The 72,089-nt window shown below is 35.9% G+C and overlaps 1 protein-coding gene across 1 annotated transcript; it reads left to right on the forward strand.

Annotated features, from left to right (window-relative positions):
* The first annotated feature begins 3,761 nt into the window (after positions 1–3,761).
* On the forward strand, positions 3,762–53,679 carry gabrb4 (gamma-aminobutyric acid type A receptor subunit beta4). The gene is made up of 10 exons (XM_042711350.1): positions 3,762–5,313; positions 7,703–7,797; positions 29,861–29,928; positions 36,007–36,227; positions 40,074–40,156; positions 42,254–42,391; positions 43,282–43,434; positions 44,272–44,528; positions 45,177–45,266; positions 45,536–53,679. Exons 1-10 carry the CDS (start codon positions 5,234–5,236, stop codon positions 45,887–45,889), a joined length of 1,539 nt encoding a protein of 512 aa, XP_042567284.1. The 5' UTR covers positions 3,762–5,233; the 3' UTR covers positions 45,890–53,679.
* The last annotated feature ends 18,410 nt before the right edge of the window (positions 53,680–72,089 follow it).

Below are 72,089 nucleotides of genomic sequence, written 5' to 3' on the forward strand. Positions count from 1 at the left end.
GCTTTCCAAAGCGAATTTTTGAGTGAGTCAGCACTGGTGAAATTGCTGTAGCTATTCGGATTTACCTCATGATTGCCTTTAAGTTTACAGATATTTAAATGGAGACAGAAATACATTTTCTTTCACAGCCTCCCCTGAGACAATATGCAACAAAAAGTAAAGGGCATAAAAAATCCTACAACTGATAAAAGATGATTGTGGCTTCTCAACATTTAATAGGCTCTCTATACATTGTGAAGAAGGATTATAATGAATTTTTGAGAAGAATAGCTGGGTGCTCCATGAACGCTTTTGGTCAGGGGAATGTCCCCCACCCCCACCCCCACTTGTATTATTATTATTATTATTATTATTATTATTATTATTATTATTATTGTTATTATTATTATTATTATGTTATTTATTATATAGTTTGGAGATTTGTAGCTGAATTTTTTAAGTTTTGTCCTGTGACATGAGTCATCATAAATGATGAAAGTGTGTGTGTGTGTGTGTATTTTGTGTTTGTTTGTTTGTGTGTGTGTTTGTTTGTTTGTGTGTGTGTGTTTATATATATATATATATATATATATATATATATACACACTCACCGGCCACTTTATTAGGTATACCTATTAAATTGCTTGGTAACACAAATTGCTAATCAGCCAGTCACATGGCAGCAACTCATGCAATGCATTTAGGCATCTTGATGTGGTGAAGATGACTTGCTGAAGTTCAAACTGAGCATTAGAATGGGGAAGAAAGGGGATTTAAGTGACTTTGAATGTGGAATGGTTGTTGGTGCCAGATGGGCTAGTCTGAGTATTTCAAAAACTGCTGATCTACTGGGATTTTCACGCACAACCATCTCTAGGGTTTACAGAGAATGGTCCGAAAAAGAGAAAATATCCAGTGAGTGGCAGTTGTGTGGACAAAAATGTCTTGTTGATGTCAGAGGTCAGAGGAGAATGGGCAGACTGGTTAGAGATGATAAAAAGGCAACAGCAACTCAAATAACCACTCATTACAACCAAGGTATACAGAATACCATCTCTGAACACACAACACGTCGAACCCTGAGGCAGATGTGCTACAGCAGCAGAAGACCACACCGGGTGCCACTCCTGTCAGCTAAGAACAGGAAACGGAGACTACAATTCACACAGGCTCACCAAAATTGGACAACAGAAGACTGGAAAAACGTTGCCTGGTCTGAGGAATCTTGATTTCTGCTGCGACATTCAGATGGTAGGGTCAGAATTTGGCTTAAAGAACATGAAAGCATGGATCCATCCTGCCTTGTCTCAATGGTTCAGGCTGGTGGTGGTGGTTTAATGGTGCAGGAGATATTTTCTTGGCACACTTTGGGCCCCTTAGTACCAGCTGAGCATCGTTTAAAAGCCACAGTCTACCTGAGTATTGTTGCTGACCATGTCCATCCCTTTATGACTACAGTGTACCCATCTTCTGATGGCTACTTCCAGCAGGGTAATGCACCATGTCACAAAGCTCAAATCATCTCAGACTGGTTTCTTGAACATGACAATGAGTTCACTTTACTCAAATGGCCCCCACAGTCAACAGATCTCAATCCCATTGAGCAGCTTTGGGATTTGGTGGAACGGGAGATTCGCATCATGGATGTGCAGCCGGCAAATCTGCAGCACCTGCGTGATGCTATCATGTCAATATGGACCAAAATCTCTGAGTAATGTTTCCAACACCTTGTTGAATCTATTCCAAGAATTAAGAATTAATTAAAGCAGTTCTGTAGGTTAAAGGGGTCCAACCCGGTACTAGCAAGGTGTACCTAATAAAGTGGCCAGTGAGTGTGTGTGTGTGTGTGTGTGTGTATATATATATATGGTGCTGAAGAATTTGAAGACAATGATGACAGTGATGATCATCATTCGGCTAAAACTGACTGCAGTTGCATTTACAATAAAATAAAATAAAAATTTGAATAACATAAATAAAAAGAAAGGCATCAGAAATCTTGGTTTCTTGTGCCTGCAGCCATGTTTCTTCTATTGCTTGACTGTAAAGCAATTTAGATTCAAATAACTACATGTACAGTAGTGTCAAAGGAGCATTGTCATTTCCATTGTCATTATCCCAGTGGTCTTTAGTATCATAGCTGTCATTCTTATTCATTAAAGCATCCAATTGCGTTCGGACAGCCTGGAGCTCTCGCTAAAGTACGTTACTTTAATGAGATGACTGTAAAGATGTCTTGCATCCAACCCGAGGTTGGATAGAGGGCGAAACTTGAAAGTAACCAGGAAATGTGTCTTAACGGCCTTCTTATTCTCTACATGCACTTGAAAGAGGTGTGTCAAGTTTTTTTTACCAGAGAAAGAACTTGTATCAGTGTAGGTTGATTCGACCCTTGGGTCTATGGGATTAGCAGGACTTTACTTGTACAAACATGACTCCATTAGCTAATCACATGATACATTTCCCCCGTAACTCTCAAACACAGAGGCTGACTAATGCATATTCATTGTAAAATACATGTGCGAGCTGGTGATGATAGCGCTACCAAAAATGACCATATGGTGATGCCATAATTTGGAATTTCATAATCTTGAGAAAAACAAAAGGTTTGAATGTGTTCATTTAAAGCAGACTTTCGTATTTTGTTGGACGTTTAAAATCAAGATACAACTATAAGTTGTTAGTAGATTGGTTTACCTAATTAGCTGTCACAACAATAACAATATATAGTTTGAATTGCTTAAATGTGTATGCCTTGATGGATGGAATGATATACAGTATTTATGTTTTAGTTTATGAAAGCAAAAGGTTGCTTCACCCATTTCTCCCACTGGAATTTCCTCTCCAGAACATTAAGCACAACAACAATAGACTGTCCAAGTGAATGACATGGAACATAAGGATAAGACTAGTTCTAAAAGACAAAGAAGCTTGTTTAGTGTGTCCAGAACATGTGTACTCTATATATTTTGGGCTTGTACTCTGACTACTGTGTTTTGTACATGCCCACAACTGAAATGAAAACAAACACAACCAGTGTGGTTGTTTATTTATTTATTTATTTATTTATTTATTGAGTATTGAGTATTTAGCTTTACATCCAGAACCTTGTCCGTGGTCCTGAACCCACTCTTTCACAGCTGAGTGGACATGATGCTGTCCATGGTCCTAAAATTACTCTTCAGTTATAGTCTTCAGCAAAGGTACATCTTATTGGGCCTTTCTTTCAGAGAAGAAAGACTTGGACAGCCCAGCAGAATGTATTTAATAGATATGTGATCATTTGTATTAATATTCGTTGTGACACACGGAGGATCAATAGTAAGGTTTTAAAATTCTCATATAAGGCAGTTCATTAGGATTCCATATATAGACCACTGCCAAGCACACATCTGACTCCACTCCACATTACACCCAGTAAACATATACTGTAAAATCAGGGGGTGTTGCTGATATGGCTTTTAATGCCTCATTAAACTAATCTTGTAAAGTGCAGCTGAACTTTTGCAGATAGTGCTGACGGCCATCTATCTCTGCCCTTCACATACATATTCCTCATTCAGTGGGGACCATCAAGGAGCTAACTGGGGGTCGAGGATGCCCACATCCCCACTGGGGCCCTCATGTCCAGGAGATGCAACAGAGAAGCTCCTTTAAATGTGCCATCGAAACACCGCTGCCCTGCATCACTGCTAGCATGGTTGCCTAGCAACTAGACAGCAAATGCCTGCATCCCTTATCTTCTGAGTAAAAATATATGGAAAAGAAATCACACCTCTTATGTGTCTGTGCAGTATGCACAATCATTTTTATCATTTTATTTGATTGCTAATCTTTATCTGACATTTCAAACTGCATGTTTGCGCGTGCAAAGAGCGGTTCTGATTTTAAATGGTTATTTCATCCATCCATTGTGTTTTTGAGGGTGTGTTGAGCTGAAGAATGTGGAAAAGTGGAAGAAAGGCATGAAAATGCGCCGGGATACTCTCGCAGCATTTTAATAGGTTGCAGCTCGCGAGCCGACAAGTACAGACATCATTCCTCCGCTAGACAAGCGCGTGGACAGACTGCCTTTCCTCTTTAGTTCGCTTTCGCTTTTATTTTTTTCAACAAACACCTGCATTTTATTCCGCACATTCAAAAAAGGACAATGTCCTTTTCTCTTGTTTTGAAATCTAAGCGTGTGCGTCGGAGATTTTTGTTCCAGTCTTGATTATTTTCTCGGTTACTGGAGGTGTTATTGCAATTGAAGTGTGTCATCATTTGCTCTGAACAAGAGCAGGAACATGCTCGGGGATTCAAGCGAGAGATAAGGAGGCTTTTCCAGTAGACTAGACAAATATTGGACATTTTCAAGCGTTTTATTGTGATACATACACATATCGCGCTTTTTTTTTTTTTTTTTTTTTTTTCTGCGTCTGCTTCGTATAAGGTTGTACTATGGACTACAAGCTCTGACGTCTGCATCAGATTTTACTGCTGCATTTCTTTACATGTGCATCTTTTCTCCCCTGTGACTTTGAGAGGAACATCTCAACCATCAGCAGTAGGGGATGCAGATTTCATTTTTTTCTCCCACCTCCAACCTTTACAGCTGAGGGGGGAAATAAATAAAAATATCACATACTGTGGAGCACCCCCTCTTTGAAGGAGCATCACTGGAGCCATGGCTTGTCCACAGCTTTGGACCTGGAAACTGCGACGACAGGTGTAGAAGGAGACTGATACTCTTCTTTTTTTTCTTTTTTTTTTCTTTTCTTTTCTTTTTTTTCATCATCATATCTTTATTTATTTATTTATTTTTCTCCATGGTTTGGTTGAAGAAGACTTTTCAGCACTTTTTCCAGAAGTCCTGTCGAAGCTGAGAGATGTCTGATCTTCTGGTGTTGATCGAGGGGGTCTCTGACCTGCACGGATTTCCATAGCTGAAGAAAAACAGCTGGGACCAATTAAATATTTTTTTCTGTGTCTTTTCCCCCTTTTTTATTTTTGTATTTATTTATTTATTTATTTTGGTTTTCTTTTCTTGATTCTTTTCTCTTTTTTTCCCGCGGGCCATCACAAATGTGGGCATTGATGCTTTGATCTCAATCATTCATTTGGCCTTTTTTTCTCCCATCCCCTTCTGTTGGATTTTTACATTTTTTTTTTTTTTTTTATTGTTTTCTTTCTTTCTTTTTTTCTTTCTTTTTTTGACATCAGTTTGGAGCACGGGCGGTTGGATTACTGAAACTGAATAAACGGATTTGTGGAAATGTTGGGTCATCAAGAAGACAAATTATGTGGAATTGTTTCTGCTCTGGCGGCCTTGTCCTTTGTCTGCTTTGCACAAAGGTAAGAATATTATACATATTGGAAATTATGACTGATTGAATAAATGAGCCCACATGTCGGTCAAATTCTAATAGACACCCAGATGATTGACAGACAGGGAATCATGACATAATTGTAAATTTTCTATGCCACTTTCTTGTTGTTGTTGTTTTCTTTTTATATGAATAAATAGTCAAATTTGTGTGTGTATGTATGAGCAGTGTTTGAGAGTGAAGGGGGGGGGGGGGGGGGGAGGAGAAATCATATGTGTAGGAAACATGCTCGCATTGATTCTATAGCGCATATAGGCCTATTGAAAACTAAACATATTTGTTTCTTTATAATTTGTCATACTATTTATTTTGTTCCTGTCGTTTATTCATTATTCCCTTTAAAAAAAAAAAAAAAAAAAAAAAAAAAAAAACTGTTCAGTTAAACAGTAAACGAATTAATTAAATAATAATAATAATAATAATAATTAGTATATATATATATATATATATATATATATATATATATATATATATATATATATATATATATATATATATATATATTACAATTTTCTAACCATATTCTACATCCACTTGGGCTTGTGATTTATCAGTGACAACTCAGTATTCTGGCATCAATTAAATTCAGGTCATAGAGCTGTGTTTTGAATCTCGTATAAGCAATATGTTGTAGCAACACTAACGATTTATTTATTTATTTATTTTTAACATCGTTTTCCAACATCTGTAACCAATATGTTTATTATTATTATTATTATTATTATTATTATTATTATTATTATTATTATTATTATTATTATTATTTTATGCAACGGTCCATTGAGTGAAATACAAATATACAAATGAGCAATGTTTTTCTTCTGATCCACCCCCACCCATGCCACCATGTCGCTGGCGTTAGAAGAGATCCATCATCACTCAGCCAATAAGAATAAAAACGACGACGCCTATCAGTCAATAATGGTTAATGACATGTGTTCATTGGTGATCATTGAGATGCGACGTGGCTTTGAAGCCTCAGAGGCCGAATGCACATATCTGTTCTCTGTGTCATACTGTGTTTGTGGAACACCTGTAAGACAAATGACAAGCTGATTATACTTTAAACATCGATGCCTATACTCATCACACGTCGTTTATCTATGATTAGTCAGTAAAAACATGAAATCAACAGTGGTGGCTTAAAACCAACGCCATTTTGACGTTTTACTACATTCCATTCAGTTTAGTGTGCATAGCGGATTTTTTCTTTTCTTTCTTTCTTTCTTTCTTTTTTTTCCCTCCAGATGCATTTTGAAACCCCATAGCCTAGGCTGTAATTATTGTTTGTTAAAATAAATAAATAAATAATTAAATAAAAACCACTAAGATATGCACCTAAAAAGGACGTGTTAAACCACTAAAGACCCAGCAGGAACCCCCAATTACATGTTCAGCCACACCCCCCCAATACTTGCATTTTACTTATATGTATATATATATATATGTGTGTGTGTGTGTGTGTGTGTGTGTGTGTATATAACGCTAATACATTATTAAACATACAAATATAAAGAATATGTTTCTATATTTACAGGTAACTATATATTTTTGTTAGCTGATACGTCCTGCTGTGTAATGTTCTATTCTGAATTTAAAACTATTTTATGTATTAATTAATAGGCGTACATTTTTAATGACCTCATAGTAATCGAGACTGAATATTTGCACTTTAAAAAAATTAATTGTCACACCACATAACCATAAAAAAAAAAAAAAAAAAAAAAAAACTAGTGAGGGCAAAGTGGTAAAACGGTCTACCATTTCATCTAAACACTCATATACATTTTATCCTAAAATCTTGATGTTGATGAAGAAAAGGGATATGTTATGCATCAACTACCCATCTGTTCACAGTGCCTCAGGGGTTGAAAACCCTGGCTGTAGACTGCATGTTTGAACCATATAAACCCAGTCATACCAGTCGTCAAAGCTGCATGTTGAACTGACCACCCTCTGTTGAATACTGACAATATGATGTTTTAAGGTTTTTGTTATTCAGCAAAATGACACAGCTGTACATTTTGTGAAGAAGTGTGCTTTTTGTAGGTGTTACTTTTTGGGATTAAATGGCACTCTCAATAACAGTTTATGCCCTGAAAAAAAGCAATGATTTGTTCAATCCCAAATATTGATGTTAATGATTATGTGGTGGTTAAATTGATCTAGAGATAAGCCTCTTCGGATTGGCGACATTCAAGAAAAAGAAAATCTGAATAAATACAAAATGCAGAGCAATAAATTCATCAAGGAAATATGATTTAATCAAATCACATGAATTAACAAATTAGCTACATGTTGTATAGATTGCTTTGCTGAATTTTAACAAAAAGTTCTCTCAATTCTTTCTCCTGCAGCACCTCCACCGGACATACCGGAATATCTGTGGCCAAGACGACAGTGGACAAATTGCTGAAGGGGTATGACATCCGCCTTCGGCCAGACTTCGGAGGTACACATGATTCTTTATTAGAAATGTGAAATTGTATATCCTTACCAGTCACTGTAGAAAAGGTCACTTATCTAGAGTATAGTGATAAACATTATCATTGACTGATGCAGTATGTATATAATCATGCAATGCAATGTATTTTACTTGTGGTCTCATGTCAAGACTTAATGTTAAAGTGAATGTACGAAGGCAAACATTTTCTAGAAATTGCTGAGATATATCTCATCGTTTAATAGCATCAATCTCAAGGTTAAGCAATACTGAAAGAAAACAAGGGGCTGTTTGAGATGGAAAGGCACTTTGTGCTGTTCTGTAACCCCCCGCCCCCTGGAAAAAGTTGTGTTGGTACAGTTTTCACAAAGGCTGAGCACACCGTTACAGCTTGCTGCTCATGGTCCATATTTCTGCACACGTTCACATTGTTGAAGGACAACAAGATGCTTTTTGAACCCCAAAGTCAGGGAAAATTTTGTGTCACCACACCCAGAAGTCAGCTTGTCCAGCTATCACAAGCCTTCTGTTTGTCCGCTGATATTGCAAAGAGACTATAAATTTGCTACAGAATACTTTTCATTTCAGCTCTATTCAAATATCATATATGTAGATTCTCTCAGAATGTATTTATGTTTTTTACCATAGATGCTTTTTGGTATTTTTGGATTTGTTGGTAGAAATGTCAAGTCCGATATAAAATTCTGTGCTGCGTTGTTGTCTGATTTACAGTATTTTAGAACACACTGACCAATTTGAGATCATTAACACGTTCTATGTTCTCTTCATTAAAGCTAGATTGGGTAGATTACTTATAAATTGTAGTTTGTTACTGATTCCATATTACATGACAAAAAATGTAGTTAGTAACATAATCCATTACATTACACATTTTAGGTAATATAATCGGACAACTTTTAAATTACTTTTAGGTTAAGTTGTTTATCACATTGATTTAAACAGGATAATCTTGTACCATAATGACATTAAAATACAAAAAGTAAGAAAATATAATCCGTTTCTTGTTATTTACAACATGAAGTGCATTGAACATTGCATTATGTCAGGGTTTCTCAAATTGGCATTTGTGAAGGAACTGCAAGGTGTTTGTGAGTTTAACCAAAAGTTAATAATTAATGAAATCATAAAAATGTAAAATTAAAATGAATCATTTTATAACATCAATCAAAATAAAACCCTTACTAAATATTTCATGCTTACCGTAGTTTATTGCTGTTGTGTGAATAATATCTAACCATGCAATCAATAAACTGTAGTGTTTTAAAAAGTAATCTAATTGAAGGATTTCATTTTTGGAATCTGATAACGTAATCCAGATTACATGTAATCAGTTACTACCCATCTCTTCTCTTCAACACAGTTTTTACAACACTCAAAGAATTTTCAGTCATTTCATCAGCAGTGATGGCCCCTCCACAGAGCACTGATGTGAGGTCAGTTACCCTGCAGCGCTGCACACTTGTATTGGGAGCAGCATCCGCTCTGATGCACACCAGGGAACTGTAGTCTATCACATCCTGATAATTCCATCATCAGTCAGTGCCCAAGTCTCCTGACACAACTGCTGACCAACTTCAGCTTTGGAGCGCCATGCATTTTAATTGGACACAGACCGCAGCTACGCTATAGCCAGCAAAGAGAGAGAGAGAGAGAGAGAGAGAGAGGGAGGGTGGGTGAAGAGGGCAGAGAGGATAGTGATGGAGGGAAAGAAAGAGGCCAGTTAGGTGGATGAGAAACCAGGCCGTCCTAAAAGAGCTTCATCTCTTTGTCCAGCTAGAGGGATAGCCGCGGGGTTTGGTCGTGGTGTATTTGTGTGCGTGCGCCCTTCAAATCGCACCAACACATGAATGCAAAGTCTGCTTACGCATGCGAGCATACATGGATTCACACACACATAAAAAGAGTTGCACCACTTTAGTGTGCTGTATTGCAGTGCAAAACAATTGAATGCTATTAAAGAAATATCTGCAATCTAGTTTAACAAACCTCAAAATGTGCTGAAATAAGCATTGTCATTATTCTTATTGCAAATACCTTATTAGAGATTGTACTGTACTGTTCTCGTACTGTACTAATTTGCTGACACAATTAAGGTTGCACCTGCAAATTGTGTTCATCACAAATTTTTACATTTCTGTACTATTTAGCAGAGTTGATATGTAGATTTTGTCTCCCCAAATGTTCTAAATGCACTTATTATTAAATAGAAAACAAAGCGTTACATATCGTTTGGATATTTAGTTAATTTACTTATGTTTGTCTCAAACACATAAAGTTTCCATTTTATGCTCATTTAGAAGTTCATAATGTAATTTTTTTGATTCGTTTAAATAGATGATTCATACAGGAAAGTGTCTCTCTTTATGAATGGGCCATTGAGCCATTGGTTCATTCGATTCATTCAGAAACAGTATATTGCTCGGAGATGCAACACAGTTTGTGTTGATCAAAACTGAGCAAAACAGACAATATTGTGTCTAAAAATATAACACAATATTAAGTTCTTATTTTTTGAACTGTTGTACAAAATCAATATCACATTTGCACTATATAATATTGCACTCGTTGCTTGTGTGATATTATATAAATATAAGAGATGAAAACTTCCTCAATATCTTGAATTTGTATGGATGTGTTCAACTTGAAGCGGCACTGCGCAGACCGATCGGAGTATGACATCAAAGTACCATGAGCAGAATTCAAACAGACTTCATGAAATGTAAGATGACGTACATGTGGCGGGTGTGTTAATTGCGTTAAAAAAGTGTATGTGTTAATTTTTTTCCCCATTACTAATTAATTAGATTAATGTGTTAAATCGACAGTCCTAATTATAAGCATTTCTACAAAATACCATTCAATGTTCCATGGGTGTGCTGTGAGGCTGAGACTAACGTATAAGATAACCCTTCTCACCCTCTTCGTGTTCATTGTTTCAGCAGCAGTAGATGATGAGTCATTTTATTCAGCCTTGCTTTACACTCGACGTCGTTGCCTTTTGTGTTTGCGTTGTGGTTATTGGCTTTGGCTCCCGTTCTCAACAAATAGCCCGATGTGGTGTACAGTCTAAGCAGAATTCAAATTGCGTTTTGTGTTTGAGTGGGATATGACTTTAAAAACACTGATGAGTCCATAGAAATTGGAGATCATATCTGACGTTTAGGGTGAAATATGCTAGTGGTTGTCTATCTACTTGTAATCATCATCATAATCATTCCTCATGAGGTACTACTGTCCCATTTAATATTTCAGAGACATTTCAAGGATTCAATATGATGAATGGTTTGATTCTTACTGGATTTGATCTTTGTACTTTTTATGATCTTGTTTTATTATTATTAAATTAAAAAAGGAAATACTTTATCTATTTTTTTTTTTTTTTTTTTTTTTAATTTTTCATTTTTGTATGTATGTTTTGCCCTTCTTCACAAAGGATAAACACAATACAGCTTTATTATACAGCTGTATATTATATGAAAATTATTAAAAGCATACAATGGATGCTGCTTTATTGGGACCTAACCTTAATCATTTTGGTTAGGTCCCAATATTGAACCTGCTGATCAAATCCAATTTCAATTATAGGGCAATTAAATATCTGTTAGGAACTTCATTAATCATATTTCCTTAATTTACTTTGAAATAAATGCATCTCCTAGCTGATATGCAATTGGAAATGGGAGAGGAACTAGACAATGGTGTGTGGAGTTATTTTAAATAGCCTCTGCCAACAAGATGGGCTTTTTGCACTTCTTTTTTTTTCATTACATTTTTTCTTCATTAGGTAAGCAGCTGTATACAATCAGCTGGCTATTATTGTGAAATACACTTCTTTAGAGTGAAACAAAACCTGCTGCAAATCCTGATCATCATATCTGGGTTTATTTTTGGATCGTGAACTGCTGTACATGAACACTTATGAATAATCTGCTAAACAGTGTGAATATTCCATTGAAAAAAAATGACAATGGAAAATGATCATTTTGATTCATTCAAATGAAACAGAATTCCCCATTGTCTAATAGAGGAAGACAGTGGATTAATTACAGCCCGTGCTGCCCTTATTTACAACCCCAATAATCAGGGCAGCCTCTGAAGGTCTCTGAAGACTTTGAATTTACGAGATTGCTGTTTCTCATTTCAAGACATCCTCTCTGAAATAAGATACCTTCATGTTCTCAGGTCTGGTTCAGTCCGGCTATGTCACCAGGGCCTGTTTATGTGTCGCTCATCAAAAAACATGCTGAAAGTTTAATCAACAGAATGGAACATGAATACAGTTGCCTAGATACACAACATGTCACACCCGAGGCCATAAATCATTGACCTTTTTTTTTTCTTGCATCATAAAGGGGTTCTTTCTTTTTTAATAACAATAACTGTTATCTTTTATATTCACACTATGGAAATAAAATTACTCAAACATGAGCTTCCTAGTGAACCTCAGTTTTCTAAAATATTATTATAATATTAATAATTAATTATAAGTATAATTAACTGTGTTTTCAATACAATGTGACATAAAAGTAGGATATTCCAGTGCTATTTGTAAAATATTGTAATTAGTAGGTGCTTAGTAATTACTGTAAGTGATAAGTAAGAAAACTACCTTTCTAAAAAGCCATTCATCCATCCATCTTAGATATCAGGACAATTGGATCCTACTGAGTGCTGAGGTGTGTAAGGTATTTACAGCATGTAAACTTGTAATATACAAAAGCATTCATACACATTTATCTGTTAAAAAAATGAAACACAATAACATTGACTCTCGCATACCAGGGTCATAGTTCTCTCTCATCTGTACATATGTGTGAACATCAGCACAACATTAACCTGTTTGTGTTTACATTACATAAGCAGTTCATGCTTCCCGGCACCCCTCCAGACATACATCCGCCCACACACAGGGCATTCTGACAGAACAGGCTCCTGTCTGTTTGTCTGAATCAGAGGATGGCTTGACTGAGATCCTATTACAAACTGCCTGCACAGAAAGGTTCAGATTGAAAGTGTGTATCTCAATTAACCACATTTCTCTGATTTAGTGACAAGGCCACTATTAATGCCAACAGCAGTGCTACTGATGCAACACGAACACTGCAAGAATCCATTGTGGAAAAAAAATACAATTTAGTATACTTTTGAAAAGAGTGATATTTAGAGAAAATAATACAGAAATAATAAGCTTTAAAATAATATATACGTAAGTGCAAAATGAATGTTATGTTTTCAGGGCACTTGAACTAATTGCATGTTGATTGCAAATGTATGTAATGGATGGACAAATCAGACACGTTGTTATTTGTTATATTTAACAAATAATCCAACAGACCCCAATCGGACTGGGGGCCGGGATGTCTTTGAATGACCACCCAGGACACTGGTTACCATGGCAGTCAGGACACCTCAGCCAGATAACATAGCTTTTATGGCCCAATGGGATTCACCTCACCCCACTGGAAGTCACTTTGAAACAGACGCATACTGCCCATAGGAAAGGACTTATTTTATGAATTCAAAGCCAGACTTTTCTATGAATTAAATGTATATCCCCAAGTCATTGTGTGTATGATTGTTACTGTCTTGTATAGAGTTTTTTGTATTGTATACTGTTTTATGTGTGCTTATGATAGAACCACTAGTTAATGTAACCTCACCTATACCATGTTTGGTATCTGAATTTGTATTTTGATTATCTAAATGAGAATGTATATTACAGGTTGATACCTATGCAACATATTAGTGTTCTAAGATTCTTTAATAGTTTTTGCATCAGCACCCAATCCAGTTACATATGCAAAATACCACGTTCGAAGGCAAAGAGTCATAAACTTTCCCTCTGAAAGTACAAGTCAGCATTGGCTCACTGACCTCTTTTATGATCCGATCTTGTTACATGCTCTAATTCACTAGTACTGTAAGAAAGTTATTTTCTGTGGCCACGAAAATATCATTTCTTAGAGTTGATATGAAATCTGAAACAGATTAGTTAACGGTTATATTAATTCTGCTACAGTTACTATTATAATAATTTTATAATTACTTCTCTCTTTGAAATGGTTAAATTGTACTGTCGAATGTCGTGACAAGCATTTACGATAAACTTAAATATACTTTAAAGTCATTTCTAAACTTGCATGTCATATATTTAAATATATTTATGATTACTAATTTGTAATGATGAAGTTGCAAGTTAGTACATTTAAAATATATTACCTTATCAGCAACAAAATGATTGTTCTTTAAAATGTTATTAGAAGCAGTCCAGATGACTTATGCATCCTGTTCCAGGTCTTCAAAAGTCATAAAATATCTGATGAACAGACCAAAACTGAAGTTATGTCATGACAATCCATCCACTGTAGCTCTTAAATTTAATTTGCTTTTGTGTTTATTCAAATATGCTGTGCCAACTTTAATATATGGATCTAAGATATAAAACCCACATCAGATTACTGCCGTTCACACTATGCTAGATTCCCTCTCTCTGAAATGAAAAAGATGGGTGTCCTGCTCCCTGAGGAGTAAGGCATGTAGTCTAAGAGAGAGACCACTGAAATGAAACTATGAACTCAAGGCTGCTAATTACATTATCTTTGAGGAGCTTACCATTTTACCCAAGATGTAAGTGGCCCCCATGGACTGCAGGGAATCTAATAAAATGCAGTGGCCTGTAAATTGTAGCAGTAAGTGTTTTTCCCGTGCTGGGTTATCTGTGTCTCTTTCAGCTTCAGTACTATTGGCAATGTTTTAAAATCTTTGTTACATCAACACTTTGTAAATTAGTTTAGAATTTGGAGAAATGTCACAAAAATATCTCAGATGTGTTATAACTATGCAATAAACATGTAATAGAAAAAAATATAAAGCATGTATAGCTGTTCGGTGTCATAATGCAGAGGCAATACCCAATTTCATTCAATTCAAAAGCCATGTTCTGCTAAACAAAATTGAATCATAAGCATTTCAAACAGCAAGGATGAAAAACGTGAAATTACATTAGATTAATGGTGCATCTACTGTTAAAGTGGTCATTTTCTGTAGATGCAAACATATAGGATTCCTAACTCAAGTGCTATATGGCACCACATCTCACGTGTACATTTACATCACAGGGCCGATATATAATCCAAATGGTTTCCAAGTCCAAAGACAAATAGCAGTGCAGAGTAGCCAGAGGGCAGACCATCTCGTTAGCAGGGTGATTTACTATCCCCGGCCCTAGACAACAGTGTATGTGGGTGTGTTTGATGATATGTAGTCACTCTGATGGAACGAACAAGCTGACACTTCTCCTTCAAGCTTAATGCATTGCTGTGCATTACATGCAACTGTCACGGGCAAGGAGCTTTCGATAAATCTTAACTTGGGAGGATGTATATGTCTGTACGCTGTCTTAAAGGGGTCATATGATGTTGCTTAAAAGAACATTATTTTTTTATGTGTTTATGTGGTTTAAGTTTCAAAAAGAACATTATTTTCCACATACTGTACATTATTGTTTCTTCTCTATGCCCCACCTTTCTGAAACGGGTGGATTTTTACAAAGCTCATCGTTCTGAAAAGAGAGGTATACGCTGATTGGCCGGCAATCCAGTGCATTGTGATTGGCCGAATACCTCAAGTGTGTGACGGAAATGTTACTCCACTTACCATACTGTGATGCTGTGTGTTCCGGCACGACGAGACTAATAAAAGCCATTACAGACAAGGCATTTGTTGCATCCAGTGGGGGCATAATTATTGATTATAATGACTTATACTGTCTTTTTAAACATAAAACCATGTCTGCATTTGTGATCGGAGAAACAACAAACAACAAGCTCTACTCTACACTGCTCAAAACTCATGTTTGAATCATCATTGGCAAATTCTTTACATATAAAAATGTACTTACAGACTGTGAGTCAGAAGCGCCAGACTTACCTTGCAAAGTTGGAATTGCCCTACTTTATAGAAACAGACACCGGCATTGTAGGCTACTGGTTCAGGAAACAGTCCTTGTCCTCCGTAAAATGCGCTGCACACAACTGAATATTTGGGTTGAACTGTTCTGGAACAGTGTTGTAAATACAACTTAACCACTGATTTTTAGTTGTGTCCTCTTTTGGAAGGCCAAACAAAGTCGTTTCACTTTCACAACAAAACACAGTGTATCCACGACATGGCGCCGGCGGCAACACTGAGAATAAAAGTTACGCCTTCTTTTTTTGTGTGAACATTTGGGCAGCATTATTGCAAATCTTCCCACATCGTGATGTAGACATGTGGAGGTGTGTTTAAATGAGGCGTTTTAGGAGGGCGTGGTTGACTCTTAACTCATATAAAGAATATCTCTTTGGATTTGAGACTTTAGTCTTTGCAACTTTACAGATCTTTTTTATGCACCAAGAGCTTGTAACACTCCAAAGAGAAAGGAAAAAATTAAATCGCATTAAATGACCATTTTCTGAGTAACCATTTTCAGGGGCTTGTGTCAGAAAAAAAAAAATGCATAGCTGGGTTGCACTGTGATGTCAGCTGTGATTTTACCAAGATGCCCTTACTAAGCAATACAATAATTTCCCTATTTTTTCCATTTGATATTGCTCCACAGCTGTACGAGCGTAACAAACACATCTGACAAAATGCAGGATGTAGTGCTAGTCAAATAGAGTTTATTCTGCTTATATGTCACGGAATATTTACTGAGCTCCTTTAAAATGCCAGGAAAAGGGAAGAACAGGTTTCTGCTGTGTTTGATTTGGACATAAAGTACAGGTTCACTGGCCAGCAGCAGAACTCCCCCAATGTCAGGAAAAGGGGAACTGCTGTGCAGATGTTTTGAACAAGAATTGCAAAAGAGAGGACTTGGTTACCAACCCTCTCCTAGCCTTCCAGTTTGAGCCCCTCGCTCTGGGGATGGCACTTTACAGTAAATCTAGCTGTCATCACCTCTAAAATGGGTTTTATGGTCTCAGATCCCGCCGTTAACAAAGCTTGAAATGGTGGCGACACATCTGTAAAGCTGTGAACATGGACTCTTTTCCCTCAAGAATGAGGCTTACTCTACTCCTTGGTTTTTTCAAGTATCGTGATATTAAACCAGGTCGGAGTTACCACATTAGACGCATTGGTGTTCTCTGCAGGTGAACTACATTTTTAGTGGTGTTTACTAAGGCAAGCATCACTACTGCTATTGCCAATTCTTAGGGTTAGGGATCTGAAAAAAACTCCAAACCTTAAAGTTTTTTTTTTTTTTTTTTTTTTGGCAAAGTTCTCAATTACTCGATGCTATATTTGTCTTCAGACATAGTTAATTTATTCCATAAATGAAAAAAAAGGGTAATATTCTGCTATGTTCTGCCATCATTTACTCACCCTCATGTCATTTCTACAGCATAGGCTAATTGGAAAAACAAGCCCCTACCTACAATATTGCACAAAAACAGCTAAGTAAAAAGTAAAACACCAACAGCTTTTATTCCTTTTCACAAAAATATTGATTACAGTGGCAGATTACTGATTAATAAAGACTTTGTACAGTTCCCCCTTTACAAATTATTGCAAAATTGCCACCTCATAAAATAGAAAATGAAATTGAAAATGTCATGTTTGCCTCAGCAAATGCGTTGTGTTTCTCATGTTTGATATTGTTATCACTATTGATTATGGATTATGGTTTAGTGTATTTGGACACTTCAAACTGCCGCAATATGTCTAACAACCAATGTAATAAACTTCAAGATTCTTGTTAATCTTTTTCGAATGAAACTGAACATGCTTGTAGTGCTACTCACTGGATATTTCACTTTGAAAGTGTCGCAACATAATATAATTTTGCAGAAATGTCGCCACAAGCGTGTTTTTCCAATGAGCCTGGGTTGCATTTCTTTTTTATGTGGAACACAAAATAAGATATTTTGAGGCACATTCTTTAGTCATCTCCTTTTGTGTTCCACAGAAGAAAGCCAGGAATTGGAATGACATGAAAATTATTTTATCATTTACTCACCGTCATTTTGGGATGAACAATTCCTTTAACACGTCTGTCCACCTGAGGTAACCTGCTCTGCATAGAAAAACAAACAAACATGTGACTGTATATTTTTTTAAATATGAAGAAAAAATTACTGAGTGCACATGAATGATACCTCAAACCATGCAACCTGTGCCTGGCAGACAATAAAACTTCAACAGAAACAGTTCAACAGACGTAAACTGAACGAGACAGCCAAGCCACATTTAGGTATCAGAATTATGGGTGGGATTTTTTTATTCAAACCAATGAGCAATCACCTACTGTAGCAGCAGTATGACAACAACATAGAACAGAGAAACAAGTTGAAATACTCTGATATGTAGTACATTACATCATGTTGTTGCAGTGGGTTTGCTTCCACCTAAGGTTTAGGTTGTCATGGACACCAGCACATTCTCTAAATAGTTTGCACTAACTGCTAACACACCACCATCTTGCAGACACTGGCCTCAATGAGGTCAGACTAGATGGCTTAAGAGACTGCAGTTCTTGATTGAATGTACTCTAAAGACAGGAATATTGGGCTGAAGTCTTAACAGCATGGGTGGTAGTGGTCAGTGACTGACAATTAATGTATTGTACTATTATTATTATTATTATTAATAATTTCTGTGGTAAATGTATCATGCTTTATAGTTCTGAACAACTGCTTCTGATAGGATCAGCAGATCACAGTGGTCAATCAACTGATAAACACAAGTTAAATTACTTTTTTTGGAAATATTGATTGGCATGTGCTCTAGATGTGTGTTGACCATCGTGTTCATATACAGGAGACACAGGTTGCAATCTGCACTGTCACTGTGCCATGTCTTGTAAAAAGTAAGTACATGTTTTTTATACAATTTATAGGGGGAATGCCAGAAAGTTTAGTTTGACACCCTCATCATTACTTGAATGAATCAATGAATTAATGAATTAATTAGTTGATTATTTAAAATAATGCTTATTTAGTATTTTTGCATTTGATTTTATTGGATTTGCCAAATCCAAAACATTTTGATCACCATCAGCTGGCTGGCTACAGTATAGGTCGTAAAACTTTCCCTCTCCATGTAAACGAATGGGATGTAAGCTAAATAAATAAATAAAATAAAATTACACCCTTAAATAATGGTTTCCATCATCAGTGTTGGGGAGTAGCTAGCTATAAGTAGCGATGCTACTAATATAACTACATTTTTCAGTAGCTTGACAGTAGCTCAGCTACTTTTAAAGCAATGTAGCTTTTTCCAGCAAATAGTAGTGTAGCGCGACAATAACCCCTTTCACACATACAGACTTTACTGGTAAATTACCATTAAGAGATCATGTGTATACAGGACCTTTTCAAAAATACTGGTGAATTGCCGGAACAAATTTTGTTGTACGTTGTAACATTACCAGTAAATTACTGGTAATCTGCTCTGTGTGAACGCAGGATGAAGATTACCGGTTTACAGTTCAGAATGTGCTGACATAAGACGTCTATTCTGGACCAATCCAGAGGCATTGAAGTTCAAAATTCAACAGCTCTGAGGCATTCTGACACAGATGACACATTTACGCCGTGCTGTGTAGTTCAGTTTGATGTCATCTAATAGGATGTCTCTGGGCCAAAAGTAGCTGCCTGAATGTGAACGTTTGACACAAAAATGAAAACATCAACAAAAACACTGACCGCATATGGCATTTCCAGTTGATGATGTCACAGAATTTACTGGTATTTTGAAATTGATGTGTGAATGGTGCTTTACCAGTAAAAAGATGGAACATCGTTGCCTGCGTGAACAGCACATTTTTGTATCTACTGGTAATGTTGTTTCGATAATTTTATGGCAATTTGAAGCAGCAAAGTGTCTTTTTAGAAGATCATATGCCAAAATATTGCATTACCACCATCTACTGGTGTATCATGCATCTCACAGCTTTATGTTTATTAATTAATTAATTAATTATTATTATTATTATTATTTTAAAATAACATTTTGCAAGTAACAACAGTTGAAATTCAATCCATAAAGTATTCTAACATTTGGCAATTAACATTAAAAACTTTGTGTGAGGGCTTTTTTAAAGGAGAGAGTCGGATGATTAATGTAAATAACGTAATGACGTTGAGGAGAAGGTTGATATTTCATTTTTGGCACACCCTACTATGATAGTGCTATCCAACAACAAGAGATGGCAGCAGAATCGGAGGATGGAGAAAATCACTGAATTGTTGAAGGACACTGCATCTCAATCCTCAGTTGATTAGCATTGGATTATAAATTTACTTTATTATTATGAAAATACCCAAGATGGCTTGAAGAACCCAGATAAACCGTATATGTGTGACGTGTTTACTGTCTTCAAAGTTTAATCAATATAAGCATTTATATCTTCTTTTATTCATTAACAGTGATAGCTGGATGTCTTTGTTCATATCAGAGATTTCCTGGAACATCATGAGTTCTATTACTTCTGTGATGCATTTGTGGAGTTTCTGCATGAGGTTGCCCTCTGGCTGCCACTTGAATGAAACAGACATTACATGAGTTTAGCACTCAGTAATGCGCACTCAGTCCTATTTTGGGTATAAATAGATCAAATACTTCTCGCTAAAGGAATCTGAAGTAAAAATATGATAATCCATGTTTTTCTCCAGTGTATAGAAGTGTGCATGTGTTGTTTTTTCCCCCACAGCGGATGCATAAAAGGCTCATATTTAATATTAAAGACATGGACTCTATTTTTGATTTTACCTACCTCCTGATAAAAAAATTATGACATTACTCTCAAAGTAATCAGTTTTTCATAACACAACAGTATCATGTACAGTTATAGGCTGCATGTGTATTAACAAGAATTACTGCAGTATTGTTATTATCTTATGATTATTTTTTGTCTAATTATTATACATTTGTTGCAAAATTGGCACTTTGACAGTCTGAGATATTTGAATACTGTGTGTAATAAAAAATAGATTTTGACATCATAACTAGCATTGTTGTTTTAAATACCAAATATTTTACTTACATTCCTCATTAACATTTATTCAGTTCTTTGTAATATACGCAGTGCCGGCCGAAACTAATAAGTGATATAAGCGGTTACATAGGGCCCCGTTACCACCAGGGGGCCCTATGTCAGGGTTCAGACAGTAATGCTCGGTATAATAACTTTGATAAAGTTTCAGTCGGGTGTGTTAATCTTTGAAAATGAAGAGGCAGCACTATAAAACTGGTGCAGACTGCAGAGAAGTGAGAGAAGTGGGAAAAGAGAAAAGAAAGTGATCAAGATAAGAGGAAGTGAGGGATTTTAAATATACATTGTTGAAATGGCGGTTGCTGCATTGTGCTGCGGGTGCTTTGAAGACGCGTTGTGGATGTAACAGCAGTAATGAGCATGTACGGTATTGTTACAGTGGCCACATCAAAATAAGCAAATAATTCTAGAGATCTTATTATCCCAATGGTTTGGATTTTTACAACGCATGTATTATCTTATTTTCCATCAACCAGTTAAGTTTTACAACACTACAGGATTGTTGTGTAAAAGTTTTTCTCATTGATCTAACAAAAGCAGCAGAAGTGCTGAATCAAAATGCAAGTTCACCCTCTGACAGCAGGTGGCGCTTTAGGAATGGCAGCAATACTGTCATTACCATGGTTACCCCTCTACACAAAGCAGCCGCAGGCACAACTTCTGACACCTGCTTGTTTGTCACAGAGGCCAAAGGATGTCAAACAGTATTTACATTCAGATTCTTTTTTATTAATTTTGGTGTTTATAAAAATAACATCAAATATTTAAATATGCCATACCTTTATTCAAACATTTGTTTACATGTATACAGTGTTCTTTGAAAATCTGAAAGCTACTTTAACTACTTTAACTACTTTAACTATTTTAACTTATAAGAAGCATGTACTGTAGCTTATCAAGCTACAGTTTCAGAGTAGCTTACACAACACTGTTCTTATCGCGCTAATGTATATTCAAGTGTTAATTTTTCTAATAAGTTTGCTTTTTAATTAGTTATTCGATGCTTTAAAAATGGGGTGTAGTGTCATGATTGTGAGTTTTCAATTGGGTCTGTGGGAGTTTGGGCGGTTCTTTGATAATGCGGCTCCAGCTCACGATCACTACTGCGCAGACCAAGGCTCCAAATGAATCACTACTGCGCAGACTGAGGCTCCAAATGAATCACTACTGCGCAAACTCAGGCTCCAGATGAATCACTACTGCACAGACTCAGGCTCCAAACGAATCACCACTGCACAGACTCAGGCTCCAAATGAATCACTACTGCGCAGACTCAGGCTCCAGATGAATCACTAATGCGCAGACTCAAGCTCCTAATGAATCACAACTGCGCAGACTCAAGCTCCTAATGAATCACCACTGCACATGCTTGGGCTCCAAATAAATCACTGCTGTGCAGACTCATGACAGCGGCCATACTGGGATGTTTTGGTTTCACTTTTCTATAGTGGATGGAAGTTGAGACATGTCTTCAATCCTTTTTTACAGTTTATGTATTCACCCTATTGCTTATTTACTTAAATAAATAAATAAAAAAAATCACCATTATACACACGATGCCCATGTAGTCCATTTATATTACAGTAGAGTAGAAAATGAGCTCATCTTGAGAAAAGAGATACTAATGATAAAATGCAATGCCCCACACAAACAGTTAAGTTATGGGTCTGATAAACCTGCATGACTCAAAGGGCTCTGTGACCATGCTGTGCCTCACAGGGTATGCACTCCCCTATCCAAGGACAACTGCACACCGCAAAATCTCCCCTAATTGCTGACATCTCTCCCAGCTGGCATAAAGTCTCTTAATTAATAATGAATACACCTACAATGCTCCAGCTAGTTTCCCTATTAATTAACTTGACTCCTGCAAGCAGCCACATGGCTTCTCTCCCATGTGCCGAAGCTTAAAAGAAAAGGAGCCTTTTTGGCATGTGTGGGCTGAACGTGCATCAACGCAGGATGCAAAAGTAGCACGCATTCAGCACAAAAGTGCGGTATTGTCAAAGCGGGGCGATAAATGGACAAGCACTGCACAAATGATCTCTATCCCGATGAGCAGAAAATGCCTTCTGATTTATGGGGAGAGAGCCGGTCGAAGAGAAAACGCTTGAGGAGGCTGTACCTTTCGCACCCTCTCACACTACAGTCTTCTTTTACTTGATGAATGTGTTTTGTATGTGTGTGTTAGGCTGTTATGCTTGGAAGGAGAATAAAGAGCCCTATTAGAAGGTACGTAAGCATAGAAAGCACACTTCATTGTTCACCTACAAGTAGCATGTTTTAGCAGCTTTGACGAGACACTGCAGGTGAAGGCACAACAAAATAACGCACATCCAAAATAGCCCACGATACCCTCTTCACACATCTGGTGATGGATGGGGGAGACTAGTCCTTGGGAGTCAGGAGGGATCTGTCAAGGACAGGATATGGCCCCGTGATCGTCTCAGATAAATACACAGTGAAAGACATGTCATTTAGAGATGGATGCGACTGGCTCAATAGCCAGGAAGCATGTTTGAAAACCTATTTAGTTATTGTAATTTAATTTATCGTTTGGGATGAGTTGGAATTCCGGATGCAGTTAGAATAACCGACTCACCAATGACACTAGGATGGCCATCCGTCCGGTTTTAGGTCGAACAGTCTGGGTTTGAAATACCATGTCTGCATACTGGCACAGCCTTGAGCCAGATGCTCATTTGGCCTCCTTTTAAGATTATCACTATTTTATACTTTATCCAATAGTATATAATTAAGAAATAATATGCTGTGTTTAAGTTAATACTGCATACCCCCCAGTTTCACAGACAAGGCTTAAGCCTAGTCACAGTCTAAAATTTAAGTCTGAGCTGTTTCACCTGAAAGAAACTTGACCTGACTGATCTTAAAATATATCAGTGCCTTTGTTTTGTCTCAAGATGCATGCCAGTAATGTTTTTCTTCTAATGTCCTTGTACTATGGCCTAAATTAACCAGGCCCAAGTGTCATACATTTTAAACAAATTGTCAATATGAGCTGTTTTGCCAAAGAAAAATAATTTCTTTAATAATTCTTTAATAATCAAAAGGATCTGGTGAATTAATCATTCAATGAGCCATTCATAAAGACAATCACTTTCTTTATTCCCTTTATTACTAATTTTGAATGAATCAATTGAATAAATGAATCAGCGACCAGTCGCTACATATTGTTTTTTCAGTTTCACTGAATTCTGCAAAGTGTCCTCATAACCTATGTCAAGGTTTTTTTCTTTTTTTTTTTCTCCTTAATGTGTAGACACAAATGTAAAGGTTGATTTACCTGAAAAGTTTAACACTGCGACTCAACATTTACTCAATTCATTAAGTCATGGAATTATATAGTAAATGTAAGCAGTTAGCTTTAATTGCATTGTGTTTTAGTTGGTGAAGAATTAGCTTAGTATTTAACCTGACCATAACCTCAAAACCATCCTGCAAATGAACAGTCACTACAGTACTGTAATATCTGCTCTTTTCACACTGCTTATTTTTTTTGTACATTCAGGGTGTTGTTTTAAATATATCAGAATAAGCATAGCATAGTCTTGAAGGTGTCCTGTATGCTGACGCAGTTCGGCTAGGTGTTTCTTCTTGCTGATATGTATTTCTGCAAATGTGCTGTGCCATATGGCTGCTTGCTGAGTTTCCTAAAACTTGCAGAACTCTACACATTCATCTCTTTGTTCTGGCCTCTGAGTTTGCAGAGAGCTTTAATTCATCAAGACTGTTCGTGTCACAAAGTTGTTTTGTTAGCAACAGATACACAAATTACCTCTCCAAATGTCCTTTCGTGCTGAAGTATTATTAATTCAAGAAAATAATTAAAAGTATTTGGACTATTTCCATATAAAGTTTGACAAACAGTGTTACAGCACTGACTAAATAAAAGTTGAAATGTATAAAGTGATGAGCACCATTTAAATCAATGCAGGTGACACTTTCTATGAATAGGGTACAAAACAGGGACTGAAAAATTAGGGTTAACAAATATAGTTTAAAACTGTAATTTGTGTAATTTTGTTCTACCAATAGAGATTAAATTAAATGGGTATTATCAGCCTGCTTTATAGTTAGTTTATAGTTCTTTTTAGTGTAGGTGATTCCTATGACTACTTAAGCATAATAAATACGTTGCTAGTTGTGACTCACCACATCCAGAGACTTTTAAATGCCAATAATGCATTAGTAGCTATAAATGTCAGGTAGAGGAACATATAAGTATTCTCCTTTCATCCTGGCACATGAATGCTTCATGTTTTAAACATGCGCCTGGAACATCTATTAATATATTTGTCCACTCCTCAGTGATCCATCTCTAATAATTTAACAGAGTCGTCGTATATATGTTCCTCATCTGACAAAAGGACACAATGCCAACGTTTGGCCATTCATGAGAGGGAAAAAAGATTGAATACAATGTATGAAAAGTACCGTGTCTCTCGTTGCAGTGTAAGAGTGACAATGCTGCCTTGTTGCTATGGTACCCCTCTGTTGCTAAGCAATGAGTTGATGATTAGAATTTTGAATCGGGTGGAAGAGTGGTATTTTCTCCACCACTCTATTTCTCCATGTATGGTGCTGTGCGTGACTGCGTTGATGAAAGGAATGTGGGCCTGTCCTTACTCTAATTCATACGCAATTGCCTTTTTCTACCATTCACTATGCAAACATTTACCTATACAAGGGTTTTAAATGTATTAGTATAGTATTTATAGGACAATATCTATCTATCTATCTATCTATCTATCTATCTATCTATCTATCTATCTATCTACACACACAATCTATCTATCTATATATATACACACACACACACACACACACACACACACACACACACACACAGTGCATTAATATCTTGACTTTGCAATGAAACAGAATGCTTTACAGCAAATGCAGAAAGATGCGATAGCCCTGCAAGACCCTTTAGCATCAGTAGAGGGAGCTCTAGGGCACCTCACAAAATCCTACCTATGGTAAGGGACTCCTGACCTATGTATTTGTTTAGCACAAACTGAGACATATTTATATTATGCTCCGTTATGCCGTGAAAGCTCATCAACTTCTGAACTAATTGGGGCGATACATTCTTGGCAATCCTCTGTTATGCCGAAGACTTGCGGCTATACATCACCCAGATCGACTGCTATGAGATTCCCTTGCCCCCCACAAGTATGCACTTTCAGCTCTCTCCTAAGGAAAGAGGTTCAACACAAACACTAGGCATTACCGTCATCATTACCTGCAGGAGAGATACATTGCTGTGTCAGTGAAAACCTGCTTAGGGAAAAAGCGGCGACCCATGAGAATTCAGCCCAGGACGCAGTATCCTTGGCACTTGTGTTCCGTCAGAAGTGCTATTTTTGCTGTTTCTACCTGGTGTTCTCTTTTTTGCTGTGTTGGGACCAGGCTCCATGTGATCTGCCTACAGTTTAGCAAAACAAAGGCATTTGGTGGAGCAAAGTGGTCCTCTGAATGGAGATAGCATCTCTAGAGAAGCCACCTGCCTTACATTTGTCACTTAAATATGTATACAGATGATGGTGCCATCTGCCAGTGCAGTTGGAGAGGGAAAAACGAGTGAAAACACACTGAACTCCTGAGGTGGTGGTGGTGGTGGTGGTGGGTTTCAGAAAGGGGCATGTGCAGGTGCCCTGAAGCATGCAGTTGGAGAGGAAAAAAACGGGTGATATAAAAAAAAAAGTAGCAATGGCGCAAATAGTCCTATTGGATATTTGACAGCTTCAAGTTGAAATGATCAGCCATTCTGTGCTCTGTTTCTTTAGAAAAAGCAGCATACTTTGTCTCAAGCATTTTCATTTAAAGACATTTCAAATGTCATTATAATGCAGTCTAAATACATTCCTGATGGATGGGCTTGTTTCTTTTTATTATCAAATCAGAGGAAATATTCCCAGATCAGTACAAGTTAAGATCCGACAACAGAATTTGTGGCATGATGTTGATTAAGACAAACTGGTCACTTGTCTCTCTTTATCCTCAAAAAAAAAAAAAAAAAAAAAATGACACATACAATTGAAGTGAATAGAGCCAATGTTTTAATGTAAACATTGTTTTAATGTAAACATTAAAACATTTACTGTTAGTATTATAACCACCTGACATAAACAGTATGCATATTAACATGATTTTAGTGTGAAAAAAATAACTTACTAATATTTTCTGTCAAAACCATTTTTGCAGCTTTGTTGTCATGAGAATGCAAAGTCCTAAACTAAACTGTAAAAAGTATGATTCAAACACCTTTATAGCTCAAGTAATACACAAGTTTTGACAGAATTATTGTTATTATTATTTTAAATAAAATTATAAGCTTCGCATTTATGTTTCATAAAGTGATCACATACTCTTTTTATGGCAAACAGATTCCAGACTCATGCCATTGGTTGAGCCAATGGTTTACATTTCAGGGGAATCAGGCAACAAATGGCTTACTTATAGCTGCTTCTGCATATTAAACTGGGATGGGGAAAATTATTTAAACATAAAAAATAAAAATAAAAAACATTTTGCATTTCATGCACTCTTTGTTATATTTCTGTCTTTGCTTAGTCAACCTGATAAACTGCTTATGACCAGTTTATTTTAAATTGAATTTTGTTGTTATTGTTAGGGACATTTTTGAAATTTTTTAAACATTTTCACCCTCAATAAATTTAAATTGAATTTTGTTGTTTTTTTTATTGACATTTTTTTATCTTTTTCTGTACATTTAGCTTTAAGCTTTTTTTTTTTTCTTTTTTTTGCAAACCAGTTATAATTGTTTGGTAAACGACAGCATGTCACAGATCTTGAACCTGGAACATTCTTTTAAGCTGTGGAAGCACAAGTGTTTATAAGGAAAGATGGCTAGTAGTTGGAGTAGTAGGAGAGTAGGCCAAAACACTCTTTCTCTGTAAGAGCCTCAGACTCAGGTTAGTGGTTTTATTTCGAGATGCAGCATGGAAGCCGCGGGAGAGCATATCCAGGGCAACGTTGTCCAATGTTCCTTTGTTTCATGGAAGCCTGGGTCAAAAATATGTGGCGGCAGAAGCGTGCAGAAGATTTCAGGCTTTGGTGTTTACAACTAGCCAATGAGTGTTCTTTGACATCTCCTGGGAAAATTCTTGCTGGTTGCCTTCACAAAGCGCACAGGAAAATGGCTCCATTTTTTCTTTTGCTCCACGAGTGCCGTTTCTCTCTCTCTTTCCCTCCATTTTCCAATTTTATGAGGTGGGGTGAGAGAGTAACAAAACTGCGGGCATTTAAGAGTGAGGCGGGTCGTCGTGCAAACATGTCAACAGTGAAAAGATGGGGGTGAAAAGTACCACTGTACAAAGAAGATGGAGAGGATACACAGAGAGATGGAGGACTGCACTCTCAGTCAAGTGCTCAGTAAATATTTCAAAACTGCAGGCAGTAGAAGTTTTTTTTTTTTTTTTTTTCAGTGGGTCTGGATGGCATTTTAGAGATATTTTTAAGACAGCACAGAAGATGGATGACCTTTAAGGGACCATGTATGTACAATAACAAAGGTACATAATAGGAGAACTGAATCAATTGATTCATCGAAAGATCCTTGGAAGACTGATTCCCTTATGAATCTATCATGAACTTATGAATGTGTCAAGGAGAACATTTGGATATACTAAGTCTTACTGTGTCTGATTGGTGCATGTTTGTCCAAATATTCATTCATTCATTCATTCATTTATTCATTCATTCATTCATTTTAAACTTTGTGATCTTGAAAATTGTATTCATTTATCTTTCTCTGAATGATTTGTCTTTTTCCTGATGTTGCTTTGGCCATCTAGAATTTTGGACAATGTTAACCAGTAGCCAGTTCTTTTATATTGGTTATCTTGGCACTTGTGGTTCAAAAAAAGTTTGTAGTGTCTGAGCAGTGTTTTTGTTGACTGGTGATGACAAAATGATTCAGCGATAAAGTGAAGTGACGTGTGGCCAAGTATGGTGACCCATACTTGGAAACTGTGCTCTGCATTTAACCCATCCAAGTGCACACACACAGTAGTGAACACAAAGACACACACACACACACACACACACACACACACACACACACACACACACACACACACACTGTGAACACACACCCAGAGCAGTGGGTAGCCATATTGCCATAAAGATTAAGTTGTAATGGTTGTAAATGTTTCCCAAGCACAAAGTGGAGTGGTCTGACTAAACCCTCACCACCAAGACAAATGCCATATTTAGTAAATTAGTCATTCCAAGTATTTGAAGTAGATGTATTTTTGAGTAGGATTTAAAACTTAAAACTTCAGATTACTGGTATTATATTATTAGTAAACAATTCGCAATTTATATATGAACCTATTAAAGAAAGGCACATTATTTGAGGTACATGCTTTGGATAAATAAAGAATGACATTTTTTTTTCTTTGTAGCTGTGGCTATATTAAATTTTTTTGGAACTTTTTGTAACAGGCATTCTCACTTGCACCAACATAGAGAAAAGACAATCTGCCAATGTTTACAAGGTTGTTTTTCTCATAATAGTCTCAGTCTAAGACCGCACACCCACAGTCTGTTCACTGACCATCTGATGAATATTGCACACAAAACTGGAAAGCTTTTTTTTTTTTTTTTTTTTTTTTTGCAAGTTATATTCTGATTGGTGAGCTTTACAGAACTTTCAGGAGTAAGCACTGAGGATTAAGTCCTTCTGGAAACAAAGTTGTGTTTACAAGGTTCTGGGTTGATACAATGAGTAGAGAATGAAATAATCACTAGAAAGTTTCCCACTTTAGAGGCTTCAAATTTACTCAGAGATTTTTGAAAGCACTTAGTACCATGTAAAATGGAGATCCACAATCTGAAGTGTATTTGGCTTTGTTACAGTATGTCTGTGAAAAGGTCTCCACTTCAGAGTTTTTATTATGGTGATGTTGCAATACAGTGATGATATAATTGTCTAAACTTCTCTCTCTCTTTCTTTTCTCTTTTCTGTAGGTCCTCCAGTCATTGTGGGAATGAGTATAAATATTGCCAGTATTGACTCCATCTCAGAAGTCAACATGGTTAGTAACATCGATTTGGAATTATTGATATTACTGTCATTGCTAAATGTTGTTTTTGCAAAATTCTAAATATGGGTAAAACACCAAAGTTCCTTTATCTTAACACAGTACACTGGGCTGAATTTGACTTTTTTTTAGTATAAGTTAGCTGTGTTTCTTTAGAAACATACAGTATGTTTAAAGGCTGTTTTGTTGAGTCTTCATGGTGTTACATAAGAAAATGATCAGTATGGATGATTATGTATAACTGCGGTCATGACCAATTATGTAGCATCAGTAGACCTTTTGGCTCTGGACCATCACCTCAAGTTAAACACCACCCTGGAGCCCTTAAAAAGCAGTTTACTTAAAGAGCAGTCATCTAAATTTCTGCTGACAACTCCCTATACATACTTACCGTGGAGACCCCATGCAGACTTACTGCATTCATCATTTCTTCATGCAGAGTCAGGGACTTTGGTTTTATTAGCGCCTCGGCATCAATGCCTGTGGCCTGAATCCATAAAGTACCCGAGAGAGGAAGAGGTGCACCTGGATCGGTTTTCCTCAGGTTACTGTTGGATAATAATGGTTTGACAGTAGGAAATATGGTCTTAGATTAGATTTCTTATTGGGAAATTTTCAGAAAACACCAGGAAAATAACGCTGCTTCCAGATTAGTTTGATTAAAAAAAAAAAAACATGGTTTTTGATTAAAACAAGCAAATAACAATCCCCATCAAAATTAAATAATAATAATAATAATAATAATAATAATAATAATAATAATAATAATAATAATTTAAGCAAAAAGGTTGGTTATTTCCATGTTTCCTTATATTAAACTTAGCAAATTATATATACATACTGCCATTCAAAAGTTTGGGATCAGTAAGATTTGTAATGTTTTACACGAAGAAGTTTCTTCTGCTCATCAAGGCTGCAATTATTTGATCAAAAATAAATAACAGTAATATTGTGGAATATTATTGCAATTTAAAATAGTAAAAAAAGTAGCAGTTTCAAATAAATAAATTAATAATAATAATAATAATAATAATAATAATAATTATTATTTATTATTATTATTATTATTATTATTATTATAAGCAGTTCAAACAATATTGTTTCCAACATTGGTAATAAATCCGCATATTAAAATGATTTCTGAAGGATCATGTGGCACTGAAGAGGTCACGTCAACCTGTCAAGTGGACTTGGGTGCGATTTGCTACCTTAAGGACCTCTGTGTCATTTAGATGGCTGAACTTATGGCACTTCTGAAGACTTCAGTTTCCAGAGGCCCTTAATGCATGCCGTGTCCTCATCATCAGAGTGGGCCCTTCGACAGTCATCACAGGCAGCATAGTCACCTGACTAAAATAAACCCAACTGAGTAGATGTGTGAACAGAAGACACTGTGCTCAGAATACATAAGCTTCTCATTTTTAGGAAACAATTTCACTTCTTCTTTTTCACAGAAAAAGTCATAACTAAATGCTTCTTTCAAAGAGGTACTTCAAAGATTATGTATTGCTCAAGTTCATTAACTTCTCTGACACTTCTCACTGTCCAGTTTTGCATCTAAGAAAAAGGTTGATGAGGCAATAACAATGGAGAAGAAAATTGGATACTGGTTAAATATATGATGATTAAAGGAAGTTCCTAGACATTGTAATTATGTATATGTATATTACTTAAGACAGGTAGCTATTTTAGTGTAAGTACCACAAAATTAATTTAAAAAAATGTTGCTGATTGGCTAGTGTCACTATAAGGAGTCCCTGTCCCAAACTATGCACTAGCGACAGGCCAGAACTGTGACATTAAAGGTAAACAGCAAAGAAATATGCATATCCATTGTACTCTTGTAAGTCATCCAAAAATAGCTACTCTTCAACAACAGTACAGTACTTAAAATGCATTCAAACTAAACTGTAAACACTAAATTGTATAGATGGAAGTTTGGAGCTCAAAGAAAATCTACACTTGCAATGAGAATATTATGTTAGCATTTGTGTGACTCAATTCGTAAATGCAATCACGCTGACATGAACTAAATGTAGAAGAAACACCGTGTAGTATTTCCTAGTTATTTTAACTAACCCCAAATGTTTTAACTAGAAAACAGTTTTATTATCAATCTGACTAATTTATGTGAGTATCACTGCTGAATTGTTGTAAACCCATCGTCAGGTTTAGACAGTGTTGTTTATGCTGCAGGCCATCTCCTACATGTAATGCTTGCATTAAACTGCAGGTGATTTAATTAGCTCTGGTTGCAGCATTATCAAGCTCAAAGTGAAATTCAATTAAAATCCGATGACAGTAAGATTTTTATTGATTAAACTTTACATGAAATCGCTCCCAGGCATTGAAGGGACAACACGCTAGTTTCACAAACACTTAATTTCTAAGTGACAGAATGTATAGGCTTAACAGTCTAAAATCATTAGGTTATTATTAAATTATTATTTTGAAGATTTTATCATTATTCCACAATAATTACAAAATTACCACATGAGACAGGCTTGGTATCTCATAATGAGTCTTAATTTAGGCTAAATTTACTTTAAAAATTTTGATATTATTGTGGATTGCGGTTCAGCTTCTTTGTCGCATGCAGTTCTGTGGATCATCGCAGCAACTAGGCAGATTTACCTTACAGTTTAAAAATTGCAAAACTTATTGGAGATTAATAGAAAATTATTTGGCATTCTGAGGTAGACTGTCAACATTTTGTGATCATTTGTTGAAAAAGAAATAAAAAATACTAGTTTCAGAAACTATTTTGAACAGTTTAACGAAGCCATTAAAGAGAGTCATAAGAAGACAGATATCAGAGACGAAAGATGAGCGAGATGGTGGGGAAAGACACAGAGTTATGATGCCATGTTTTCTTCTTACCGCAATCCCTCCACTTGGGGCCAGTGGAGAATTTCCATCCTGTCCCAGGCAGAAGATTTTATTTTAATTTGTTCAAAGTATTCATTCAAGTATGAAGTTGTTTTCCTTCACTTTCCCCCTTCTTTTCTTCTACAAGAACAAGTATGTCTCTTTGATTTATCCATCATGAAGGTACTGCTGAAATTTCTTTGAACTGTGGTCTTTTGAAGGTACCGTACCACAAGGTCTTCAATCGGATGCTTGTTTTACTTCCCCTCCTTGGACATAAAAAAAAAAAAAAAAAGTAGTGAAAAGGTGCTGTGCAACATCTGAGAGGCAAAGGGTTGAAAAAACCCCAACAACTTAAAGTTACAATGAAATGGAAGTATAGTGGCAGATCTTATTTATTTATTTTTCAGTATATCCAAATGTAATGTATTAGACAAAGAAGAAATTTAGGGTCGATGACTTGATTCTATGCATTGATTATTGATAGGATTTTAATATGTGGGTATTGAACTAAGATACACCTGAGTTTGTAGGGGCAGGAACTAAAATATTGGAGTCCTGTATATGTCATTTGCACCAGAAGGTCTAGATATTACATTTCAATTAAACACTGCAAGGACAGACAAAAAAAAAAAAAAAAAAAAAAAAACACAAAAAATTACACAAATGTATGGTTAACTAAAATCTGTCATTTCTACTGAAACTTGTATGTCATGTATTTAAATAGTATGCTACAGTTGCACATTCCATACAATTAAGCACTCTTTTTTTTTTTCTTTCAGAAGGGCTATTGTTATATACATTCTAGTAGGGTATAATTGTTGCACCTTACAAGTTCAGTGAAAATTACAATGTATGTATAAATTCAGGAAAAAAAAAAAAAAGAAAAAAAAAAGAATTTAGGCTTGTATTCCAACAATTTGGGATTAGACCTGTATTCCCACTATACTGTCAAAAGGATCTAAAAGATTTTACTTCCTGGATGAAATCATTTTATAAAACATATATACTATTTTATTTTTATATTAATATTATTATTATTATTATTTTATTTTTTTATTTATTTAGATAGCTCTAACATATCCAGTAGTTCTCTCTACTGGAGAAAAAAGCTAGTTTTTAATCAGATGAACAAATATTTAAACTCAAGTGGATACCTGGACAATTTTCAATCTTGTTTCCGACCGCATCACAGCACAGAGACAGCGCTCATTCAGATGATAAAAGATATTCACTTAAATTCTGATTCTGGCAAAATATCAGTGCTGGTATTACTAGATCTCATCTCAGTGCTGCGTTTGAAACTGTCGATCATAACATACTTCTAAAGAGACTGGTAAACTGGGTCTGGCTTTCTGGGATGGTACTCAAATGGTTCAGGTCATACTTAGAAGGTAGAGGTTATTATATGAGTATAGGGAGCATAAGTCTAAGTGGACATCCCACAAGGCTCAATTCTTGCACCGCTCTTGTTTAGCCTGTATATGCTCCCACTAAGTCAAATAATGAGAAAGAACCAAATTGCCTATCACAGCTTTGCTGATGATACCCAGATTTATCTAGCCTTATCACCAAATGACTACAGCCTCATTTACTCCCTCTGCCAATGTATTGATGAAATTAACAGTTGGATGTGCCAAAATATTATTCAGTTAAACAAGGAGAAAACTGAAGTTATTGCATTTGGAAACAAAGATGAAGTTCTCAAGGTAAATGCATACCTTGACTCAAGGGGACAAACAACTAAAAATCAAGTCAAAAATCCTGGTGTGATTCTGGAGACAGACCTTAGTTTCAGTAGTCATGTCAACGCAGTAACTAAATCAGCATACTATCATCTAAAAACATTCCAAGAATTAGATGTTTTGTTTCCAGTCAAGACTTGGAGAAACTTGTTCATGCCTTTATCACTAGCAGGGTGGACTATTGTAATGGTCTTGTCACCGGCCTTCCCAAGAAGACCTTTAGACAGCTGCAGCTCATCCAGAACGCTGCTGCCAGGATTCTGACTAGAACCAGAATATCTGAGCATATCACACCAGTCCTTAGGTCCTTAAACTGGCTACCAGTTATATTCCGGATTGAAGTACTTTTACTCATTTATAAATCACTCAATGACCTAGGACCTAAATACATTGCAGATATGCTCACAGAATATAAACCTAACATACCACTCAGATCATTAGGTTCAATTCAGTTAGAAATACCAAGGGTTCACACAAAACTTGCCTTGCCTTCCCTTACATATGCTCTTATAAAAACATACACTGGTAAGAATATTCCAAATTTTATGTATGCCTATATGCCAAATGATCTCTTCAAAGTAGTTCAGACACCAGATACTTCTATTTGATTGTTTTTTTTTGTTTATCAGTCATACAGAAACTAGGAAATTGGCCTATTAGCCTAATATTGGCCAATATTTTGTTGCTACTACAGTTTGTAAACAAGGGCCTGAAATGGGAAATCAAACAGTTTACTTCTTTGCAGACCATATCCTTAAATCAAGCAGCACAATGAAATGTAGGCTTATTGCATTAGACTAGTGCAGAGGTGGGCAACATTTGTCCTGCAGAGTTTAGCTCCAACCCTAAAAAAAAAAAACTCACCTGCCTGCAGCCTCTGTAATCCTGAAGATATATTTGTTAACTTGTTCAGGTGTGTTTGATTAGGGTTGGAGCTAAACTTTGCAGGGCAGCGGCACTCCAGGACCGACATTGCCTTTCCCTGGTCTAGTGTCTGTACAGAATGCTTTATCATTAAAATCCAGTTCACAGTAAGCATTGAAGCAGTGATGAATCATATCAGTAGTGGATCTTAAGGGTGTCCCCAGCCAATCCTGTTTGCCCTATATCCAAAAGTCACTGCTCAAATGAACCATATCCCGTCAAAGCTGTATATTTATGTTGCTTATTTAATCAATATCAACGTTGGTACACATCCTAATCCATTACATTATGTTTTCATTACCTTCTCGTTAAATAGAAGTGTTTTATAATGAGTTTGCCCTCCTGCATGTTACAATTCTGTCAAACCAGAGCAAACACACAAGAAAACACAAAAACAACAAAAGTGTTACTTTTGTCAACTAAAGCTATATGTCATTTGAAAAATTTAATTACAGTTTGTTTTGGAAGTAACTGTAAATAATAAAGACTTTCATCCCACCTTAACTCTCTATCTGATTTTCTGTGCTCTTTGCAGGACTACACCATCACCATGTATTTCCAACAGAGCTGGAGGGACAAACGGTTGGCCTATGCTGAGATGGCCTTGAACCTCACTTTGGACAACCGTGTGGCTGATCATTTATGGCTCCCAGACACCTACTTCCTGAATGACAAGAAGTCTTTCCTGCATGGTGTGACGGTGAAGAACCGAATGATTCGGCTCCACCCAGATGGCACAGTTCTTTATGGACTGAGGTAAATTCCATTGCTGTTGTAACATTGGTGTCTTTAAGTCTGCATGAAATCAAAACCGAGCCTGTTTACTTTGTTCGTGCACATTACTAGTCTTGTGGTGAACAATTAATCAGTGCAAGGTAATCCATAGAAAAAAAGTGTTTGCCTGCGTAATCTTTGGTTAAAATCAGAAAGTTTGCTTTGCTTCAGAAATGCTGTTCCTTCCTTCAAATTGACATCCTCAAGAGTTAGTCTTCAGAGAGCTAGGCCCTGTCCCAAATGGCACCCTAAACCCTCAAGGTCTTCCTCTGAGTCCGTACTTTCGTGACGTAATGCTGCTTTGACTGTCGGGTAGAAGTCTGGTGCGGGCTCAGCAGAAGTGCGTATAACCCCGCAAAGCACCCTTTTGAACGCTAAAATTATGAATGGGACACCCTACGGTCTCGCGGACTTAACAGACACCCGCACGTGGTGGCCATAGTAAGTCCGCAAGACCGAAAGTACACATGAAGTGTTCCATTTGAGACAGTGCCCTAGAGATGTCGAGAATGTGTGCTAATATTTAGCCCCGCCCTCTTAATTTCCAAATTCAACATTCTTATACACCACTATTTGGTCACAACTTCCGGTTAACACAGACTTTTTCGCTGATACTGAAAATAATGAATAGGTTTCACTCACTCAGTCCAAGCTCACTTTTTGTATCTAGCCTGAACTTTGCAGCCATATTACGTGACATCATTCTTGAATTCATTATTCATATCAGTATCAAAGTTCTTTGTTTAACTTTAATTATAGGTAAAACTTCATGTCACACTTGCTAGCACAGTTAGGGACAGGTTATCTATGGGAAGCTTCTATTTGGGGTGTGTGAAAGATATCTGTTAATGGTTCACAGCACTGACAAACCGCATTGAAAATGAAAGTGGTAATGATATTGGGTGGAAAGTGTGATCACATGAAGAGGCTTTGCCTTTTCTGAGTTCAGTTCTGTTTCGCACTTTGTTGTGCCAATGAAATTCTATGCATCTAACTCTCAATAAAAAAAAATAAAAATAATAAAATAGTATACATATATGTATTTTTGCACCACTTACTGGACATTTCACTTTGAAACTGCTGCGAAAAAGTGCCGTGGGATACGTAATATCAGTGTTGCAGAAATGTCACCACAATCAGGCATTTCCAGTGAGCCTGGGTTTCATCTGAACCATATTAATTAAACAATAAACTATAGGACTGCCGTTGTATAGGACAACAATATAGGATGTGCTGGGCTGCATCCAGTGTAGACAGCATCACTGATTATAATGGGTTCTAATTGCTTATTTTCCCTTACAAAATATAAAGATATGTTATCCCTCGATAACAACCGGTAAAAGCTAATAGTCAGCGCTTAACACTCTTCTTTAACACACTTAACACAAATTAGTATCTCTTAAATGTCGTCTAGTTTGAACTTGCTGCTTACTCGCAACTGCTATCTTCATGGAAGCTTTGCATTCAAATATTTCAACTTAAATCAATATTTTGTGTCTAATTATTTACTTATGTGGCAAGTAGCCGTGCAATAAGCATAATAATATACATCCAGCTGGTTGTTATTGCAGAATAGCCCCCTTAAGGGTGATATTATCCCTTACTTAAGGAAACATCTGAACCCACACATAAAATCACCTCTAAATGGTTACACGAAATATGGAACATCTAAGAATGGCTGTCTCAAATGGCATCCTCTTTGGACAAACAGAGGCACAAGTATAAAAACAAACCACTCTCCCTCCTCACTCTCCTATGCATTAACCCAGAACCGCACCGGAAAGGCAGAGAGTTCGCTCTGGATGCCCCACTTAATCAAAATATCAATAATGAAAGATGACAAACTGTTTCCTCTTCCAAGAGGCTCTGGCACAGGTGGAATTGACGAATCTCAGCGAGGCCGCAATTGTTGTTGTTTTTTTTGCATGTTTTTTTTTTTTCTGAGCGTCTCTCAAATTTTGCATCGCTGTAGTGAATTAAAATGTTGGGGAACTACAGCATGTTTGCAGTATTGATACGTCCACTCTTAATAACGTCTTAAGATGGGTCTTTGCTGGCTGTAAATTATTCATGAGTCAGGGCTGTTGTTAATGTTTAATTATCATATCATGCCCTGCTGTGTCTAAAAAGGGATTTCGAATTGATGTGCCTTAGTCAGCTTTAGTAGAGCTACAGTATGTATGCAAAGCATTCTCCATAATATGACCCACAAATGTACAGATTTACAAATATGCAGTGGTTTGTGCTTTATGGGGATTTGGAGGAGAAAGTTAATGCTCATATTGAAGGGTTTTAAGCAAGCAAAGTATTTTATAGATTGTTTACACTGAGCATCTAAGGTAACTGACTGTTAACTCCACATTTCCAAGAATGCATGATAATGAAGAAATATGAGTGACACAAAATAAAAACAAATGAAAACACAAACAAGCAGCTGTTATTGCATAAAATATGTTATATAGAAATGAAGTGCTTTAACTGATGTTGTTTGCTCCTTAGCCACATACAGAGGTTGCATTTTGAAAGGTTTTGAAGCTAAAAACAAACACAACCCTGCATGTTAATTATAGGACACTCACAGTAAAATGCGCAGAAGGCAGTGTAATAGCTACATTACTATGTTACACCCATGCTCTGTTACCTAATTTAACTCCACTGTCATGTGCATGCCGTTTGCTGTTGCCATGTTCATTGCTATATAGTTACTTATATATAGTTACTTATATAGTTATATAACACTACAAGAAATCAGAGGGTTATTTTATAAATGTTTTCCAATATAAATTACTAATGACTTACTTTACAGCCATGTTATACAAATATTACAATATATGCAATATGACTACTTCTGGATTACCTCAAGATCACAGGCACACATAAATATTACAAATATTAATATTAACATAATACATAGATTTGTTTTATTTTTATTTATTTATATGAAAATTCAAATATATATATATATATATATATATTTTTTTTTTTTACTTAAAACTACATTTAGAGCAGTTTTATAATTACATTAAATTCCTTTCCCCCTCAATTCTGCGTTTTTACAGTTTTTTTTTCAAGTTTATTATTAGTAGTAGTAGTATTAGTAGTATTAGTATTAAATAGCCATTCTAAACTACACAGTGCAGTTTTCTTTTTTTTTTTTTTTTTTTTTCTTATTTCCTTATCACAATGGGATTATTTATCTGTTTTCCTTGCATATAAGTGACAGACAGAGAAGGTAATTTTTCACTCGCAACATCATAGACGAGATAATATAATATAATATAATATAATATAATATAATATAATATAATATAATATAATATAATATAATATAATATAATATAATTTGTTTATGCATCCAGATGCAACATTAAAAAATAAAGAATAGTCCACATAAAAAAAGTTAATTTTCATAATTTACTTACCATGCTCTTATATCAGGTCATGCCAGGTGAGAAGTTAATGTGTCATGACTGACTACAATGTGTGAAATTTAAATATATACATGTAAAATTGTGAATTGAAAGCTATGACAATGGAGAGGAATATTATTAGTAGTATTCTTATACAAGTATATCTGTCTCACCTTACAACCAATTAACATCCAAAACCTCAAGACGTCAAACACAATTAAATAATGACATTTTCCTCCTTTTTTCTTTCTTTTTTTTTTCTTTGAATAAGAGAATAGATTCCAATCATTCCAATGCTATCACGTGGTGCAGTCAAGGTTAAGCTGTGATTTCCTAAAGGTTACCAAGGTAACAGTGTATCTCATTCTCACTCTTTATTTCTGCCCATTCCTTGTTTTTCTTGCTGTCCTTTTTCCAGAATAACCACTACAGCAGCCTGCATGATGGACCTGAGACGGTACCCCCTCGATGAACAGAACTGCACCCTGGAGATTGAGAGTTGTAAGTGAAAGGAAATGTGAACACGCATACACATACTGGCTATTTTCTAGATGTAATACAAGTGTACTACACCCATAGAGAGCATTATTTGCTGTGTTCTACACAACTGTCTCTGCATATTTTGTTGCTTTTTTTTATGGAAATGTGTCTCTGCATATTTTGTTGCTTTTTTCCCCTTCTTTCTTTATCATTTGGATGAATAATGGTAGTGTGAACCTTTTTTGACAGAATGGAAATTTTGTTTTATTTTAACTTCATGCATTTTTTTACATTTTAAATTTGTAGCTTTTTATCAAATTACAAACTCACTGCAGTTCTCACGTTAATGCCAGTTTGGGAAACAAAACTCACTGCAGTTCTCACGTTAATGCCAGTTTGGGAAACACATTTGCTTCTTTATGTTAATATTGTAAATTTAATTTTAGGTTTATAACCTTATTAATACAACATATAAATAAAACATAATTAACTCTTTCCCCACCAGAGTTGCCAGATATTTTCATTTTTTTTGGATCATTCAAACAAACTTTTGAAAGTAAATTATTTAGAATCCCCATCACCGGCATAATAGTCTAGTCTTCATCAATCATCCTCACAACCTACACAGCACAAACACCAACTCTAACTCAGATTCTAACCACATCACCTTGAAGAAAAACCGTGATGGTGGACAACAGCAGTTTGAACTGATCCAGCTCATCAATTTCACTTTTGCTTCTTATCTCTGTCCCACTCCACAGATACCTAATGTAAGCAAACGTAATCATTAAGCCCATTTAGAGCAATCACCCATATCTGCAGTCCTGCCTACTCTGTCTTTGGGTGTCAGTAGTGATAAATGTTCTTACAGGGGTTTGACACTGAGGGCTCATGGCACATTTGACAGAGGTAGGTAAGATTGAATGTGTTTTCCGGTTTATCAATGAGGTGCCCTGCACTATCGATCAGTCAGGCGTACCAGAATAGTGTGCCCTGTCTATCACGGGTACATCACAGGAGCCCAGTCAAATAGCTAGATTTGTGTTTCGAATGATTACACCTTGCACACTGTTTCTTGCCAATCAATGGGTCAGATGTCACAGCCTGCTGAGGCATGACATTTTTATCTTTTTAGATTTGCTTGTATCAACATTTCCTTACTTTTCGAACATTAAAACTAGCTATTCCGATAACTATTCTTTAGGTGTCACTAACTGCACTGTGGGCTGCATTCATGAAATATAAGAAAAAGTTTCTTTGTAAATCATTCATAAAACACAGTCAGTGCAGAAAGTGTTCATTAATGCATAAATTATTTGTAAAAACATTATTATGTAAATTGTTGCATTAATTGAGTAAACCCATCATAAAGCTTGTCTTACGTCTCATTTAATACATACATTTTTCAGAAAACCATTCTCACATAAATGGCCTAATTTTGTGTAAATTATTTACAAAATCATTTAAACTGCGTATAAAGCCATTCTCATGTGAACTGTCTTATTCCATATTTTGTGCACTCAGCAGAAGAAATTTCTGTTTGAATTACATAATTTGCGTAAGAATGTTTTTTACAACTTACAACATTCTTATGCTTTTCATTGTGTGACAACAAGCTGCGTCATTATAGTATATATGAGGATGGAAAAGCAGAGACAGAGGATTAATATTAATATTTATTTTATTTAGTTTATTTTGAAATGTTGGCAAACACTTCATTTGCATACCTCTTACCACATTCTGTCCTTGTGACACAGCTTGTCATACAGAAAGCACATTAAACACTCTAAAATGTGTGATGAAACTGAACACAGCAACCAACTAGCACAGAAGAACCATTTATTTGTGCAGTTAACAGTGCTGACAACGACACATAACGCAGACCAATTTACACCTCACTAAAACACAAACCACATTTTTGTCACCATTGATGAAGGAAATAACCTAATTTTCTCTGTGCCTTCCGGTAGTGCCATGAAGTTCAATTTTCATTTCACAAAACATCTCTGAGACATGTCTGCTAGATGTAAAACTGGTAATGTCCAGTGCTATGGTTGTACAAGATACATGCATAACATTCTATTTGAACATTTATTGTACTGTCTACAATCTCTGCAGATGGATATACTACAGATGATATTGTGTTCTTCTGGCAAGGAGGGGACAATGCTGTGACAGGTGTGGACAAACTGGAATTGCCTCAGTTCTCCATTGTGGAACTACGTCTTGTATCCAGAGAAGTGAGGTTTACTACAGGTATGGACGAATCACTTGCATGCAAAATGGGGTTAATTCCAGCACTAAACCCATGGCCAGAGCAAACGGTCACTGAGAACAATGCAGTGAACAAGAATTACTGAAGATTTAAGGTTATCTTAATGCACTGCTCAACTTATATTAATATAGAAAATGCGGCTATCATTTTAAGTGCTCTTGCTCATAAGCACTCTTATTTATTTCATGGGGAGGTGTCCAAACAAGAGTTAATAACCGCAGTGAGATTGGAACCACAGGCAATAAATGAGAACATTCATTTTTACATTAATAAATAGCCATAGCAATTTGAATAATCAATTGAATGAGTCAATTATTCATACCACACCTGACATTTAGCAGCATAGTTTTTAAACAGGCATGTGCAGGCCAATCTTGGAAAGGCTTCTTGAAACATGCTGTTTACAGTTGTCTTAAACCACACACCAGATTTTACACATTAACGGGACATGCTCTTCAGTTACATAATTGATTTTTTTCTCTCTCTTTCTCAAATTCCTTGTATTAAAAAGCTAAATGGAGAGAGAGAAAAAAAAAAGACACTTCAGGCTTTTGTGACAATTCTCAGAGGAACATAGACGCTGCCTGCTGAGAAGGGAGTTTCGGAAAAATCTGCCATGTTTGCGACTTTCTGCCATGTTTAATTGGAATGGAACTAGTCCCTGGGAAGGAATCCATTGCTTTGGGGAAATTAAATGCTCCATCTGAACAAATGGGAAAATGACTGTTGTCAAAGTGCAGACTTTGACAATTGCAAATTGTAGATCTAGTTTTCCTGTGCTTGCTCTTTTGTGATCCCAGTTATATGTTGACATCTCTGTTTTTTTTTTTGTTTTTTTTTTGGCTTCTGCTGTGTACTTGTGTCTCCTCAGGTTCATACCCTCGGCTGTCATTGAGTTTCCGCATCAAGAGAAACATCGGCTACTTTATCCTGCAGACTTACATGCCCTCCATCCTGATCACAATCTTGTCCTGGGTCTCCTTCTGGATTAACTATGATGCCTCTGCTGCTCGTGTAGCCCTGGGTAACCTTTAACGTTTTGTTCATCAGGAAGTCATTTCTTCCTGTATAAAACCATATCAATCATTTTGTTTGTCTTTTGCTCAAAATATCCTTATATTCTACTTTTTGTCAACAATGATTGAAGCAGTTGAAGCCCTTTCACATGACCCCAATGCAATGTTCCCCAATGCAACAAACTTGAGCGAAGCTTTAAGCTTACGTGATGCTCAAAGTTCACAAGGTTTCAGCTTTGACTCCGTTAGCCACTGATTTCACTGGAAGATTTGCATTAAGTATAATTATGTGGACGATGCAGGTACAAAAAAAAAAAAAAAAAAAAAAGATTAATCAATGTTTATGTAGATTAAGCATGTCTTAAATAGCTTGAGAAAACTGTCCTTAGCATTCCCATTCATCTCAATGACAATTGCTTAGCTGACAAAGAACCTTTTTTTTTCTTTTTTCGCAAGTACTTGGCTATGCAAACCAGCCCAAAGCATTCTAGGACATAAAGCTTTGTGAAACTATGTCTGTTTTTTTTTTCTGCAATATATCACCAGAATTTTTCTCTTTTTTAGAATTGAAATTGTTACATCTTTAGTTTGTTTAAAAAAATGAAGAGTTCTGTTATCTCAGGCTTAACACTTAGCGTCACTTAACATACTATAAGAAACCTTACTACTAGACTACTACATAGTGGCATGTCTTATTTCATCTTAATTTCATTTGGGCATGTCTTATTTCAACTTGGGCTAAAGTAGGAGTATGACGACCCTGTTAAGTGGTCCATAAAAGCCCCGGCGCAAGTCGCGTGAACGTGACATTATTCATTGAAGTGACTAACATGGCTTTCTTGCAGGTGTAACTACGGTGCTCACTATGACAACCATCAACACCCACCTGAGGGAGACCCTCCCAAAGATCCCCTATGTGAAAGCCATCGATGTCTACCTCATGGGCTGCTTCGTCTTTGTTTTCCTGGCCCTGCTCGAATATGCCTTTGTAAACTATGTGTTCTTTGGACGGGGACCCCAGCAGCAGAAAAAGATCAACGAAAGGCTAAACAAAGCCAACAACGAGCGTCCCCGCTATGAGGAGAAGCGTCTGAGGGAACAGGTACGCAAGGTCTCTTGTAAACCATTTATAACAGTTGCACAGTTCATTTTGTGCTGATTAAAAGCTGATTTAAATGAATTTAATAAGCACTGACAATATTCATGCATGTCTAAATGAATATGTATTCACTTAGTTTGTAAGCAGAACAACTTCACTCATCAAAATAACTATCGCCTGAATGAATCGCTTCACATCACTGCTAAAAACGAACATGCAATAGCCCATGACTTTACTTAATCAGTGACGTATTTAATTTGATTGAAGCTGCATTTTATTAATAAGAGAGGTTCCTCTTGCTTGGAAAGTTACAAATTACATTGTCATTATGCTATCAGATTCTAGTCTGCGTTTTGCCGCAGGCTTCTCTTTCGATCCAAGCACCGTAATGTACTGTGAGATAGACTGATTCATTTCTCCCTTCTCAAAATGTGTCAGCCATTTTCATACTTAGAAAAACTGTGTGGACTAAGCTCAGTTACTAAACCAGAGTAATGACTGAATAAAGCATTTGTGTCTGTGTCTATTATGCAAGCATTTTCTTCTTCACCCTCATATTTATGCACTTTTGTATTCTTCGAAAATTGTTTCTTGATTGTCAGTTTATATGGGCGTTTTAATGTTCTCTTCATTTTTTCTTTCACATCGCAAGACTCCATTTCAGCGCCGTTTCAAAGCAACACCCTCAGGTCATATACACAGAGAAGAAATCTGTATCTCGAGGAACAAAGAAAAGTCGGGGTACATGCATTTAGAAATCATATCAGTTGAAACAGTGGAAATTTAGAATCAGAAGTTGATGAAATATTGTCATTAACTACTGTGTGTTAATGCGTTTTAACATTCTGAATAATTCTTGTAAAGTTTCTTCTTCCCAAGTAAAGTTTGTTGTAACTGTGACATCACATCATCGTTGCATCTGCACAAAGTAATTGCTGTTTGAGACAGTTTAGGACTGTCCATTTCCTGTGGCCGCTCATGACCACCCTTCTCTGTCTTTAATTGCCTCAGTGGATGCTTACGGAAACATTCTTCTCACCACTTTGGAGATGAACAACGAGGTGATGCCGTCCGACGTTGGCAGCAGCGTCAGTGACTCACGGAACTCCGTCATGTCCTTTGACAGCTCCGGAGTGCAGTTCCGCAAGCCCATGGCTTCACGGGATGGGTTCAGCCACCACTCGTTGGACCGCAGCACCATGCGCAGTCGTGCTAACTGCCGGCTAAGAAGGCGCTCATCCAAGCTGAAGCTCAAAATCCCTAACTTGGCGGATGTTAGCACCATTGACAAGTGGTCCCGGGTCATTTTTCCTATCACTTTTGGATTCTTCAACCTTATCTACTGGCTGTATTATGTGAATTGATATGCGTTCCCCTAGGAAACATGGGCCATATTTTGAGAGCACATTGAATTGGCTTTGATACAATTGGAAAATATGTGTACACATATATGAAAAGTTGATACATATGTATATGCATATTTCTATATATTATATTTCTATATACACATGCGTGTGTAAAATCTAAAGGACTTTGCTGGTGTAAAAAAGAAAAAAGAAACGTATTATACAGAATGACTTGAATGTTTAAGAATAATACAAAAGAAACATTTCAAGTATTTGAATTCATTTCCTTCTGAAACAAACAATGACTAACATACATTAGTTCCTTGTTCGAGGGTATGGAACTAAAGACTGCATGATATTTTTGCTAAAAGAAAAGACTGCAAGAGAAAAAGAACATCTCATCTGCTTTTTATTGATATTGTAAGCAACCTCTCCCAACCGCAGCTCATGAAATCAGAAGTGGCTAGTGCATTTCGGGGCATCAATAGAGCAGGCCCAAGGACCCGATCCACTGCTTTCCCCATGCCCACAGAAAAGACTGACGGAAATGTCCATTTCTACACTGTACAGCAACCTCTTTTGGAATTATGTGTCATTCCTTGATTTTGCAAGTGACAAGCGTTCTCTTTATCGGACCTCTCAGCTCTGGTCAATGGTTTACACTGGACGGCCATCTTGAGTTTTAACCAATGCATCCTGCTCAGAGTCAGTATGTTTCATTTTCTGTCTTCTCTTTTTTGCAGATTCTCCTTCCTTTCATTATTGGGCTAAGGGTATACTCATATTTTTGGAGGGCATCACCTAAACATGTTCTAGAGGTAGTTCATTAATAGATATTAAGCCACTGGTATGCATCATTCATTGGGAATTTAAGAAAATGAAGAAAAAAAAGAGTACATTCATTCATTCATTCAGTAGCCTTATTGACATGGTCAGGTAGTATTGTTGTTCTTTCTTTACTCTTGTTCCTAGTGCAATTCATCTGTTCCATTGATACAGTATTCATGAACATCTTATAGAGCTTTGTGTTGTTTGGAATGGAGGAAAACCCTTAGTAAGCTGTAACGTTTCTTTAGAACTTGGATTTGAAGTTAGTCCAACTACGTGAAAATGTACAAAGTAAGGAGAGAAAATATTACTGTGTATTCAACAGGGGATGAGACCATGTTTTTATCTGTTTCATGTTTAAGTCAACCACTCGAACCATAGTGTGACCTGATATTGTATATATTCAGTCATTGTAGTGATCCATCCTGAGAATGATATACGCTGATGTTTTTAGTTTCTCTAAAATGTGCCTGTCTGAAACCTGAAGGATGTGTCCTCAGTTCATCATTCAGTGAAAGAGGGCCGAATGACCCTTGATCTTTGACCTTTCACTTTAAGCACTGCAGACCCACCCACAGCTCTGACGTTTTGCATCTTGGGATTGAATCTCAAAGATGAATGACATCAGCATAATCAGGAAAAAAAAAAAAAAAGCTTCTGAGTCTTTTCGGGGCAAAATGACATGTACGATAAAAGCCATGAACTGAAGTGACAACCAAAAAGGCCTATAATCCATTTCTCTTTATAACATTTAGATTAGAAATCTTTATTGTCCACACATGTGGAAATTCATTTACCTCTGACTCACCCACCACCATTTATTTTGGGCTTTGCCTCATTATGATTTACCTCAGCTTCATTGACATTGAGGTGGCCAGATCTTTGTCTATCTTCAGGTGACCACAAACTCCCACCTAAATCCATATATCAATTCATCAACCATCCATATTCATTCAAAGCTCATTTCTGGTAGTGTCTAGATGTCTCAATACTCAGAGCAGTTCGGTTGAGTTAAAGCATCCCAACAAATGCTTTTCACACCAATGTTGAAACAGTTCTTGAAGATGTGGATGAGAACTGAATTGCTAAATAACTGGGCAAGGTGACATTTAAAAGCGAGGAGGGTCCGGTGGTGGTTTGAGAACACGAGATCCCAGGATTTGTTTGAGTTCCCTGAGGAGGATATCCTGAGCAGGCCTCAGACCTCAGAGCTCAGCACAGTCCCTTGGCTCTCGACCCCCACACCAGACCTCCCAACACTTGGGAAAGTGTGGACCAGCCACCAAATCGCCAACAGATCACTCATTCCATGAAGAAACAAAGGAGTCAGGGAAATCTGAAAGTATAGAAGGATGTACCTCAAGGTACTTGCAAGGTCCTACGTTACTTGTCAGCAGATGACCATAGAAGCACGTTCAAAGGATTTCCACTTATCGTGTTATTATATGTGTTATTGTGAGCACGACCATAACACCTGTGCAAGAGAGCCAGTACTCTCAAGTGCAAAGCAAGACATGCACAGTTGCATGCACAGTGTAGCAATTAAGTTAAGCGCAAATCTGCACTAAAAGAGGATGGAGGTCAGAGTGCTTTTCTTGAGAAACCCTAGCTATTATGAGTGTTATGGGGGTGCCTTGGTCAGTTGAGACTCCCAGTAGGCATTCAAGATGCTGCAATGCTGCAATGCTTTGCCAATGAAGGTTCAAAGGCAGAGTTGTTAGGTATACACATTTAATCTATAGTGTTTAGATGTGGATTTACAATGTAGATCAGACCTTTTAAGCTACAATATCAACCCACCTCTATTAGTGCAGTGTTGTAGACAAGTGTAGTGATAAGTTGAAAATGCCAACTGCACCATTAGCCAACTTTTTTCTTAATGTATTTAAGGGAACCGGACCAGTTAGAAGGATTTTTTTTTTTTTTTTTTTTTTTTTTTAGACTGGAAAATAAGTTTGCTTTGCCTTTGTCAAATGAGAAAAGGTGGGAAAGTGGCATGATTCTAGGTGGCATATACTTTTAGGTTTATTATTATTTGCGTGCCAGCCGCTATTAACTAAGAAGACTGCACAATTAAAAGGATGTTGATATATTTTTGTATCAGATATTATTGATCTGATTTATCAGTCAGTGTCCATAAGTGCTCTAATTGTTTCCTTAGAGTCACTAATAAAAGAGAGAGAGAGGGAAAAAAATGCATACAGCATCATAACCTGTGGTTCGGTATATTATCCATGAGAATAATTAGAAATTCTTAGTAGTAGTTTGTACAAGAGTTTTCGTAACTACATACATATATAAGTTAGCACCCATTTACTACATAGCTTCATTACCTTCTAGTAGACTTGTTGGCACTATGCAGTCTTTCTTGCTAATGATCAGTTTAACGTTCCACGGGGTAACCTGAATCATTATTGGTCCATGCGTCCTGACCAATCACCATAGGCAAGGGTTGAAATTTTCGATAGAGTAGGGATTAGTGAAATGCTAATACAGCCATACTGTGCCACTGAGACATGTTGGATGTTGAATTTGTTCAAACTGATATTGTGTTCAACATGTTCTTGTAGCACCAGCACTCTGTTTATTCACAGTGAGCTTACACCTAGAACAGATTTTTGGTAAGATTCTGGTTTGTGGGCATTTGTCCCTGCAAGATTTGCCTTAACGAGATCATTAAGCATTTTTTCATGAAATATTTCTGAGCAATACAATGCAAATACAACAAAGTTCATGGGAGAGGGATTCTCTTTCAACTCAATTCAAGCCTTAATCATGGTTATAGAGCATTATAATTTGATCATTGGACATTTAGGGTACAATTAAGTTAGCAGTTATAGAATCTAGAAAACACAGTGAGAAATTAGTTCCCTCAAATGTCTCACCCAGGTACTCTGGCTATGTTTCCACTGCTTAACTTCAGAACCTCAGAATGTAGAACTAAATATTTACAGGTTTAGGATTCTGATGTCTCACTTTTTTGCACCTATCTTACAATTTTTTTTTCCCTGTTAATTACACCTTTATATTTCACATTATTCACAGTTTCTTGTAATTGTGATTTGTATCTCACAATTTCTATAATTGTATCTTCTTTAGACCTATATCTCAAAATTATTATATTATTTCTTGTAACTGGAAAATCTTCTGATTGCAACTTTATTTCTTGTAATTGCATCTTTACATCACACCGAAAAAGTTATTTTAGCATTTTATCCCAGTTATTTGGTTCTGAGTTTTGTGAGTGGAAACATGGATATTGTAGAGTAATTCACATCAGAAATTATAATATGAATAATCTATTAAAATATATATATTACACGTAGCCCAAATGCAAATATCTTCATAGTTGGCCTGCTTGACCAGTTTGCTAAGTCTGCAACCTACTGCAGTACAAAAACATTGATATCAAATATCTTATATCTACAATGGCACAAGTTGCTGTTTTATAAATAGCTATCAGGTTAATCATACAGTGTGTTTCACTATCTAAAGGGAGTTGGTGAATGCAACAAACCATACTAGCATTTCAACTTTTTTATTTGAAAGTTTATAGTTTCACCATAGTGCTAGGATAGATAAATTATCATTAAAACCAATTTGCCAGTTTACAAGGGTCATTTGGCCAAAATACTCAGATAAATGTAGCAGCGCTGAGTTGAGTGGGTGATGGTAGTCAACTTAAATTTGTTTCTTGTTAATAAAATCATTTAAGTTTTGTAATCTTAATTTCTAAATCACAAAGACTAGATTATTACTAAATCAGCATGATTTTATCTTTTGTTGTGTATTTGATTTTTTTATGAAATTACTTGATCTTGAAGGTTGGTGGCTCTGTTATCAGTCTATTCTAGAATGTTTCAGATGTGTGGGCTTTAAATTGTGATAGAAATTGCTGCTAATTATCACTTTTAGCTAGTGATGAGCAAGACAGCGTTCAGTCTTGACCATTTTATTATACATGTGTCATTTCTAGTATTTGGCCATTCTTCGCCACCTTAAAAACTGTGTTTGAAAAGAAATGGGCCCTTTGTGTCTATATTTGTAACAACTAATCTTGCACACTCTCTGAAGAATAGTGGCTCAGCCATAGATACACTGTTGTAACACACAAAAATGGCAGGCTCCGTCTATTGAGATGGATGTTATTCAAGAAATAACGGGACAAGAATATCATTTGGAATAGCATTGTGTCAAGGTAGCATACTCTTGAGCACTGATGGGATTGTTGGCCTTTTTTGGAAAATGTGACTCATCGTAATTATTAAAGTATGAATACTTTTGTGTAATTTGCTATCTGGTTAGGGGATAGGAGACACATTTTCCTTTTGCCTTGCACTTTGCTTTAGTTTTAGACAAATATATTGTTTGTTAGTTTTTTGTCCATTTTTTAAACAAGCTTTGCACAAATTATGGGGGGAGCGTATGGCAGAATTCAATGAGGCTAATGTGTTCTGATTACAGTGAAGGACATAATAATCTACGCACTTCACACAAATCACCCCATATGTTCACTTCCACATTTTCATACAATGAACATAACTCAACAAATCATCAAATAGTTTTTCCTTGAGTACATCGTTTTTGTCTTTTGCTACATTTAACCATGACGCAGGAGAAAAGGAAGTACAAAAACTGTTGAACTGATTTTAATGTGAATTTTCTTGCCTCTTGTGTATATGTGTAATTACATGTGAATTGTATTGTAAATATGATATCTTTCACTTATATTTCTTAATGCATGAACAAAACAGGGCAGTTGGTAATAACAGCTAGCCTCAATGCTACTGGCATGGACAGCTTTTACAGCACTGGCATAACTTCTGAAAACGATACCTATCTCTGAAAAAAAAAAGAAAAGGAGAAAAACTCACAAAAACGATACCGGTTTTGTTTTGCATGTCTCTTTTCAGAAAGGTTTATTTTCATAATTTAATTTCTATTCTAAAACTGGCCATTCATATCACCCACACATACAAAAAAAAAGAAAGATTTTTGCTTCTTCTAGTGCACAGAGATTGAACCAAACACTGTAAATCTTAAATTAAAAATAGAAACCAAAAAGAAAAATACTAACTATATCAGAAGAGGAGAGTTATGGAGAAAATTATTCACGGAATCATCATTTAAAAAAAGAAAAAAAATATGCGAAGATATGCTCATTTTCATCATCTCTTGCTTTTTTTGTGTATCACATACAGCTGAGAGTAGATAGACACACCTTTTAAGCCATTAGCTCAAAGTAGACTACACCTGCTTACATTTCATTGAACAAAACAGCAAGTTAACGTTTCATGCCATGAGAATGCATGACTGGCAGAGCAAATTCTCAAAGTTTGTTGAAATGTATGAGCCAGTGACTTTGCTGTGCTGAATATTTTTTTCTTCTTTGCGCCAGGATAGCGTTACTGATATAGCAGATTATAACACATAAACACAGCACCCACAAGCGAAGTACTAACCTGAAGAGAAAATCCTATAAAAAATTTGCGGAAATCTAGGGCAATCACTTCATACCTAATTTGAGAATTCGATTGCTATTCAGTACTGTTTCGTTTCATTTCTATTTGCCTGTATTTGTTGTATTCTTTAAATGAATTGTTAATTCTTATTGTTGATGTTTTCTCATAGCAAGGAAATATAGTTCTACTTTACATCCTGCCCTGAAAGTAAAATGCATTCTGTTTTTGTGTTGTACTGGTTTTGTTCTCATTAAGCTCTTGGTTTGATTCTGTTGAACTATTGAGGTGTGATGATTTTTGATGATCCATTTGGGGGTATGATTTGTCTTCATGAAATCAACATTTGTAAAGTATAAGGTTGTATTCTCTTCTTTTTCTTTACTTTGTCTTTCTTTCTTTTTTTTCTTTATTTCTTTTGTTTTTGTCAGTGCCAATTAATGTAATGGTGTCGGTCAGCTTTTCTAGGTGTTTGAGCAAAATGTGTTTTTTACTAATACAAGATGTTACAGTATGTGGTACAAAAAAAAGGGTTATAAGTAACCAACTGACTTTTTACAAATAAAGGCTTATACAGTAAAGAACAACAATGCAGAATTCTTTTCATTTGCCATTTGTGGACTAATGTTTGAATTTTTTTTTTTTTTTTTTTTTTGCTGGCTATTGGTTTTAACTCATTAGTCCCCAAATGGTAAATCATGTATGTTTTCAGAACATGATGTAAGGAGACACATTTAAAGTGCTGCAGGTCTTCATAATGTCATTTTCTTTTCTTTCTGTTTTTAAAAGGGCTGCAGACATATTTAGGGCAAACTGAGATTGCAATCAGACGCAAGTGAAGACCATTACAATGTCTTGTATACTCAGTTTGAATTTGATTATAATAATGACACAATATTAAAGATACACCTCCCGCCCAACCTTTGGTCCTGAATAAAGTACCATCAGAATCCCTGTTGGAAGAGTGTAATCTTTGCCCCATAACAACATTAGTTTTGATGCTTATATTTGGCAAGATTCTGCAAGAGAATCAGAAGAAGAGACATGTATATTAGGGCTCTCATATGCCGTAAGAAGAGTAGTCTAACTTGCCTTGATGAGAAACTGAAACAGTTGCATCACTTTGTAGAAACTTTTTAAGAGACAAAACTGAATGAAAAAGTCTAAACACAGGAGGTACCCAGCTGCAATGAAGTGAACAGAAAAGACAGTCTTCTTTTGTTTCATAGTCTATTAAATTTGTTAAATTGAACATTTTTTTTTTTTTTTTTTTTTTTTATAATTCCTCTTTGCTATTTTGCCATGTTGTGGATAACTGGAACTTTCCATAAATATGATACATATTGGTGTCTTGTTACATATTTCACCATTAGATGCACCAATTCCATGTTTTGTGATGTGAGAACCATTAGATTTAGGTTTGAAAAATGATCTAACCAAATTCATGGAAGTAATGATTTTTTTGACTGCAAGCAACAATTAAATTCATACAAAAATTTCATAAATTTGACAATCAAATTTGACTGTTATTAAATAATATTAATGTCCAAAATCAATGTTTACCACATAATAAAACTGTATTACTGCATAATTTACTTTCATTACCAAAATTGTACTTTTTTAATATTACTATTATTGTTACACCCAACAACTAAAATAATTTTATATTACATCTTGTCAGTTTTCCACAAACTACTCTTTTTGAAACTTTGTTGCTTAAACATAGCTTTAAGGAAAGCTTTCAGGTGGGGGGTGGGGGTGTTGGCATGGGGTAAGACAGAAGTAAGTAAGAAAGATCCTATATAGAATCTTGAGGGAAATACAAAGTTGTTGTTTTTGTGCTCCATCTTGCCTCAGTAAACTTTGAAAATGTTCCCAGTGGAGGAGATGCACTTATGGGGCTAGGAGTACAGAGATCTGTTGGGAAGATGGAAGAAGAGCACTGAACTAGATCAGCGAAATGTGCTGGCCAATTCCTTGTTCCATTGTCAGCACTCCATAAAAAAAAAAAAAAAAAACACATCAAATATTAAGAGGATGCATTAACATGGGCCAGAAATTGATGGCTGCTCGGGTGAGGGGTAAAAAAAGAGATGAAAACAGAGGTGGAAGATACCATCTTGACTCTACTTTGCTGGTTTCTGTGAGCTGTGGACAATTCTCTCCATCTTGAAAAGTGGAGGTCTGTCGGGTTTGGTATGTGAAAACAAGAAGAAATATTGGTGAATTATTTGTTTTAAGTGGTGATGTTAATATAGATGGATGACTGATATATGCATGCTAATCAAATTGTGTTTCCTTTAATGCATTAATGCACCACTCGCAGAACCAGATGGAATTGCAAAGATTGTAATTGTTTTCAAATACATTTTCCACAAACAGTCTTCAGTCTTCCACTGGTCTGACAAATGTATAAATCTTACAAATACATGTGCAGTTCTTTCTTATAGCTATTGCTAGACACTCCGTAAAAATAGGGCCTGTACTGTTAATATAAAGAGATTTTCTGTATTATTTTTTCACAGGTGTTTTAGCTATATTTTCAATTACGCATCGCATTATGTCGTGTTTTAATGGTTTTATGGAAGAAAATGACCAGAACCTTTCATGTTTCTATAAAAAATAAAAAAATCTCACAGTGAATAATCTTTACATTCGTTTTTATACCAAGTATCCAGTCAGATGTCTGATATACAGTTCCTTGGTGTCCTTTGAAGTTATAAATAGATTGCGGAAAGTCACTTGGGGGAATAAAGTGCTTCAATAATACTTTTATTTATAGATGTGGAGCATGTGATGCGAATATTACAATGAAACTTAATACCAGCAGAGGAATCCCTGTTGATAACTGCACTCAGTACTTACACGGGTTATCTCTTATGTAAGATGCAAATCAAATTAGTGACCCACACATGCTCTTGTGACCACACTCACAAATGACTTTGGAGCCATAAAATTGTGGATGTGTGTCTATTAGAATCAGTGTTGTCTTTTATGTTCAGTGCTTACACAATTGGGCTGAAAGGTTACTATATACTGTATTTTACTTAATATCTTCATGTTTTATAGTCGTATTTTGCAGATTACAGCTGTGGTTGAGATTTTCTATATGCTTTATATCACCCTATGTGACTATATGTATTGGGCTGTTACGATATGAGACTTTTCACTACATGATTATAGTGGGCAAAGAAATTCACAATAATAAAAGACTGTCATGTTTATCTGTTTCAGAAAAAAAAAAAAAAAAAAAACTGAAGTGCACTTTTTCACTTTCCACTCACTTTTAGTGTATATTTCACAAAATGTGCATGAAGAAAACATCAAATCATTTTGCAGAAATGTTGCTATATCAGTGTCATTTCTTAGTGTAATTTTCTATGTATAAAATGTGTTTAACATTACTTTTATTTTTTTTTTTTTTTTGCATCTCATTTGGTTATTAATTATTTACCATTATTGTATTCTGCATGGATATGGTTTTTCAGCCATTGGGCCTCTGTTGTCTAGATATCTGTATTGGTAGTCTTGAAAAATCCATATCCATCGAGCAGAAGATGAGATGATAGACAATTCATGAAAAAGCATATATTGTTAGAAATCAAAGGGTTGATTTATCACTCAATGGTTACAGCTATTGCTAACATAACATAATTCAGTATATGTTAACAATATTGTGGTGCAACCATTTTGAATTAATTTAATGGTGCATGCTCAAAATATAAAAGGATGAAGATTTACTGTGGCCAGTATGACTAAAAATTATGTGCCTCTGAGGTTGTCCCACATATCTCCAATGCACACATTACACGGATTCATAAATGCACGTACACACTCACGTAAGCACGCGTGCACACACACACACACACACACTCTCTCTCTCACACACACACACACACACACACACACACACACAACACACACACACACACACACAGTGTAGTGCTGTTCAGTCAGGGGTGAATAGATGAGGAATGCAGCTGATAAAATATTAAGACTTGCCGCTCTTTTATCTTTATCATATGACCAATGCTGCACAAGTGAATCTGTTTCTCTCTTTCTGTCTATCTACATCCCCTTCCTCCACCACAGGCTTATTTGTTCATTTTATTTTCAGCTTACAAGTGAGCCTCCAAAAATGTCTGCCAATCGCTTCACATGAAACATAATTACACTAAAGGAGACTAATGATTGGCTCAAGTGATTCATAGTAATTCCATGGCAATTTCATTGTTTGTTTTAAACAAACACATGTTCCCTTGGGGATTGCATGCACCCAGTCAGATGCCTTTGCTTTTATTTGACAAAGGAGCCAAAAAAAAAAAAAAGGTTTCATTAGATGTGCAGTGCAGTTTCAACAGTGACACTGGCACAAATCTCCATTAAAAACACTGCACTGTATTTATTATTTCTGTCTTACACATTGCTCTGGCATGTCACTCGTGTTTGTGATGTGCTATGGCACAAAGAGCGAATATGGCTGGAATATAATCACAGCTAATGTCTAGACTGGTTTCTCTGGAGAACAGGAGATGTGAGCCATTTTGTTGACTGAGGCACACATGTCTTTGTCATCACTTGGCTCCAACTCCCTGCAGCTCTGGCAGCAGATGGTTGACTGTTTTCTTAATCAACACCACCCTCTATTGGCAAGAACGGTCATACAGCAATCTTTTATTTTTATTTTTTACCATATGCCATAATTGTTAGGTTAATAATAATAATAATAATAATAATAATAATAATAATAATAATAATAATAATAATAATAAAAGTAATAATAATAATAATAATAATAAACATAATATATTAACTTTCCAACACAATGATTGGAAGATTAAGAGTGCCTCCTATACAAACTGAACAGCAAATTTAGATGGTGAGTTTGATGGATGTACAAGATCTGCGTTTTTGAGAGTGGAAAGAGCCTGAAGAGTTTGAAATCAAGAAAGAGCACAGCAAATATGATTTCCTAAGACACACCTGGAATGCCTCTATAAAATTCTTATTGTTTAAAGAATGAATACATCAGCGTGTGTTGTATAAAATAAAGCATGCTGCAGTGGGCCCACTGCTCCGAGTGATTTTGGAGGGTATGGCAAAGGGCATGCTGTGACACTTCAACCCAATTCATTCTTGTGCATATTTCATAAATTGTGAGCATGTTCCTCTTCCTTCCATAATACTTATACAGCAGTGATGGCAAAGGCTAATTTCACCAGAAAACAACACACAGTTAAAATGTTCAGACTATGTCTGCTGCATGCTAGTCCTTTCTCCAAAAGATAAGGAGAGGTCTTTATGTACCCATTGATTATGTAATAAATACACTTTCAGGTTTAAATTCATATCAGTGCCTTATCTAGAGTATATTATACTATTGTTTTTTACATTTTTGAAGTATTTCATGTGTGTTTCTAAAAGAACGCAGAGTGCATGACATCATATTATGACCATTGCAGTGTCCATAGAAATCTTACATGCTCAGAGTTTAGTATGACCACGGCTTGGAGGCTCCTCGACTGTCCTGAGGTTCCCAAGATAAATTTTTCATTTGCATTTGTAAGTTGCTCTTACATGATAAACATGATTTGTGAATACATTAAACACAAACTGGCACTCAGACGCTGGGGTCCAAATAAGTAAATGTGTGGTCACTGCAGATTTTACATTCTATTCACTCCGATTCATATAATGCTTCACACTAACCTGTCTTGAAAAGAAGAGATTGGTCAGTAACCAGGCTTTGTGTGCACCTGTGCAACCCACACTTCCAATCTCATCTCTTTAATTGACTCCAGTTAGATTTTGGAAGCTGACACAGATGTTCATTTTTTTTTTTCATCCTGTGCTGTGAATTATTACTCTGTGTATTCAATAAAAATCATGAAAAGTACAACTGTTTGTTGCTATTAGTTTAGTTAGACTGTGATCAGACCACTTTTTATTTCATTTTTCCTTTTCTTTTTTGAGCAAGCAATGCATAAATCCAGATATGATCAAAGAGTTCACAAAGTTATTGTGACTGTAAGACAGAAAAGACATTTGATTAATAGAAGTTAGAAACAAAACCATTTGATAAATACTTCGAAAGTCCCAAAGTGTTTCCAAACGTGTATGCTGTATGCATCAGACGTTCAGCCAGTGGTCTGTGGGCATGATGTCTGAGGCTGATACTAACTGTCATGATTCCAGCCTGTGTTCAGTATTATTTTTTTTAACTTGGACTTTTTAGTTGCTTCCTGTCTGGTGTTTCTTTGTAGTCAGTTTGTAGTTATTTTGGCTTCCTTGATTACTCCATGAATATGTCCAAGTGTGTCTTGTCAGCTTGTTACCTTGTGTATATTTAAACCCGTGTTTCCTGTGCTCGTGGTAGGTCTTGTCCACTTGTTCCTGTGGCTCAGTGGTAGAGCACTGTGTTAATAACACAAAAGGTTGTGGGTTTGATTCCCAGGGAACACACATACTGACAAAAAAAATGTACTGTATATCCTGAATGCACTGTAAGTTGCTTTGGATAAAAGCGTCTGATACATGTAAATGTTGGATATTTTGTTGGCTTCCTCAGTTCTGTGCTTGTGTTTTTGGTTCCTGCTCCTTGTTCTTGGATTATTGTTTGTTTAAATACTGCATTTGGATCCTATTATCGCTTGTCTCTGAGTTTTCTATTATCTGTTTGCTGAGAAGGTGCTGTGCACAGAAGCTGTGTGATAGAGATCTGCAAGCCCGTCAGGTGCCGACACGCTCGGGCCAATCTCGGGACATTTTTCTTTTTTACAGATCGGGCTCGGGGCGGGCTCGGGCTCATTTAGCTTCTCTCCTTTTATTGTGCCCATATACGCGCAGAGCACACATAAGCCACTGTATGAAATACTATTATAATGATTATATTATAAATATTAGCGGTATACATCACCTACACAATTAGCAATGCATATACGCATGCATTAGCATACAGGTGACAGTTGACCATGCAGAGCATCAGGGAGAAGTTGGAGTGTGGGGAGATATTAAAAGTTCCCAATGCTTCAGGAAAAGCTGCATTTTGAAAGAGTTTTGATTTGATTACCATGACAAACAATGAGCCAATTTGTCACGTGCAGTGCTCGCAATCTCCTCATTAGATGCGCCTTTAAGAAATGCATCTATATGTATTATGATTATAATGAAAGAGTTTTTGTTTTTGATATGTTTTATTTCGTTAAGTACTAATTCAAAGCTTTCTTTAGATATATTTATCATGTCTGTGAGGCATGTATTCACTCAGTTTCGGTCTATTTTTATGAAGCGGCCCTGTTTAAGACCAGACGGCAGAAAGCGCATCATGTTTGTTTTCTTTATTTTATAAAAGCACAATGTTTTGTTGATATTGTGAGTGAACAAAAATAAAAGTCGCTTACTAAAAGTAGTAAAAAAAGTAGTAAAATGTTCTCTCTGTAAGATTATTACAGTATCCATGTCATGAATGAAGGGCTAATGTTAATTGGTGGGTATAACTCTTAAGTTTGTTAGCCTTTTTGCTATGATGCTTGCTATGCTTATATAACAATAATTCGGTTTTAACTCAACAAACACGAGATCTAATTTCACCACAATATTGTGCTTTGCAACAAAACTGTTACAAGTTCAGTTATTATTTATTACCATCAGATGGGCTAACCTTAGGCCCTGTAATAAGCCAACGGAATTTTCAAAATTGTATAATTATAATTTAAATTGGACTACTTTTCAAATTGTATTTCATAAACCAACATCTCAGACGTGGAGGTGTGCACCTTAAAAAGTGCGTTTCCTGATGTAATTGCAATAGTTAAATAACTGGATTATCTTAAGTTTGTTTTTCAAATGTCCTTATAAAGGATTTGTTCAATTGAGAAATATAATTTTCTCTTTCACTTATGTTGTTATAATAAAATATCTATTTGTGCAGAAATATTGTTTTTTATTTATTTTTATTTTTTTTTGGTGGCGCTTAAAGGGGGTCTAGCCCGGGGTGTAATTCAATGTAGAACTGCCACTGAGTATGTTGCCTTATGTTGTGTATTTTAATGTTGTGTTGTTTTGTGTTGAACAGAAGAAAGAAACTCATACAGGTTTGGAACAACTTGAGTAAATGATGACAGAATTTTATTTTTTGGCTGAACAATCCTTTTAAGGAGTTTTACCAGCAAGACTTGATTGGACAATTTTCCATAATTTTTTGTTGGTTTAACATCACTGCTATACTACTGTAGACCACCAGTTAAACCAGCTAGAAAAGCTGGTCTTTTCAGAAAGGAAGCCAAGCGTGATAACCTGTAGACCAGGACTATTCAATTGGTGGCCCGTGGGTATTTGAATTTGTTGCACATGTGCCCAGGTGTTTGTTCCACAGCTGAAAAGAAAGAGACTCAACAACAACAATCTACCAGAGAACCAGAACATCAATAGATGGTAGTGTTGACAAGCGCTCGTGTGAGGGGGTTAAGAGATATCCACAACTACAGTTTAAAAGAGTATAAAGACAGTGTTATCGGTCATAACTTCTGTCAAGAAATAGTGCAGACACTGGATGAAGATGATCAACAAATGGAATATAGTTAGAAATTCTCCATGTCCAGCTGTATATGCTGACCCACTTCAGACAACATGCCAGTAGCACTTCAAGGGACAAAAGCATACACAATTAAAATCAAAATGCACAGTTTTGGTGAGTGACCTCATAAACACGGTCTTAAATGAGTTATAAAGTCGTAAATGACCATAAAGAGCTGGGAGGAAACCGGAAGTGTGTCAGATCCACATTTTGCATCAGGTTTTAAAGAGACAGCACTGCTTTTAATGTGAAACCTGCTGCAGTCTGTCATTGATGTAAAACAAAGAACAAAAGAAAAAGATAAATTTTTCAGTGCTCTGCTCGCTGATTAACTTTTGTAGCTTGAATAAAGATTAATCTATAGTTAAAGAATAAAGATTAATCTATAGTTTATACATAGTCCAACTATCTAACCCTTGAGGAGTCGTGGCCTAATGGTTAGAGAGTCTGACTTGTAACCCAAAAGGTAGTGGGTTTGAGTCTTTGTCCCAGCAGGGATTGTAGGTGGGGGGAGTGAATGACCAGTGCACTCTTCCACCCTCAATACCATGACTGAGGTGAGACCCTTGAGCAAGTCACTGAACCCCCAACTGCTTCCTGGGCTCTGCAGCAAAAATGGCTGCCCACTACTCCCACACTGGGTGTGTGTGTGTGCGCACTTGGATGAGATAAATGCAGAGCACAAATTCTGAGTATGGGACACCGTACTTGGCTACACGTCACGTCACTTTTTTTGTTTTAACTTTCATGTGTAAAGATTGTGTTAAATTCACTTAAATTAAAAGTTTTATATTTTCAGAGATCATGATAGAGTTTTATTTGCAATACATTTTGGGGTTAGTTTCTGTGACTTGTGCCAAAGCAGAAGAATAGAGTGGCCCAGTGGCAGTTTTCCAAATCCAAACCACACTGAGGCATTCATCAGCTTGCCATGGTCAACAAAGTTCATGTTTTGTTTTTTGTTTTTTAAATGACAAATGTAATTTAATGAGAAACATCTAAGTCAAAGATTTGACACCCTCACCTAGATCAAAGCCACAAATTATGGCTGCACAAATTATGGCTTTTTTTTTTTTTTTTTTTTTTTTTTTGGTGTCTCACCTTGGAAAAAGATGTCTCATGTGTTTTACTAAGAATAACCTTGGAAGACTTCAGTATTACCATAGCAACCAGGATGAAAAAAAAAAACATAAATACTTATGCAAAAAATACTGTGTGGTCCACATAATTATAATAGAAATTTAATTCTTTGGGTGAACTAACCTGTTAAGTTTGTCTGCATTTATATTGTCTTTGTAGTTAATAGAGAAACCAAACTACGGAGGTGTAAAGTGACAAAAATCATAAAGTCATAAAGAAAGACAAGCGGTCATTCAGAATTTTTAAATTTAGCTGTTAATGCACTCTACCGCAGAGTCTGGTCTAATACTTGCATTTTTTGAGATTACTAGTTGGTTTTGGGTACAGAACAAACAAAACTCAATTAAATCCTCTCTAGATACCTCCACTGTAAAAAAAAAAAAATAAATAAAATAAAAAAATGGAATGAGCTGTACTTAAAAAAATTATGGGAACAATATTACACGTAATATTTTTGAATAGTTTTTAAGGCTTGATTTTTTAATGAAATCTACCTGAATAAATCATGTAAAATATCCTTAATTATTTAATTTATAACACCATGATTTAATTATTATAAGTGAAGTGTGCTCATTTATTTTAAGTTGATTTTTAAAAGTCTGTGATTTTGAGTAAGGCCTGTTTGTATTTGACTTTGAGTTATTTTGTACAATTAAAAGACTGTAGACAGCCAAATAGCTCAAGTAAAAAAAAAATGTTTTACTATACTAGCATTAGCAAAGCTTCTGCTGATTGTGCAAAGCATCATACCTCATATAGTAATACATGCAGTTATCCATAACCAAGCTCTACTCTTCTGCACAATGGTAACAATGGAAACTTCAATGTAACAGAAACTCTTTCAAATGTCAAACATAACTGAACATTAAACATTAATAGATGTTTCCCTTTACTCAAAAACTCATAAAGCAGCACTTAATTTCAATATTTACTCTTCATATCCAGCCATATGTAAAGCATGCTGGGAACTAAACAATCACCACCAAAATAAAACTGCAAAATTGAGCTAAATCTCTTAAAATAAATACAGTAGGTAGCCTTCTTTCCTTAATTTTTTAAAGTTTAATCAGTTCTTCAATTTAACCCTTAAAACTGCTTACTGATTAGAAAAACCTAATCGCTTGGTTTAATTAGTGAAAAGTTATCAATATTTTCTATACAACACTGAACCACAATTTCTTTAATAAAATATACAAATTATTTTTAAATATCACCTCAGTGTTTTTTTTTTGTTTGTTTGTTTGTTTGTTTTTTTGATGAAAATTACAAGCCCCATGATTCATTTACATGTACTATAACAACACCTTTTTACCACAATTTTGGGAATTTGTTGAAAACAGAGGCTTGAATGTCACAGACATTTCAGTAAGTTAAGTAACAACAAGGTTTATCAGGACAGGGATTTGACTGGCTATTTGGACTGTCAGTTATTTATCTGTCGTAAGGTCAATTGAACACCTTTGGGATGAAATTTATGGAAGGCAGATGGGGCCAAAAGTCTTTAAATGGACTGTTGGTCTACATTAATACTACAACAAGCAAAGCAGCGAATGAAATTGTTGTATTTGAGGCTATATTTGCATATGTGACACAATGGTATGCTGGTGTATAGGGGTAGGCAACTTCAGTCCTAGAGAGCCTCTGTCCTTCAGAGTTTAGCTCCAGCCCTAATCAAATACACCTGAACAACCTTATCAATGTCTTCAGGATGAGTAAGGCTATAGGCAGGGTTTTTTTTTTTTTTTTTTTCAGGGTTGGAGCTAAACGCTGCAGGACAGCGGCTCTTGCCTACCCCTGGTATATATGTATACAAACATCAGAACTATTGTTTATTCATGAAGGATGTCATAATGGTACACTGGTATGCATACACCTAATCATCAGACGTTATATTTGTTCATGAGGGATAACGCATCACTGTGTTGTGTGTGGTGTCATGCCATTTGTCATGTTCGTTTTTTATTTGTTTAGGTAAATGTTCTTTCCCAGGTATCAAAGTTTTAATTTTACATTATATCATTAATTAATTTACTCTAGCACATTAGATATCAGTGAAGCAATGCCATGATGAACTAAAGAAAGGATTAATATGTGGGTAAATCTGATAAATCTGAATTTGAACATGGCCAGAATGTGTGCTGCATTGAGAAAAACATTTAAATTTGTCTTAACGCAGTAAAACTGTGCGTCTTCACATATACTAAAGAAACGCAGCGAAAACTGATGCCTTAACACAGCCAGAGTGTGTTGTATCTACATATACAAAAGAAATACATTCAAAATCATTGCGTTAATGTAGAAGAACAGTGCAAGTTGACATGGTCAAATTTCATGTGTTCTGTTTGAAGACTTTTGGCCCCGTCTACCTTCCTTAGAAATTGAACCCAGCCAGGACCCATCACCAAACGTCAATGCCTGACATTCCAGATACCTTCCCAAAACAGCAGAAGCTGTTATAGCAGCAAAAGGAGAAATTAGGGTGCTATGATTTCTGCAATCCTGTCATAAAATTGGAATTTACTGTATTCCTGTATACAGTAAACAAAAAAGACTGCTATTTAAATATGAAGTCTGCTTGTTCTGTGTGTCTTTGAGTAAATGAGTGGTGCAGTTTCCTGTACTACACATACTCAAGCATGCATGACGTTCATTGTGTTTTCAGCATTCATCAGTGTGGCCAAGGATGGAGCACCCCTTCCTCAGTTTTCAGAATTCCTCAGACATATTTTCTCTTTTTCTAATGTACATACCCAAAAGTCCTGCAGTGATTATGAATTGATTTCTGATTCCAAAGCCATTATTCAATTCAATTCAATTCAAGCTTATTCGTATAGCGCTTTATACGATACAAATCATTGCAAAGACACCTTACAAAAAAATTAAGTTTCTACAATATTTAGTAGTAGCTTATCAGTGATGACTGTCAGTTTATGTGCATACGGCAGAAATGTTCAGAAAAATTAATTAAAGACGTAAACAAACAGACGATTAACACTATTAACAGCAATTATGCAATCAAAATTATAGCAAAATGTGGTAGTTCTGTATGTTGTTTCAGGGTTAGCATCATCTGAGGTCCTCTGAGGGGTTGGCATCATCTCTTCTCATTACTGATTCTCATATTGCACCCCGTTATGAATGTAAAACTGTACTTAATGTGTAATGGAGATTCAGTGAGACAATTTTAGATGTCATTTTGATTCATAGAGTCCAATCCAAATGTTTCAAGTGCGAAAGATATACCCACAGGCTCATTAGAGCTTTCTGACTTATTTCTTTACAATATATTTTTAGTAGATTTATTTCAAAGTAAGGGGTGTCCAATTCTGCACACCCTCTTTTTTGCGTAAAAAAAAAAAAGATTTACTAGATTTGAGTAGTGATGAGTTGTTAGTGATTAGTAATGGAGTCAATTATTTTTGCAGCTGACCTTATTGCATATGCATTTGTATGAGTTTCCTTTTCAGATGCAAAATTTATGGGAGAAGAGTATGAGTCATATGAGTCATTTCCGTTAATCATTTTGGAAATGCTAGTTTCCATAATGATTATGTATATAGAGTTCAGTATCAATAATGGTGATTGTGTTAATCGTTATGGAAATGTACTGAGTGGTTCTGTATTCCTTAATTTGCGCATTGTCAATAGATAACCCGCAGAAATTTCTACTTGGGGTTGGGGGGCATCTTACCCCTCTTTTAATATTTTATATTTTGTGCTATAACAGATAAACTTGCAAATGGTTCTATGTATTTTCTATAATAACACACTGGCTGATGCATCATCATCTTCATGCTCATGTTAAACTTGTATTTAAATATGTTACAATTTAAAAGTAAATCCACATTGTCCTCAAGGGGTCCTCTTCTCCCATCTTGACCCTAATTTTTGTGTAAGTACACTGTAAGTGCATACACTATAACATAAAGTGCTACAAAGCTACTTCAGGGGACTGGAATAAACATTTTATATATTTTGTTAATAAGAAATATTATTGATAGCAAAAATGCCTGTTGTATCCCAAAGTTATTTAATTAAAAGTTCATAAAATTAGTAGCAAAATTATTTTCAAGGATTTTTGTAAATAAGATCATTTTTTGAGAAATACAGAAGAATAATGTCCATTGACTGAATGAGTGTTGTACTAGACAAAGTGGTTTAGTTGTGTTCAGTCTCCAGACAAGCAGACTTGTCTGAAGCCTAATTTTGCTGGCCTTAAACCACCTTTCCTTCTTTGGATAGTGCAGAACAGTTCCAGATTAAGCAAAAAAAAAAAAAAAAAAAAATACCTTAAAAAAGCTTCGTGTTGATTTCAGCTGGCTGGCTGAATATACACACAATTATTTGTGCTCATGTTGTCAAATGGTACAACTGGATTTGTTGACAGAATCAAAGCATCTGGTAAATAATAAATAAAAAATAACATTAATAAATAAACTGTACAATTGATCTTAGTCCCAGGCAAACAATTTCTTACATTTTTATGCCTGTTTGTCCTTCACAGTTTCCACTCAAATCAACAGCTCGTGTCTGTCTGTCTGTCTATCTATCTATCTATAGCACACTATATCCTTTATAATATACAGTTGCAGTGCTGATGACCCCATATGGGTTTATTGTCCAATAATGTCTGGTTATATTATTATGCCTTATTTATTTCTGTAAAACAGGCTTGTACAACGTTTTATGTGCAGTCAGTGAAAACTTTACCATATACTATGGCCAAACCAAGGTTGGCAAACAGGTTTGTGTTGATGTTTGGAATTCATTCTTCACTGAACTTGAATCCTGAGTGCTATCTGTAGCTCTTGCTCATTTACCCAGTTACCAGGGCAACCACACTGGCCCTAGTAACTACACTGGTTTCCATGGGAACTACTGCAGACTAGTCTCTTAGTTTTCAGTGTTTATGAATTAGAAAACAGGAGAAAACATTGCCCAAGTGGCATGCAGTATATACCTGTGAAGAGTGTTTAGCTACTGCATTTTGACCTTTTTTTTTTTTTTTTTTTCAGTTTCCATTGACATAATCCCCCTCTTCCAAAGCCTAGTGAGCTGCATACATTATCACAGATGCATGATTATGCTTGTAAGGCAGCTTATTTTTGGTCAAATTATATAAGGCAGCATTGCATGTATTCTTTAAGCAGAAGTCAATCCCATAAAGCATTATGATGAGCTCAGTGAAAAAAAAAAAAAAAAAAAATCTATCTGTGAAAACAATTGAAGCAAGAGAATGATATACATATCATTCATTCAAAACATATCAATGAAAAAAAAAATCATTCTTGAAGTATGGCCTTGTTTCAAAGTGTGCTACTGTATATCTCAAAAAGGCTTGCTACATTAACATATACACACATAAACACATAAAAGTTTTTTGAGTTCTTTGTCGAACAGAGGGAAATGATGAGTTATTTAGACCTGATAAAAGAGGTTGAAAGTAATTAAGGTGGACTGGACAGAGGCAGTGGAAGTTTAAAAACAATATTCCTTTCACTTTCTTCAGAATTGATTCCGCCAAAAGTGAAGCCCTTCTCAAAGTACTGCGCTCAAATGAGGCTTTGAATGTCACCGATGATGTCACTTCACTAAAACAATGCAAGTCTGAATACGGAGCTCTGACGGGAAGTCAGACACAAGCTTTGAAGCCTTGGTATCAGATGTAACATCGCTAGTTAAATGTGCAGCAGCAGCATGTCAGTGGATTTATTGGCAGCAGCAAATCAGCTGCAGCATAACACATCTACTGCATCAAGACCAAATACATTAACATTTTGCCATGTCCATAACCATGCCAATCTCTCCAACAGTTGTCATGACAGAAATGACATACTTTTAAAATATTATTCTTAAGTGCAATCTAAATGTAATGTTTTTGGAGAGTTCACCACAGAATTTTCATTGTGTAGTTTAAATTCATATTGAATGCAGTTAGTTAAACTATTATAAGTGCTTTTTACCCACTTAAGTACATCTTTGTTTGTAATTTATATAATTACAGCTATTGTCTTTGAAATATGGTTATGCATTACCAAATGTATTGGCAAGCATTTTTGGTTAACTAATTTTAGTAAATACTTAAATGTTATTTCTAGAAACTTGTATGTCATATATTTCAATATATTTGTAGTTTCACATTTGTAGTGATGAAGTTGCAATTTAGTCCATTTAAAATCACAAATCAAATCCAAATGATTCAGTTAGCAATGATTCAGTCAACCAATAAAAATCATTATTCAGTGATAACAAAGGATTTTTAATTTCCAGTCATGGAAATTAATTGATCAAAATATGTGGGAACCTATTATTATTTCAATTTATTGGTGTTTTATACGTGAACAATGAAAGATTTCACATTTGAATTCACAACTGTCTGACAAAACCTGTGATGGCAGTGTGCATAATGTCAATGATGACAGCTCTCAAAAAGAAAGGCTTTTTTTTTTTATTGTATGTGATGGATTGAACATATGTCCACACAAAAACATGCACTGACTGTCAAAATCCTGAAAAAAAAAAAATAATAAATCTGTCAAAATTCTCCTGGCTTCTTAGGAATTAATGAGAGAGCATGCAACCAAATTTTTCATTTCGTGTTACAGTAGCTCTTGACCTTAGTAATCCATATTTTTTCTGAGAAAAGAAAGTGAAATAAAATGACATACGATGATAGGGAAAGCTCCAATTATTGTGCAGATGAATGTATCTTGTGACGGTTTAGTGTGACTTAGCTATTTTCAGAACGATATCATACCCACCGTCTTCATTAAGTGGCTGCCATTTAAATCAGTGGGCGCTAAAATGGATTGGCAACAGATGGTGAAAGGATATGACTGTTAACACAGTTGCTTAGTAACACAATCAGCCCCTGAAATAAGAGCCAATGGCTCCTTTGCATTTTTCAATGGAAGGTGAGAGTACAATTGGTTGCCACCATGCACAAGAAGCTTGTCTGAATTGAAACCTCTGTACTGTATGTAGTACAATACTGTTGCTACTTAAGTGTATACATTTTCTGAATTTAAACACAAAGACATATTTTCCTTTTAGGATCATGTTATACAGAAGTTATGCATAATGCATCATATTAATTCTGTTTAATTAATATTTTGTTATTTTTATTTTTACTCACACACACACATACACACACAGTTTTATATATATATATAATATATATATATATATATATACACACACACACACACACACACACACACACAAAGATGTTGTTATATATATATATATATATATATATATATATGTATATATATATATATATATATACACACACACACACACACACACACATATATATATGTATATATATATATGTCACACACACACACACGTGTGTCTGTTGTGTGTGTCTGTGTGTGTGTTCACACTGTTGTGCGTGTGTGTGTGTGTGTGCTTTGTGAGTTTAAAGGTGGATGGGGCCATACACAAAGAATTTGAAATGATATATTGGCATGTCCATTTTACATCATACTGTGGACATTTACACTTTTTTTACATAAAAAAAAAAATAAACCATTTGAAAGCAAAGAGGGCTTTTGTTACATTGTGTAACAACTTATACGCCGCACACAGTCTGGAGGTTATAGAGACAGATATCTGCTTCTTCACAATCAAGGGTAAATAAGAAACTGATGTTTGAATAAGAACAGCTTTTTCTTTACTTAAGAAACACTATTTCTAGAAAGGCTAATGTTTTTTGTGTGTGTGTGTGTGTGTGTGTGTGTTTGAAGAGCGGAGAAGAGTCTTAGCATTTGCCGTCTAGTTGTTGGCAATATTTTGTTTGTTTTAAATATCATGTGCATAGCGCTTCATCTTTTATATCATGAAATTTTGGCCAAATGTGTTAAACCACAAGATAATCTGAGCTCCCATATAGCTACAATAAACTTTATAACCTATAAGTTGATGAAACTGTAAGATACGGCCGTTCTAATGACGTTCTAATGACGGACAAAACACACACCTCCATCATTCATAAAAAAAAAAAAAAAAAAAAAAAAAAATTTCATCTGAGATTGATTTTCATTAATGTTAAATGCAAGTGTCTGATATTTAAAGTCACAATACCAAAAGATGAAGTGTTTATGTATTTTTTTAAAGGACTTTTTCCCCCATTTATATCCTTTTTTTTTTTTTTTTTTTTTTTTTTGCTGTGCTTAGTGGTGTGCCATGGGATTTTTTAGTGTGCCACGGCAGAAAAAAAGTTGGGAAACTGTTCTAGGGAACTCGCGCTGAGACCTCTAGTAGACACTGTGGGGACTGCCAACACAGGACCGGTGTCTGAAGCACACGTGAAACTATTCCAATCCTATTGGCCCATATAGCCTGTGATGTTACAGGTGGGCACCTGGAAGTATAAAAGGGCGCCTGCAGAAAAAGTCACCAACCTTTGTTGTCTTCAGGTGCTGTTTGTTTGTTCAGTGTGTGTGAAGCATTATCCTGGTGAGTCAAGCTGTGCTTTAAGGAATGTCTGCCTCTGCGTTTGGATTCTAAAACTTGAGGGCATATTCTGAATTATTGCAAGGAGCACGTGCATTCAGAGCTACATGCTCCTTGTGATGAGTCACAATGTAAAGGCTCCGCTCGTGCTTGTTCCTATTCCCGAGGGATGCAGAACAAAGCATTTGAGTCTCACGGCTCGGTCCCACCATTGCCGCAGCATGGTTTACCTCAGGTCATGGCAACTGGGGGAGCCTCATACCCCCTCTAATAGGTTGCCGGATGCCGCAGATAGCATTTGTGTTGTTATTACGATGAAGTGTGAGCACTGAGTCGTTTTTGCGAGATCGCGGGTGGAGCTATATTCAGCTCGGCTATAGATCATTTTAGTGTCGACGTCACAATTACATCACAGCGCTAGTTGGAGGCAAAACAAAGGAAAAACTGGAGGTGGCCAATACAAACCAGTATAGATTCGGCTATATAAGGAGCATAAATATTGTAGAACTTTCCAGCAGGTGTCACTACTGTTTGCGTATGTATATTACAAGTGATGGATGTTATTTTATATTCTTGGGTATTTGAAGAAATAAGTGTACATTTATCATCTTATTCTAAATGCAGGCACGTTTATGTTATATTTCATATATGTTATTATCTTACTAGGTCGCAGATATGTTTTATTGTTGTTCCTAGTCACCAGATTGTGTATCTGTATATGCGTAGTTAGTGAGTGCACAGGCGCCGCCTTTGGTTTCATTCTGTTGTTGATCAGGACTGGTACGCTTGCCTTTCTGTAAACTGGCATTGCTAGTAATTCAGATTGAAAATTAATATCTCATGATTGTGTAATTTCATTAGTTTATTCTGATGTTCGTTTTGTTTTCATTGCAGGTTTACAATCTAGCGATCTAACTGACTAGTTAACCTTACGAGCTAAACGGCACATATCTAGCTGTGTATGTGTACTAAATAAATGCTCAAAAAGTGGCTCGAGTTGTATCCGCCGTACTTGTCCTGAAACCCCTCCAGTGGGGAGTTTATTGAGCTATAGCAGGTAGCTTAGTAGAAAACTGGACAAATATCATCTTGTTGTGTTGTTTGTTGTAATAGTCGGAGTAGTGGATGCAAAAAATTTAAAACGCATAACGTTTGCGACAGTTACACCTGTTGTTTACACTACTCTGGCATTTTCGACCCTCGAAATTTGGAGACTTTCGAAAACGCTGCAACCCAAAGAGATATTCTAAAAAAGTTAAGACTTGTCCATGCACTCCTAAAATGCCTTGTTTAAACACGCCCCCACATGTCTACATCATGATGTGGGAAGATTTGCATATCACCGCCCAATTGTTCACACAAAGAAAGAAGGCACAACTTTGATTCTTGCTGTTGCCGTCGGCGCCATGTCATGGAGACCTTGTTCCATTGTGAAAAAGAAAATACTTTGTTTGGCCTTCCAAAAGAGAACACAACTAGAAATCAGTGGTTAAGTTGTGTTTACAACACTGTTTCAGAACAGTTCAATCCATATATTTAGATGTGTGCAACGCATTTTATGGAGGACTGTTTCCTGATCCTGGGAGAGAAGACTACAATGCCGGCGCTTCTGACTCACAGTCTGTAGGTACGTTTACATATGTAAAGGATTTGCCACTGATGATTCATTTTGAGCAGTGTAGATCAGCGGTTCTCAATTACAGTCCTTGCGCGCCCCTGCTCTGCACATTTTGTATGTTTCTCTTATGGCTTCAGA

The sequence above is a fragment of the Cyprinus carpio genome, chromosome A21, assembly GCF_018340385.1.
Source record: "Cyprinus carpio isolate SPL01 chromosome A21, ASM1834038v1, whole genome shotgun sequence".
Lineage (NCBI taxonomy): Eukaryota > Metazoa > Chordata > Actinopteri > Cypriniformes > Cyprinidae > Cyprinus > Cyprinus carpio.

Excerpts from the sequence above, each read along its gene's own strand:
- gabrb4 (XM_042711350.1), top strand. The coding sequence starts at position 5,234 with ATGTTGGGTCATCAAGAAGACAAATTATGTGGAATTGTTTCTGCTCTG. Across the intron at positions 36,228-40,073 it reads ACAGTTCTTTATGGACTGAG|AATAACCACTACAGCAGCCT; the intron begins GTAAATTCCATT and ends TCCTTTTTCCAG. Across the intron at positions 40,157-42,253 it reads CACCCTGGAGATTGAGAGTT|ATGGATATACTACAGATGAT; the intron begins GTAAGTGAAAGG and ends CAATCTCTGCAG.